The sequence below is a fragment of the Telopea speciosissima genome, unplaced genomic scaffold (assembly GCF_018873765.1).
Source record: "Telopea speciosissima isolate NSW1024214 ecotype Mountain lineage unplaced genomic scaffold, Tspe_v1 Tspe_v1.0130, whole genome shotgun sequence".
Classification (NCBI taxonomy): domain Eukaryota; kingdom Viridiplantae; phylum Streptophyta; class Magnoliopsida; order Proteales; family Proteaceae; genus Telopea; species Telopea speciosissima.
The window spans coordinates 4574-76662 of record NW_025317466.1 but is presented as its reverse complement, the minus strand read 5'-3'; the positions used below and the strand labels follow the sequence as shown (position 1 = coordinate 76662).

The 72089-nt window shown below is 41.4% G+C and overlaps 1 protein-coding gene across 1 annotated transcript; it reads left to right on the top strand.

Moving 5' to 3' along the window:
* Positions 1 to 43488: 43488 nt before the first annotated feature.
* LOC122647735 lies at positions 43489 to 68131 on the top strand. Its single transcript, XM_043841069.1, has 4 exons — positions 43489 to 44742; positions 44845 to 45644; positions 45759 to 46142; positions 67663 to 68131. Exons 1-4 carry the CDS (start codon positions 43489 to 43491, stop codon positions 68129 to 68131), a joined length of 2907 nt encoding a protein of 968 aa, XP_043697004.1.
* Positions 68132 to 72089: the final 3958 nt, after the last annotated feature.

Below are 72089 nucleotides of genomic sequence, written 5' to 3'. Positions count from 1 at the left end.
ACGTGTGGATGTGATACTGAGGGTCGTGACCTTCGAATCGATACCTATTTTGGCATATGTTCATTTTCGGTTTAAACCAGACCAGGTGGGCCGTTTGGGGATATTGGGGGCATTTCTATACTTTTTTGGGTTTGTTATTTTTTAAAAAGTTACTTTATCTCTAATTAGACGTGTGGATGCGATGTTGAGGATCGTGACTTTTGAATCAATACCTATTTCGACATATGTTCATTTTCAATTTAAACCAGACCGGGTGGGTCGTTTGGGGTTATTTGGGGGCATTTTTGTACTTTTTTGGGTTTGGGATTCTCTAAGAAGTGTCCTTATCTCTTATTAGACGTGTGGATGCGATGTTCAGGGTCGTGACCTTCATTTTCTGCTTGAACCAGACCAGGTGGATCATTTGGGGTTATTTGGGGGCATTTCAGTACTTTTATGGGTTTGGTACTTTCTACAAAGTGCCCTTATCTCTTATTAGACATGTGGATGCGATGTTGAGGGACATGACTTCCGAATCGATACGTATTTTGACATATGTTCATTTTTTGTCCGAACTAGACCGAGTGGGTCGTAAGGAGTTATTTGGGGGCATTTCTATACTTTTATGAGTTTGATATGTTCTAAAAAGTGTCCTCATCTCTTATTAGATGTGTGGATGCAATGTTGAGGATCATGACCTTCGAATCAATACCTATTTTGGCATATGTTCATTTTCACTTTAAACTAGATCGAGTGGGTCATTTGGGGTTATTCGGGGGCATTTCTGTACTTTTTTGGGCTTGGGATTTTCTAAAAAGTGTCCTTATCTCTTATTAGACGTGTGCATGTGATGTTGAGGGTCGTGACCTTTGAATCGTTACATGTTTCGGCATATGTTAATTTTCAGTTTAAACCAGACAGGGTGGGTCATTTGGGGTTATTTGGGGGAATTTCTGTACTTTTTTGGGTTTGGGATTCTCTAAAAAGTGTCCTTATCTCTTATTAGATGTGTGGATGCGACATTCAGTGTCATGACCTTCGAACCGATACCTATTTCGACATATGTTCATTTTCAGTTTAAACCAAACCAGGTGGGTCGTTTGGGGTTATTTGGGGGCATTTCTGTACCTTTTTGGGTTTGGTATTTTCTAAAAAGTGTCTTTAGCTCTTATTAGAAGTGTGGATGCGAGGTTGAGGATCGTGACCTTCGAATCGTTACGTATTTCGGCATATCTTAATTTTTTGTTTAAACCAGATCGGGTGGGTAGTTTGGGGTTATTTGGGGGCATTTCTGTACTTTTTATTTTGGGATTCTATAAAAAGTGTCCTTATCTCTTATTAGACGTGTGGAATCGATGTTGAGGGTTGTGACCTTCGAATCGATACCTATTTCGGTAAATGTTCATTTTTGGTTTAAACCAGACCAGGTGGGTCATTCGGGGTTATTTGGGGGCGTTTCTATACTTTTTTGGGTTTGGGATTTTCTAAAAAGTATCCTTGTCTCTTATTAGAGGAGTGGATGCGATGTTGAGGGTTGTGACCTTTGAATCGATACATATTTCGACATATGTTCATTTTCGGTTTAAACCAGACTGGGTGGGTCGTTTGGGGTTATTTTGGGGCATTTCTATACTTTTTTGGGTTTGGTATTTTCTACGAAGTGTCCTTATCTCTTATTAGACATGTGGATGCGATGTTGAGTGTTCTGACCTTCGACTCGATACCTATTTCGGTAGATGTTCATTTTCAATTTAAACCGGACCGGGTGGGTCTTTGAGGGTTATTTGGGGGCATTCTTGTACTTTTTTGAGCTTGGGATTTTCTAAAAAGTATCCTTATCTCTTATTAGACTTTTGCATGCAATGTTCAGGGTCGTGACTTTGGAATCGATACCTATTTCGACATATGTTGATTTTCGGTTTGAACCAGACCGGGTGGGTCGTTTGGGGTTATTTGGGAGCATTTCTATACTTTTTTGGGCATGGATTTTCTAAAAAGTGTTCTTATCTCTTATTAGACGTGTGGATGCGATGATGGGTGTCGGGACCTTCGAACCGATACCCATTTCGACATATGTTCATTTTTAGTTTAAACCAGACCAGGTGGGTCGTTTGGGGTTATTTGGGGGCATTTCTGTACTTTTTTGGGTTTGGTATTTTCTAAAAAGTGTCTTTAGCTCTCATTAGACATGTGGATGCGATGTTGAGGATCATGACCTTCGAATCGATACCTATTTCGGCATAAGTTCATTTTCACTTTAAATCAAATCGGGTGGGTCGTTTTGGGGTTTTTGGGGGGCGTTTCTGTACTTTTTTGGGCTTGGGATTTTGTAAAAAGTGTCCTTATCTCTTATTAGACATGTGCATGCGATGTTGAGGGTCATGACTTACGAATCGTTACATATTTTGGCTTATGTTGATTTTCGGTTTAAATGAGACAAGGTGGTTCATTTGGGGTTATTTGGGGGCATTTCTGTACTTTTTAGGGTTTGGGATTCTCTAAAAATTGTCCTTATCTCCTATTAGACTTGTGGATGCCATGTTCAGGGTCATGACCTTCGAATCGATACCTATTTCGACATATGTTCATTTTCAGTCCGAACCAGACCAGGTCGGTTGTTTGGAGTTATTTGGGGGCATTTCTGTATTTTTTTCGGTTTGGTATGTTCTAAAAAGTGTCCTTATCACTGATTAGACGTGTGGGTTCAATGTTGAGGGTCATGACCTTTGAATCGATACATATTTTGGCATATGTTAATTTTCGATTTAAACCAGACCAGGTCAGTCATTTGGGGTTATTTGGGGGCATTTCTGTTCCTTTTTGGGTTTGGGATTCTCTAAAAAGTGTGCTTATCTCTTATTAGACGTGGGGATTCAATGTTGAGGGTCGTGACCTTCGAATCGATACCTATTTCGGTATATGTTCATTTTCGGTTTAAACCAGACCAGGTGGGTCGTTAGGGGTTATTTGGGGGCATTTCTGTACTTTTTTTGGGCTTAGGATTTTCTAAAAAGTGTCCTTATCTCTTATTAGACATGTAGATGCGATGTTGAGGGTCGTGACCTTTGAAACCTTACATATTTTGACATATGTTAAATTTTTGTTTAAACCAGACAGGGTGGGTCGTTTGGGGTTATTTGGCGGCATTTCTGTACTTTTTTGGGTTTGGGATTCTCTAAATAGTGTCCTTATCTCTTATTAGAGGTGTGGATTTGATGTTGAGGGTCGTGACCTTCGAATCGAGATGTATTTCGACATATGATCATTTTTGGTTTAAACCAGACCAGCTGGGTCGTTCGGGGTTATTTGGGGGCATTTCTGTACTTTTATTGGGCTTTGGATTTACTAAAAACTGTCGTTATCTCTTATTAGACGTGTGGATGCGATGTTGAGGGACGTGCCTTCCGAATCGATACGTATTTTGACATATGTTATTTGGGGGCATTTTTGCACTTTTTTGGGTTTCTTATGTTCTAAAAAGTGTCCTTATCTCTTATTACACGTGTGGATGCAATGTTGAGGGTCGTGACCTGCAAATTCATACCTATTTCGACATATGTTCCTTTTCAGTCCGAACCTGACCGGGTGGGTCATTCGGGGTTATTTGGGGGCATTTCTATACTTTTTTGGGCTTGGGATTTTCTAAAAAGTGTCATTATCTCTTCTTAGACGTGTGGATACGATGTTGAGTGTCGTGACCTTTGAATCAATACCCATTTCGACATATGTTCATTTTCAATTTAAACCAGACCGGGTGGGTCGTTTGGGGTTACTTGAGGGCTTTTCTGTACTTTTTTGGGTTTGGTATTTTTTAAAAAGTGTCCTTATCTTTTATTAGATGTGTGGATGCGATGTTGAGGGTCGTGACCTTTGAATCGATACCCATTTCGACATATGCTCATTTTCAATTTAAACCAGACCGGGTTGGTCGTTTGGGATTATTTGGGGGTATTTCTGTACTTTTTTGGGCTTGGAATTTTCTAAAAAGTGTCATTATCTCTTATTAGACGTGTGGATACGATGTTGAGGGTCGTGACCTTCGAATCATTACATATTTCGGCATATGTTAAGTTTTTTATTTAAACCAAATCGGGTGGGTCATTCGAGATTATTTGGGGGCATTTTTGTTCTTTTTTGGGTTTGGGATTCTCTAAAAAGTGTCCTTATCTCTTATTAGATGTGTGGATTCGATGTTGGGGGTTGTGACCTTCGAATCGATACCTATTTTGGTATATGTTCATTTTCGGTTTAAACTAGACCAGGTGGGTCGTTCAGGGTTATTTAGGGGCATTTCCATACTTTTATTAGCTTGCGGTTTTTTTAAAAGGTGTCCTTATCTCTTATTAGAAGTGTGGATGCGGTGTTTAGGGTCGTGAGCTTCGAATCAATACCTATTTCGACATATGTTCATTTTCGGTCCGAACCAGACCGAATGGGTCGTTTGGGGTTATTTGGGGGCATTTCTTTACTTTTTTGGGTTTGGTATTTTCTACAAAGTGTCCTTAGCTCTTATTAGACGTGTAAATTCGATGTTGTGGGTCATGACCTTTGAATCGATACCTATTTCGGCATATGTTCATTTTCGAATTGAACCAGATCGGGTGGGTCGTTTGGGGTTATTTGGGTGCATTTCTGTACTTTTTTGGGCTTGGGATTTTCTGAAAAGTGTCCATATCTCTTATTAGACGTGTGGATGCAATGTTGATGGTCGTGACCTTCAAATCAATACCTATTTCGACATGTGTTCATTTTTTGCTTAAACAAGACCGGGTGGTTCGTTTGGGGTTATTTGGGGGCATTTCTGTATTTTTTTTGGTTTGGTATTTTCTATAAAGTGTCCATATCACTTATTAGACGTGTGGATGCAATGTTGAGGTTCGTAACCTTCGAATCGATACCTATTTCGGCATATGCTTATTTTTTATTTAAACCAGACCGGGTGGGTCATTTGGGGTTATTTGGGGGCATTTCAGAACTTTTATGGGTTTGGTATTTGCTACAAAGTGTCCTTATCTCTTATTACATTTGCGGATGCGATGTTGAGGGACGTGGCTTTCAAATCGATACGTATTTCGACATATGTTCATTTCTAGTCTGAACCAGACCGGGTCGGTCGTTTGGAGTTATTTGGGGCCATTTCTATACTTTTTGGGGTTTGGTATGTTCTAAAAAGTGTCCTTATCTCTTAGTAGATGTGTGGATGCAATGTTGAGGGTCGTGACCTTCGAATCGACACCTATTTCGACATATGTTGATTTTTAGTTTAAACCAAACCGGATGGGTCATTTGGGGTTATTTGGTGGCATTTCTATACTTTTCTAGGTTTGGTATTTTATAAAAAGTGTCCTTATCTCTTATTAGACGTGTGATGTGATGTTGAGGGTCGTGACCTTCAAATCGATACCTATTTTGGCATATGTTCATTTTCTTTTTAAACCAGATTGGGTGGGTCGTTTGGGGTTATTTGGGGGCAATTCTATACTTTTTTGGGTTTGGGATTCTCTAAAAAGTGTCCTTATCTCTTATTAGACTTGTAGATGCGATGTTGAGGGTCGTGGCCTCCGAATCGATGCATATTTTGACATATGTTCATTTTTTATCCGAACCATATCGGTTGGGTCGTTTGGGGTTATTTGGGGGCATTTTTGTACTTTTTTGGGTTTGGTATTTTTTACAAAGTGTCATTATCTCTTATTAGACGTGTGGGTTCGATGTTGAGGGTCGTGACCTTTGAATCTATACCTAGTTTGGGATATGTTCATTTTCGATTTGAACCAGATTGGGTGGGTCGTTGGGGTTATTTGGGTGCATTTTTGTACATTTTTGGGCTTTGGATTTTCTAAAAAGTATCCATATCTCTTATTAAACGTGTGGATGCAATGTTGAGGGTCGTGACCTTCAAATCGATACCTATTTCGATATGTGTTCATTTTTGGTTAAAACCAGACCGGGTGGGTCGTTTGGGGTTATTTGAGGGCATTTCTGTACTTTTTTGGGTTTGGTATTTTCTATAAAGTGTCCATATCGCTTATTTGACGTGTGGATGCAATGTTGAGGGTCGTGACCTTCGAATCGATAACTATTTCGGCATATGCTTATTTTCGATATAAACCAGACCGGGTGGGTCATTTGGGGTTATTTGGGGGCATTTCGGAACTTTTATGTGTTTGGTATTTTCTATAAAGTGTCTTTATCTCTTATTAGACGTGTGGATGCGATGTTGAAGGACGTGGCTTTCGAATCGATACGTATTTTAACATATGTTCATTTCTGGTCCGAACCAGACCGGGTGAGTCGTTTGGAGTTATTTGAGGGCATTTCTGTACTTTTTTGGGTTTGGTATGTTCTAAAAAGTGTCCTTATCTCTTATTAGATGTGTGGATGCAATGTTGAGGGTCGTGACCTTCGAATCGATACCTATTTCGACATATGTTGATTTTCAGTTTAAACTAGACCGGATGGGTCCTTTGGGGTTATTTGGTGGCATTTCTGTACTTTACTGGGTTTGGTATTTTCTAAAAAGTGTCCTTATCTCTTATTAGACGTGTGATGCGATGTTGAGGGTCATGACCTTCAAATCGATACCTATTTTGGCCTATGTTCATTTTCTTTTTAAACCAGATTGGGTGGGTCGTTTGGGGTTATTTGGGGGCAATTCTATACTTTTTTGGGTTTGGGATTCTCTAAAAAGTGTCCTTATCTCTTATTAGACTTGTAGATGCGATGTTGAGGGTCGTGGCCTCCGAATCGATACATATTTTGGCATATGTTCATTTTCGATCCGAACCATATCGGTTGGGTCGTTTGGGGTTATTTAGGGGCATTTCTGTACTTTTTTGGGTTTGGTATTTTTTACAAAGTGTCCTTATCTCTTATTAGATGTGTGGGTTCGATGTTGAGGGTCGTGACCTTTGAATCTATACCTAGTTTGGGATATGTTCATTTTCGATTTGAACCAGATCGGGTGGGTCGTTGGGGTTATTTGGGTGCATTTTTGTATATTTTTGGGCTTTGGATTTTCTAAAAAGTGTCCATATCTCTTATTAAACGTGTGGATGCAATGTTGAGGGTCGTGACCTTCAAATCAATACCTATTTTGATATGTGTTCATTTTTGGTTAAAACCAGACCGGGTGGGTCGTTTGGGGTTATTTGGGGGCATTTCTGTACTTTTCTGGGTTTGGTATTTTCTATAAAGTGTCCATATCGCTTATTAGACGTGTGGATGCAATGTTGAGGGTCGTGACCTTCGAATCGATAACTATTTCGGCATATGCTTATTTTTTATTTAAACCAGACCGGATGGGTCATTTGGAGTTATTTGGGGGCATTGCGGAACTTTTATGTGTTTGGTATTTTCTATAAAGTGTCCTTATCTCTTATTAGATGTGTGGATGCGATGTTGAGGGACGTGGCTTTCGAATCGATACGTATTTTAACATATGTTCATTTCTGGTCCGAACCATTTCGGGTGAGTCGTTTGGAGTTATTTGAGGGCATTTCTGTACTTTTTTGGGTTTGGTATGTTCTAAAAAGTGTCCTTATCTCTTATTAGATGTGTGGATGCAATGTTGAGGGTCGTGACCTTCGAATCGATACCTATTTCGACATATGTTGATTTTCAGTTTAAACTAGACCGGATGGGTCATTTGGGGTTATTTGGTGGCATTTCTGTACTTTACTGGGTTTGGTATTTTCTAAAAAGTGTCCTTATCTCTTATTAGACGTGTGATGCAATGTTGAGGGTCGTGACCTTCAAATCGATACCTATTTCGGCATATGTTCATTTTCTCTTTTAACTAGATTGGGTTGGTCGTTTGGGGTTATTTGGGGGCAATTCTATACTTTTTTGGGTTTGGGATTCTCTAAAAAGTGTCCTTATCTCTTATTAGACTTGTGGATGCGATGTTGAGGGTCGTGGCCTCTGAATCGATACGTATTTCGACTAATGTTCATTTTCGATCCGAACCTGAACGGGTGGGCCGTTTGGAGTCATTTGGGGTCATTTCTGTGTTTTTTTGGGTTTGGTATTTTCTAAAAAGTGTCCTTATCTCTTAGTAGATGTGTGGATGCGATGTTGAGGGTCGTCACCTGCGAATCGATACCTATTTCAGCATATGTCCATTTTCGGTTTAAACCACTCTTGGCGGGTTGTTTGGGGTTATTGGGGGCATTTCTATACTTTTTTGGGTTTGGTATTTTTAAAAAGTTACCTTATCTCAAATTAGATGTGTGGATGCGATGTTGAGGATCGTGACCTTTGAATCGATACCTATTTCAGCATATGTTCATTTTCGATTTAAACCCGACCGGGTGGGCCATTTTGGGTTATTTGGGTGCATTTCAGTACTTTTATGGGTTTGGTATTTTCTACAAAGTGTCCTTATCTCTTATCAGACATGTGGATGCGATGTTGAGAGGCATGGCTTCCGAATCGATATGTGTTTTGACATATGTTCAATTTTTTTTCGAACCAGAGCGGGTGGGTCATTTGGAGTTATTTGGGGGCATTTCTATACTTTTATGGGTTTGATATGTTCTAAAAAGTGTCCTTATCTTTTATTAGACGTGTGGATGCAATGTTGAGGATCGTGACCTTCGAATCGATACCTATTTCGGCATATGTTCATTTTCACTTTAAACCAGACCGGGTGATTCGTTTGGGTTATTTGGGGGCATTTCTGTACTTTTTTGGGCTTGGGATTCTCTAAAAAGTGTCCTTATCTCTTATTAGATGTGTGGATGCCATGGTCAGGGTCGTGACCTTCGAATCGATACCTATTTTGACATATTTTCATTTTCGGTTTGAACCGGACCAGGTGGGTCATTCGGGGTTATTTGGGGTCATTTCGGTACTTTTATGGGTTTGGTATGTTCTAAAGAGTCTCCTTATCTCTTATTAGACGTCTGGTTGCGATGTTGAGGGTCGTGACCTTCGAATCGATAGATATTTTGGCATATGTTAATTTTTTATTTAAACCAGACTGGGTGGGTCATTTGGGGTTATTTGGGGGCATTTCTGTACTTTTTGGTTTGGGATTCTGTAAAAAGTGTCCTTATATCTTATTAGACGTGTGGATTTGATGTTGAGGGTCGTGATGTTCGAATCGATACCTATTTCGGTATATGTTCATTTTTGGTTTAAACCAGACCAGGTGGGTCATTCGGGGTTATTTGGGGGCGTTTCTATACTTTTTTGGGCTTGGGATTTTCTAAAAACTATCCTTATCTTTTATTAGAGGAGTGGATGCGATGTTGAGGGTTGTGACCTTTGAATCGATACGTATTTTGACATATGTTCATTTTCGGTTTAAACCAGACCGGGTGGATCGTTTGGGGTTATTTGGGGGCATTTCTATACTTTTTTGGGTTTGGTATTTTCTACGAAGTGTCCTTATCTCTTATTAGACATGTGGATGCGATGTTGAGGGTCCTGACCTTCGAATCGATACCTATTTCGACAGATGTTCATTTTCGATTTAAACTGGACTGGGTGGGTCTTTTAGGGTTATTTGGGGGCATTCTTGTACCTTTTTGAGCTTGGGATTTTCTAAAAAGTATCCTATCTCTTATTAGACTTTTGGATGCGATGTTGAGGGTCGTGACCTTCGAATCGATACCTATTTCGACATATGATGATTTTCGGTTTGAACCAGACCGGGTGGGCCGTTTGGGGTTATTTGGGGGCATTTCTATACTTTTTTGGGTTTGGGATTCTCTAAAAAGTGTCCTTATCTCTTATTAGACGTGTGGATTTGATGTTGAGGGTCGTGACCTTCGAATCGATATGTATTTCGGCATATGATCATTTTTTGTTTAAACCAGACCAGGTGGGTCGTTCGGGGTTATTTGGGGGCATTTCTGTACTTTTATTGGGCTTTGGATTTACTAAAAAGTGTCGTTATCTCTTATTAGACGTGTGGATGCGATGTTGAGGGACGTGCCTTCCGAATCGATACGTATTTTGACATATGTTATTTGGGGGCATTTTTATACTTTTTTGGGTTTCTTATGTTCTAAAAAGTGTCCTTATCTCTTATTAGACGTGTGGATGCAATGCTGAGGGTCGTGACCTGCAAATCCATACCTATTTCGACATATGTTCCTTTTCGGTCCAAACCTGACCGGGTGGGTCATTCAGGGTTATTTGGGGGCATTTCTATATTTTTTTGGGCTTGGGATTTTCTAAAAAGTGTCCTTATCTCTTCTAAGACGAGTGGATACGATGTTGAGTGTCGTGACCTTCGAATCAATACCCATTTCGACATATGTCCATTTTCAATTTAAACCAGACCGGGTATTTCTGTACTTTTTTGGCATTTCTATACTTTTTTGGGTTTGGTATTTTTTAAAAAGTGTCCTTATCTTTTATTAGACGTGTGGATGCGATGTTGAGGGTCGTGACCTTTGTATCGATACCCATTTGGACATATGTTCATTTTCAATTTAAACTAGACCGGGTGAGTCGTTTGGGGTTACTTGAGGGCATTTCTGTACTTTTTTGGGTTTGGTATTTTTTATAAAGTGTCCTTATCTTTTATTAGACGTGTGGATGGGATGTTTAGGGTCGTGACCTTTGAATTGATACCTATTTTGGCATACGTTCATTTTCAATTTAAGCCAAGCCGGGTGGGTCGTTTGGGGTTATTTGTTGGCATTTCTATACTTTTTTGGGCTTGGAATTTTCTAAAAAGTGTCATTATCTCTTATTAGACGTGTGGATACGATGTTGAGGGTCGTGACCTTCGAATCATTACATATTTCGGCATATGTTAAGTTTTTTATTTAAACCAGACCGGGTGGGTCATTTGGGATTATTTGGGGGCATTTTTGTTCTTTTTTGGGTTTGGGATTCTCTAAAAAGTGTCCTTATCTCTTATTAGATGTGTGGATTTGATGTTGAGGGTTGTGACCTTCGAATCGATACCTATTTTGGTATATGTTCATTTTCGGTTTAAACTAGACCAGGTGGGTCGTTCAGGTTTATTTAGGGGCATTTCCGTACTTTTATTAGCTTGGGGTTTTTTTAAAAGGTGTCCTTATCTCTTATTAGAAGTGTGGATGCGGTGTTTAGGGTCGTGAGCTTCGAATCAATACCTTTTTCGACATATGTTCATTTTCGGTCCGAACCAGACCGAATGGGTCGTTTGGGGTTATTTGGGGGCATTTCTGTACTTTTTTGGGTTTGGTATTTTCTACAAAGTGTCCTTATCTCTTATTAGACGTGTGAATTCGATGTTGTGGGTCGTGACCTTTGAATCGATAGCTATTTCGGTATATGTTCATTTTCGAATTGAACCAGATCGGGTGGGTCGTTTGGGGTTATTTGGGTGCATTTCTGTACTTTTTGGGCTTGGGATTTTCTAAAAAGTGTGCTTATCTCTTATTAGACGTGTGGATTCAATGTTGAGGGTCGTGACCTTCGAATCAATACCTATTTTGGCATACGTTCATTTTCGATTTAGACCAGACCAAGTGGGTTGTTTGGGGTTATTTGGGGGTATGTCTGTACTTTTTTTTGGGCTTAGGATTTTCTAAAAAGTGTCCTTATCTCTTATTAGACGTGTGCATGCGATGTTGAGGGTCGTGACCTTCGAATCGTTACATATTTCGGCATATGCTAATTTTTTGTTTAAACCAGACCGGGTGGGTCGTTTGGGGTTATTTGGGGGCATTTCTGTACTTTTTTGGGTTAGGGATTCTCTAAAAAGTGTCCTTATCTCTTATTAGATGTGTGGATTTGATGTTGAGGGTCGTGACCTTCGAATCGATATGTATTTCGGCATATGATCATTTTCGGTTTAAACCAGACCAGGTGGGTCGTTTGGGGTTATTTGGGGGCATTTCTGTATTTTAATTGGGCTTTGGATTTACTAAAAAGTGTCGTTATCTCTTATTAGTCGTGTGGATGCGATGTTGAGGGACGTGCCTTCCGAATCGATACGTATTTTGACATATGTTATTTGGGGGCATTTCTGTATTTTTTTGGGTTTCTTATGTTCTAAAAAGTGTCCTTATCTCTTATTAGACGTGTGGATACGATGTTGAGGGTCGTGACCTTCAAATCCATACCTATTTCGACATATGTTCCTTTTCGGTCTGAACCAGACCGGCTGGGTCATTCGGGGTTATTTGGGGGCATTTCTATACTTTTTTGGGCTTGGGATTTTCTAAAACGTGTCCTTAACTCTTCTTAGATGTGTGGATGCGATGTTGAGTGTCGTCACCTTCGAATCGATACCCATTTCGACATATGTTCATTTTCAATTTAAACCAGACCGGGTGGGTCGTTTGGGGTTACTTGAGGGCATTTTTGTGCTTTTTTGCATTTGGTAATTTTTAAAAAGTGTCCTTATCTTTTATTAGACTTGTGGATGCGATGTTGAGGGTCGTGGTCTTCGAATCGATACCTATTTGGGCATATGTTCATTTTCAATTTAAGCCAGGCTGGGTGGGTCGTTTGGGGTTATTTGTTGGCATTTCTATACTTTTTTGGGCTTGGAATTTTTTAAAAAGTGTCCTTATCTCTTATAAGACGTGTGGATACGATGTTGAGGGTCATGACCTTCGAATCGTTACATATTTCGGCATATGTTAAGTTTTTTATTTAAACCAGACCAGGTTGGTCATTTGGGATTATTTGGGGGCATTTTTGTACTTTTTTGGGTTTGGGATTCTCTAAAAAGTGTCCTTATCTCTTATTAGATGTGTGGATTCGATGTTGAGGGTTGTGACCTTTAAATCGATACCTATTTCGGTATATGTTTATTTTCGATTTAAACTAGACCAGGTGGGTCATTCAGGGTTATTTAGGGGCATTTTTGTACTTTTATTAGCTTTGGTATCAAAGCTTTAGTACGCTCTTTGTTCTTTTTCTTTTGTAACTGCACCTGACCAAATAGGTATACAATTTGTTAATGATCTCTAGATAGTATCGAGGATCTACAAAGGATCGTCAATCCTATCTTCAGATCTGCAACAGAGTGAAAGAGGCAGACTTATTGCCGACTACTTGTAAGCTTATGAACATATATTGAAGTTTTACTTTTCTGTATTTTACTTCTGTTCTTTGTTGAGACTTATGCGCACACAACCGAAGACTATCTGCGAAGTGATAGATCGCTAAGGGTTACCCCCTTTGAGTACTGCGAAGGTCGTTTCATCGATCTAGAGTTCCGATTAGCACACACACAGGTTGGTTTATTTTGCTGTTTATTTCTTTGCTTTTATCTTGTGATTTCCACGGCCATATATTTGCATAGGAGATTGATGTCCTGAGGAACATCAGGTTGGAAGAACCGTACGTGTTTAGGACCCTTGTCTCTCCCAGTATTGCAAACGGGTTTAGCCCCCAGGAAATTATCTTTTTAATTGCTTAGTTTATTAATGGCTTCTTTTCCTCCTTGTTTCTGTGATGACCAGCTCATCCCATATGACCACTGTACTCACGCACAACACGATCGTACAAGCAATAGTGGTGCACTTAATTATTTAATAGATCTCACGTTAGACCATAATGAAAAACTATCAAAAAAATTAGATAATACCCTCACTCTCTTGACAGATCTGGTTGCCCAACAACCGGAGACACCCCCTGAGTGCCCTCCCCGGGCTACTTTTCTTGTTATTAGCACCCTTAATGATGAAGACTCCTCTTCTAACCCTCCTCAAGAAGATAACTACGTCTATCATAAGGAAATTATGGATCACTGGAAAGACCGGTATAAAGATTCAACAGATCAAACTGAACAAACCCGACTTCTCTCCATGATGCAACAATTCTATGTTGAAAACCAACAGAGTTTTGTCGCACATAATTTTGTGCTCTTCTCTGACGATGACGAAGATGACGAAATTCTTAATGAATCATCCTCTGACTCAGCTTCGTCTGACTCTGACTTTGAGTCACCTCCCGAGTCTATCCCTGACTCACCTCCTGTTGTCCACAGTACTCCCACTGCTGGAGAATCTTCTTCTAAACGCAAGATTGGTTCAACAGACCATCTTGAAACTGATGCGGACTTCCAACCCCACACCGGGGCCCGCACTTCTTTTGGTACAGACGATGTCTTTGCCACCAACCCTGAGGTTCCCATCCTTACCCGAAAGGACGACCTCCATAAATATGGGTTAGCCTCTTATGGCACTTATTTGGATCTGACCAATATTGCCATTAAAGATTATAATAAGGCAATCACTGAATGGGCTCAAACCTTTTCTTTGTTGATTACCAATAACAAAGCCACATGGAAGGTTGAACAATTCCTTGAATACTTCTGTGGTTCCCTGCAAGGTGATGTCTTGCAATTTATTAAAAAATTTGACCAAACCGACGATGGCAAGGTTGCCAAAACGACTCTCCTGACCTATGTCTCAAACCCTGAGAAGGTCCTGGTCGAATTCACGAAGCTCTTAAAATCCGAGTTTTGTGGTTACCATCACCCTGACAAGCTTGCAGAAGATGTCAGTTTCAACCTCACCAAGATTAAGCTTAATAATTTAAATGAATTTGAAGCTTTTTCGAAAAAATACATGTCTCTCTTTCAGTTATTAGATCCATCAAAATCTGATTATTGGAAGGAACAAGTCTTTCCTAAGCTCCCTCCACCATGGGATGAACTATGTCATACGACATACCCTAGTTTCATCAACGACTCCAAAAGCGTTGATACCCTTGGCAACAGAATCAATTTCGTGTTTCGCCACATCCTTGATCACTGTTTAAAGGCACGTGCTGCCAAACAGTTCAAATAGAAGGTCTCCCCAGGCCTCTGCAAGGATCTTCTCAACAATGGATTTGAGTTTGGTACAAAGCCATCTCATTTCTCAACACCCAAGCCTAAGTCTTTAAATTCCTTTCCTTTTCGTTCAAAGGAAAAAAGGTATCATTGGAAGAAATTCCATAAAAAAGATTTCCCTAAAGACTTTTCTTCCCATTCGAACAAGCGTTTCACCAAAAAACGTTTTGTTTCCAAACGTACCCCTTACACTGGTAAAAAGGACAAGTCTCAATGTACCTGCTACCTCTGTAATGAAAAGGGCCATTTTGCAAACGAATGTCCCAACAAATCCAAGAATGCCCGTAAGATGATTCGTTACCTAGACGAATGTAACTACGAGATTCTTTTCTTCTCCGAAGTTTCTGACCCCACAGAACTTCTTTATGAAGTCTTTTCTGAATCCGATTTCTCCGATTCCGATGACGACTCCTCCGATTTCATCTTTATGGAAAACGAGTCTACAACTGATTCGACTCCTATTGAAATCCAACCAATTCCTTCACATGAAAGTGACTCGGTTTCTCTTAATAATCTCCTCCGTGAAGATGTCTCTTTTGACCCTAATCTCTCTTCACTAAGCTTAAGTCTATTAAGCATGACGAGGTTTATAAGCTGTCCAAGCTTAACCTCTGGTCTAGACGTTTCTTTGACCAAGCGTGTGGCAATACCACTGCTCAGTCTACAGATGATGCGTCTCTTGAAATCTCTCTGTTCAATCCGGCTCAAATCCAAAGATTAGTAGCCAAACATCATCGTTTGAGATACATTCACATTGGTCTCATTCAAATTGAACTCACGGCGCTCTTTCGCCAAGGCATCGACACTCCTGTTGTCATTGCTGTCTTTGACAAACGATTCCTTGCCGATCCAATTAATGCCTTAATCGGTGGAATTGAGTCAAATCTCATTCACGGCTCAGTTTGGTTCAAACTGCGACCCAATTTCTTTCTCTCTGTCCAGGATCCCAATCTTTGTGATTCCGTGGTTCTTAAAATTAAGACCCAATGGACCGGCATGAAAGCCAACAGCCACAATCTCGCTGTTAGCTGGAAATGTTTACATGAGTTAACCAATGTTACCTCTACTAAACTACTGCCCCTTCCGGATAAACGGTTTTTTGCATTTTTTGAACCAAAACCTTTCGAACACGAGATCCAACATCGATTACTCGATTGGCATGATATCCAACTTCCTCAGGAATGGATGCTTTCTGATATTCTTGATACTCCTCGAAATATCACTGCTCCTTCTCCTCCTACCTTTGAACTACAGGCTTCTGAAAATAATCTTTATTTCAGACGACGTTCTACTGGCTCTCCCTCTTTACCTCGGACTGCTAGTACCCCTTCTCTTAGATCCGCCATACCCGGCTCATCTAATGCTTCGATTGGCTCTTCTTCTCGCCAGTCTACCTCTTCCTATGTTCCTCGCAATGTGCCTGGACTCTATCCTCCGAATTGGATACCTCCTTCTGCTCAAGCATACAAAGCTCCTCTTCGTAAAGATTTTTCTGACACCGATTCTACTGCTGTCATTAATATCTTTCATCGGTATGTCACAATTGACACCGATATTTTCTTCTAATCTAATCAAAATCCTAAAAACTACACCTATGTTAAGGGCCATTTTGATTTTTCTGGTTTCAAACCATATTCTCTCGATGTCCTGATGGATACCGGTGCTACCGGCTGCATTTGTAAAACAACTGCTATCCCTGGATACCTTTGGAAAAAATTAGAACAGCCCACGTACATTAGTGGCATTTCAGGTCCAACAACGACCCTTGAGTATCGAGCTCACAATATCCCAATCTTTCTCCAGAACATGCAATTTATGATTCCCAAAATTACTTGTTTTCCTAACATGCATGGTGATTTTATTCTAGGCACGAACTTTATGCATAAGTATCTACCATTCATCTTGCATTCTAATTCTATTCAAATTCACCATCCTTCTGGTGATGTGTCCCTTTCTTTACTGACGTCTCACAAATCTGTCTGTGATGATTCAGCTTTCACTCCGCAACGGATTTCTTCTTCTGTCCTTGAATAGATTACCTCCGTTAATTGGCCTAATTCTGTTCACACCGCCATCTCCCATTGGCTCCTAGACAAATTAGCCTCCAATTTTAGTGACCAACCCCTTTTTCACTGGGAACAAAGCCCTCGTTGGTGTTCCATCCAACTGACTAATCCTAACACGATTATTCGGGTTAAACCCATCCTCTACATCAAAGCCGATATAGAAGAATTTGATAAACAAATTTCCGAATTATTGGCTCTCCGACTTATTGAACCTTCAACAAGTCCCCACTCTTGCCCTGCTTTTATGGTACGCAATCATGCGGAAATAAAAGGCGGCAAAGCCCGTATGGTTATAAACTATAAACGTTTAAACCAGAATATTGTCTTCGACGGATACTTCATTCCTCGCAAAGACGTTCTAATTCATCGTGCCAAAATGGCTAAGATTTATAGTAAATTTTACTTAAAATCTGGCTTCTGACAGATTAAGCTCACTGAGGACTCCAAACCTCTCACAGCTTTCTCCACTCCTTTTAATCGCCATTACCAATGGACGGTTATGCCCTTCGGATTATGTACTGCCCCTCAGATTTTCCAACGTTGGATTGACTCCATCTTTGGTTCTCTCTCTTTTTGTGTGGCGTATATTGACGACATTCTTGTCTTCTCCGAATCCCCTACTGAACATACGAAACACCTTCGTATCATCAATGATTTATTCCTCAAGCATGGGATAATCCTCTCCCCCACGAAAATTGAACTCGAAAAACCGCGAATTGAATTTTTGGGTCTAATCCTAACCGATCATGGACTCCAACTCCAAGATCACATCCTGATCAAAATCAAGGATTTTCCTTCTGTCTTACGAGACAAATAGCATCTCCAACAATTCCTCGGAATTCTTAATTATGGACGCAATTACATAAAAGACCCCTCTTCTAAAGAACAAAGTCTTTTATTAAAATTGAAAAAAGATGTTGACTTTTCTTGGAACGAATCTGACACCCGGACCGTTCTCTCTATCCAGGCCGAGATTACAAAATCTTGTCCCTCGGTTTACTTCCCTCTTGCTGGTGATCTCTTAATTTTAGAAACTGATGCTAGCAATGAACATTGGGGCTGTGTCCTGAAAGCACGACCCCTCAAAAACCCTTCTGACGAGCAAATTTGTAGATACAATTCTGGCAAATTCACCCCGGCTCAACAGAATTATAATATTTATGAGAAAGAGATTCTTACCATTGTAAATGCTATTCAACGGTTTAGAATTTATCTTTTACCTGAGAAGTTTCTTATTCGAACTGACAACCAAGCTGTTCGTGATTTTCTAAAAACCAAAATCAAAGAAACCAATTCTCGCCGAATTAATTGGGCCAATCTTATTAATCAATATCAGTATGAAATTGTACATGTTAAAGGTACTGACAATTTTTTGGCTGATTATCTTAGCAGGCCGTCATGAATCCTTGGCATCCACCTGATAAGGGCAAAGGTAAAGCTCACGCGACACCACATCGCAAGAGCAAAAAGAAAGCCCAAGCCTCTTCTCTTGGCTTACTCCCTACCCCCCGTGGTGGTATTCTCATTAGAGAACCCCAGGTAACAGCGGCAGTACCTACCCAATGGACTACCCCTGGTTACATTCGAGTTCCTGCCACAACAGCGAAATTTTCTCCTTCCCCTTCTTAGCCTTTTAGTCCCTATTTCTTCCCCGGAAATAGTCAAGAACAGGACAGTCATCCTTTTTACTTGTGGAATATACCCCCGGCCAGCTATTCCCAGATTGTACAACAACAATCAGCGGCTAATATTCCGCCTTCAAGTTTTGGTCAGTCGGTGATACACACCACTGATTTCTTTCATCACGATGGCATACCTACTAAGTGGTACCATCAGTTGAATACTTTGTGGAAGACGCAGGTTGCCGGCCAGAAAAAGCCATTTCGTACTGCCCTTACCTCCTCAAAGGCTCTTGGTACTTTCTATTCCAAGCAGCTCACCCTTCAGTCTATTGTACTCGACTCGATTCGACAAACGGATTGGGACGATGTTACTTCCCCTGAGAAAGTACACAGCTTTCTTCAGATTGCAGATTGTGTTGAAGATCATTTAAAAGATGCTCTCTTCTACAAAACATATAAAATCTGTTTATATTTAAAAGCTAAGGAACTCCTTCCCTGTGAGATCTTTCCACTGATACAACGTCATTGCGACGAAGAACAATATCATCGGTATAAAGATTTTCTACTAGAATTCCCCAAAAATATAATTTGAACTGAACACCATAATCAGGTCAAACTTATTTTCTACCCTGGTTCTGAACCTTGGAGTATTGCTGCTATTGAATGGGGACTAGTAGGCCAACTGGTCTTCTCTAGTGATAATACTGCTGTCCTCGACCAATTGCCCATGATGATCAGAACTATGATCACCCATGCCGTCTGATACCAATTACATACAAGGGGGTCAATCCTTAGAGAAGGTATCAAAATGGAGATAGAAACAGAAAAGGAGAAGATCAGAGAGGGGAGAGAGGCGGAGCTCGAGAGCTGGCAGAACTGGTTCTGTCTTCTCTGAAGAAATGAGCGGCCTTATATTGAAAAGGAGGTCGGCTACGGATTCCAAAAATTTATTTCAATTTCGGAACAGTAACTGATGACGTGTGCTGACGTAGGGCGGCTGGTACTATTCAGCACTGTTCATGGGTCCAGATGACGTCATGGGTGACGTAGGGCGGCGGTACTGTTTATGTGGGACCATGCTGATGTCAGGGATGACGTTAGTCAGATCCGAGGTTGACATCGTCGTCTTCGTGACCAGTGAAGAGAGGATCGGGGTCGTTGATGAGTGCATCAGCAGCGGTTTCCTGAGCAGCGAGTTCAACGGCATCGGCGGCGGCCAGAGTTTCAACTGCTTCGGCAACATCGGCAAGGAGGGTGCCAGGGATGTCGAGGACGGGAGAGAATGTCTGAAGCTGGTCGATCAGTTGGAACGTATCGACAGCTACTTCATCAGGGATCTCATAATCCATCATGAACTGGGTGACGAAGAGGCGTCGTCCGTCAGAGACAAGATAACGGTAGCGAGGGCATCCGTTGGGATGAGTGAGTCCGAGAACTTCTCTGTGTAAGGCGATCAAGGACTGCTTGTACAGATCTTCAGCATGAATATGCAGGTTTGCAATATTCAAAGCTTCGTCTTCATCTGTAATGAGGGAAGGTTCTGCCAAGGAGTAGCAGGAGGCAGGGCGAAGATGCCAGAGCTGGTAGGGCTGAAAGAAGCGTTCGCGTTCACGCCAGCCGAGGGTGCTGCAGATGGTGAATTCGAGTCCACCAGAAAATCTCCAATTGGCGACGGCATGGGCGATCATAGTTCTGATCATCATGGGCAATTGGTCGAGGACAGCAGTATTATCACTAGAGAAGACCAGTTGGCCTACTAGTCCCCATTCAACAGCAGCAATACTCCAAGGTTCGGAGCCAGGGTAGAAAATAAGTTTGACCTGATTATGGTGTTCAGTTCGAATTATATTTTTGGGGAATTCCAGCAGAAAATCTTTATACCGATGATATTGTTCTTCGTCGCAATGACGTTGTATCAGTGGAAAGATCTCACGGGGAAGGAGTTCCTTAGCTTTTAAATATAAACAGATTTTATATGTTTTGTAGAAGAGAGCATCTTTTAAATGATCTTCAACACAATCTGCAATCTGAAGAAAGCTGTGTACTTTCTCAGGGGAAGTAACATCGTCCCAATCCGTTTGTCGAATCGAGTCGAGTACAATAGACTGAAGGGTGAGCTGCTTGGAATAGAAAGTACCAAAAGCCTTTGAGAAGGAGGTAAGGGCAATACAAAACGGCTTTTTCTGGCCGGCAACCTGCGTCTTCCACAAAGTATTCAACTGATGGTACCACTTGGTAGGTATGCCATCGTGATAAAAGAAATCAGTGGTGTGTGTCACCGACTGACCAAAACTTGAAGGCGGAATATTAGCCGCTGATTGTTGTTGTACAATCTGGGAATAGCTGGCCGGGGGTATATTCCACAAGTAAAAAGGATCCTGACTGTCCTGTTCTTGACTATTTTCGGGGAAGAAATAGGGACTAAAAGGCTGAGAAGGGGAAGGAGAAAATTCCGCTGTTGTGGCAGGAACTCGAATGTAACCAGGGGTAGTCCATTGGGTAGGTATCGCCATCAGTCCTGGGTTCTCTAATGAGAATACCACCACGGGGGGTAGGGAGTAAGCCAAGAGAAGAGGCTTGGGCTTTCTTTTTGCTCTTGCGATGTGGTGTCGCGTGAGCTTTACCTTTGCCCTTATCAGGTGGATGCCGAGGATTCATGACGGCCTGCTAAGATAATCAGCCAAAAAATTGTCAGTACCTTTAACATGTATAATTTCATACTGATATTGATTAATAAGATTGGCCCAATTAATTCGGCGAGAATTGGTTTCTTTGATTTTGGTTTTTAGAAAATCACGAACAGCTTGGTTGTCAGTTCGAATAAGAAACTTCTCAGGTAAAATATAAATTCTAAACCGTTGAATAGCATTTACAATGGCAAGAATCTCTTTCTCATAAATATTATAATTCTGTTGAGTCGGGGTGAATTTTCCAGAATTGTATCCGCAAATTTGCTCATCAGAAGGGTTTTTGAGGGGTCGTGCTTTTAGGACACAGCCCCAATGTTCATTGCTAGCATCAGTTTCTAAAATTAAGAGATCACCAGCAAGAGGGAAGTAAACCGAGGGACAAGATTTTGTAATCTCGGCCTGGATAGAGAGAACGGTCCGGGTGTTAGATTCGTTTCAAGAAAAGTCAAAATCTTTTTTCAATTTTAATAAAAGATTTTGTTCTTTAGAAGAGAGGTCTTTTATGTAATTGTGTCCATAATTAAGAATTCTGAGGAATTGTTGGAGATGCTGTTTGTCTCGTAAGACAGAAGGAAAATCCTTGATTTTGATCAGGATGTGATCTTGGAGTTGGAGTCCATGATCGGTTAGGATTAGACCCAGAAATTTGATTCGCGTTTTTTCGAGTTCAATTTTCGTGGGGGAGAGGATTATCCCATGCTTGAGGAATAAATCACTGATGATACGAAGGTGTTTCGTATGTTCAGTAGGGGATTCGGAGAAGACAAGAATGTCGTCAATATACGCCACACAAAAAGAGAGAGAACCAAAGATGGAGTCAATCCAACGTTGGAAAATCTGAGGGGCAGTACATAATCCGAAGGGCATAACCGTCCATTGGTAATGGCAATTAAAAGGAGTGGAGAAAGCTGTGAGAGGTTTGGAGTCCTCAGTGAGCTTAATCTGCCAGAAGCCAGATTTTAAGTCAAATTTACTATAAATCTTAGCCATTTTGGCACGATGAATTAGAACGTCTTTGCGAGGAATGAAGTATCCGTCGAAGACAATATTCTGGTTTAAACGTTTATAGTTTATAACCATACGGGCTTTGCCGCCTTTTATTTCCGCATGATTGCATACCATAAAAGCAAGGCAAGAGTGGGGACTTGTTGAAAGTTCAATAAGTCGGAGAGCCAATAATTCAGAAATTTGTTTATCAAATTCTTCTATATCGGCTTTGAAGTAGAGGATGGGTTTAACTCGAATAATCGTGTTAGGATTAGTCAGTTGGATGGAACACCAACGAGGGCTTTGTTCCCAGTGAAGAAGGGGTTGGTCACTAAAATTGGAGGCTAATTTGTCTAGGAGCCAATGGGAGATGGCGGTGTGAGCAGAATTAGGCCAATTAACGGAGGTAATCTGTTCAAGGATAGAAGAAGAAATCCGTTGGGGAGTGAAAGCTGAATCATCACAGACAGATTTGTGAGACGTCAGTAAAGGAAGGGACACATCACTAGAAGGATGGTGAATTTGAATAGAATTAGAATGCAAGATGAATGATAGATACTTATGCATAAAGTTCGTGCCTAGAATAAAATCACCATGCATGTTAGGAAAACAAGTAATTTTGGGAATCATAAATTGCTTGTTCTGGAGAAAGATTGGGATATTGTGAGCTCGATACTCAAGGGTCGTTGTTGGACCTGAAACGCCACTAATGTACGTGGGCTGTTCTAATTTTTCCCAAAGGTATCCAGGGATAGCAGTTGTTTTACAAATGCAGCCGGTAGCATCGGTATTCATCAAGACATCGAGAGAATATGGTTTGAAACCAGAAAAATCAAAATGGCCCTTAACATAGGTGTAGTTTTTGGGATTTTGATTAGATTGGAAGAAAATATCGGTGTCAGTTGTGACATACCAATGAAAGATATTAATGACAGCAGTAGAATCGGTGTCAGAAAAATCTTTACGAAGAGGAGCTTTGTATGCTCGAGCAGAAGGAGGTATCCAATTCGGAGGATAGAGTCCAGGCACATTGCGAGGAGCATAGGAAGAGGTAGAATGGCGAGAAGAAGAGCCAATCGAAGCATTAGATGAGCCGGGTATGGCGGATCTAAGAGAAGGGGTACTAGCAGTCCGAGGTAAAGAGGGAGAGCCAGTAGAACGTCGTCTAAAATAAAGATTATTTTCAGAAGCCTGTAGTTCGAAGGTAGGAGGAGAAGGAGCAGTGATATTTCGAGGAGTGTCAAGAATATCAGAAAGCATCCATTCCTGAGGAAGTTGGATATCATGCCAATCGAGTAATCGAGGTTGGATCTCATGTTCGAAAGGTTTTGGTTCGAAAAGTTCAACGAACCGTTTATCCAGAAGGGGCAGTAGTTTAGTAGAGGTAACATTGGTTAACTCATGTAAACATTTCCAGCTAACAGCGAGATTGTGGCTGTCGGCTTTCATGCCGGTCCATTGGGTCTTAATTTTAAGAATCACGGAATCACAAAGATTGGGATCCTGGACAGAGAGAAAGAAATTGGGTCGTAGTTTGAACCAAACTGAGCCGTGAATGAGATTTGACTCAATTCCACCAATTAAGGCATTAATTGGATCGGCAAGGAATCGTTTGTCAAAGACAGCAATGACAACAGGAGTGTCGATGCCTTGGCGAAAGAGCGCCGTGAGTTCAATTTGAATGAGACCAATGTGAATGTATCTCAAACGAGGATGTTTGGCTACTAATCTTTGGATTTGATCCGGATTGAACAGAGAGATTTCAAGAGACGCGTCATCTGTAGACTGAGCAGTGGTATTGCCACACGCTTGGTCAAAGAAACGTCTAGACTAGAGGTTAAGCTTGGACAGCTTATAAACCTCGTCATGCTTAATAGACTTAAGCTTAGTGAAGAGATTAGGGTCAAAAGAGACATCTTCACGAAGGAGATTATTAAGAGAAACCGAGTCACTTTCAAGTGAAGGAATCGGTTGGATTTCAATAGGAGTCGAATCAGTTGTAGACTCGTTTTCCATAAAGATGAAATCGGAGGAGTCGTCATCAGAATCGGAGAAATCGAATTCAGAAAAGACTTCATAAAGAAGTTCTGTGGGGTGAGAAACTTCGGAGAAGAAAAGAATCTCGTAGTTACATTCGTCTAGGTAACGAATCATCTTACAGGCATTCTTGGATTTGTTGGGACATTCGTTTGCAAAATGGCCCTTTTCATTACAGAGGTAGCAGGTACATTGAGACTTGTCCTTTTTACCAGTGTAAGGGGTACGTTTGGAAACAAAATGTTTTTTGGTGAAACGCTTGTTCGAATGGGAAGAAAAGTCTTTAGGAAAATCTTTTTTATGGAATTTCTTCCAATGATACCTTTTTTCCTTTGAACGAAAAGGAAAGGAATTTAAAGACTTAGGCTTGGGTGTTGAGAAATGAGATGGCTTTGTACCAAACTCAAATTCATTGTTGAGAAGATCCTTGCAGAGGCCTGGGGAGACCTTCTGTTTTAACTGTTTGGCAGCACGTGCCTTTAAACAGTGATCAAGGATGTGGTGAAACACGAAATTGATTCGGTTGCCAAGGGTATCAACGCTTTTGGAGTCGTTGATGAAACCAGGGTATGTCGTATGACATAGTTCATCCCATGGTGGAGGGAGCTTAGGAAAGAATTGTTCCTTCCAATAATCAGATTTTGATGGATCTAATAACTGAAAGAGAGACATGTATTTTTTTGAAAAAGCTTCAAATTCATTTAAATTATTAAGCTTAATCTTGGTGAGGTTGAAACTGATATCTTCTGCAAGCTTGTCAGGGTGATGGTAACCACAAAACTCAGATTTTAAGAGCTTCGTGAATTCGACCAGGACCTTCTCAGGGTTTGAGACATAGGTCAGGAGAGTCATTTTGGCAACCTTGCCATCGTCGGTTTGGTCAAATTTTTTAATAAATTGTAAGACATCACCTTGCAGGGAACCACAGAAGTATTCAAGGAATTGTTCAACCTTCCATGTGGCTTTGTTATTGGTAATCAACAAAGAAAAGGTTTGAGCCCATTCAGTGATTGCCTTATCATAATCTTTAATGGCAATATTGGTCAGATCCAAATAAGTGCCATAAGAGGCTAACCCATATTTATGGAGGTCGTCCTTTCGGGTAAGGATGGGAACCTCAGGGTTGGTGGCAAAGACATCATCTGTACCAAAAGAAGTACGGGCCCCGGTGTGGGGTTGGAAGTCCGCATCAGTTTCAAGATGGTCTGTTGAACCAATCTTACGTTTAGAAGAAGATTCTCCAGCAGTGGGATTACTGTGGACAACAGGAGGTGAGTCAGGGATAGACTCGGGAGGTGACTCAAAGTCAGAGTCAGACGAAGCTGAGTCAGAGGACGATTCGTTAAGAATTTCGTCGTCTTCGTCATCGTCAGAGAAGAGCACAAAATTATGTGAGACAAAACTCTGTTGGTTTTCAACATAGAATTGTTGCATCATGGAAAGAAGTCGGATTTGTTCAGTTTGATCTGTTGAATCTTTATACTGGTCTTTCCAATGATCCATAATTTCCTTATGATAGACGTAGTTATCTTCTTGAGGAGGGTTAGAAGAGGAGTCTTCATCATTAAGGGTGCTAATAACAAGAAAAGTAGCCCGGGGAGGGCACTCAGGGGGTGTCTCCGGTTGTTGGGCAACCAGATCTGTCAAGAGAGTGAGGGTATTATCTAATTTTTTTGATAGTTTTTCATTATGGTCTAACGTGAGATCTATTAAATAATTAAGTGCACCACTATTGCTTGTGCGATCGTGTTGTGCGTGAGTACAGTGGTCATATGGGATGAGCGGGTCATCATAGAAACAAGGAGGAAAAGAAGCCATTAATTGATGCGGCGGTGTTGAGGGTCGTGAGCTTCGAATCAATACCTATTTCGACATATGTTCATTTTTTTGTCCGAACCAGACCGGATGGGTCGTTTGGGGTTATTTGGGGGCATTTCTGTACTTTTTTGGGTTTGGTATTTTCTACAAAGTTTCCTTATCTCTTATTAGACGTGTGGATTCGATGTTGAGGGTCGTGACCATCGAATCGATACCTATTTTGGCATATGTTCAGTTTTTATTTGAACCAGACCAGGTGGGTTGTTTAGGGTTATTTGGGTGCATTTCTGTACTTTTTTGGGCATGGGGTTTTCTAAAAAGTGTCCATATCTCTTATTAGACATGTGGATGCAATGTTGAGGGTCGTGACCTTCAAATCGATACCTATTTTGACATGTGTTCATTTTTGGTTTAAACCAGACCGGGTGGGTCATTTGGGGTTATTTGGGGGCATTTTTGTATTTTTTTGGGTTTGGTATTTTCTATAAAGTGTCCGTATCGCTTATTAGACATGTGGATGCAATGTTGAGGGTTGTGACCTTCGAATCGATACCTATTTCGGTATATGCTTATTTTCGATTTAAACCAGACCGGGTGGGTCATTTGGTGTTATTTGGGGGCATTTCTATCCTTTTTTGGGCCTGGGATTTTTTGAAAAGTATCCTTATCTCTTATTAGACTTGTGGAAGCGATGTTGAGAGTCGTGAACTTCGAATCGATACCAATTTTGACATATGTTCAATTTCAGTTTAAACCAGACCGAGTGGGTTGTTTGGGGTTATTTGGGGGCATTTCATTACTTTTTGGGGCTTTGGATTTTCTGAAAAGTGTCCTTATCTCCTATTAGACGTGTGGATGCGATGTTGAGGGTCGTGACCATCGAATCGATACCTATTTTGACATATGTTCATTTTCAGTTTAAGCCAGACCGGGTGGGTCAATTGGGGTGGGGGGCATTTCTGTTCTTTTTTGGGTGTGGTATTTTCTAAAAAGTGTCCTTATCTCTTATTACACGTGTGATGCAATGTTGAGGGTCGTGACCTTCAAATCGATACCTATTTCGGCATATGTTCATTTTCTCTTTAAACCAGATTGGGTGGGTCATTTGGGGTTATTTGGGGGCAATTCTATACTTTTTTGGGTTTGGGATTCTCTAAAAAGTGTCCTTATCTCTTATTAGACATGTGGATGCGATGTTGAGGGTCGTGACCTTCGAATCGATACCTATTTCAACATATGTTCATTTTTTATTTAAATCAGACCGGGTGGGTCGTTTGGGGTTATTTGGGGGGCATATCTATACTTTTTTGTGTTTGGTATTTTCCACAAAGTATCCTTATCTCCTATTAGACATGTGGATACGATGTTGAGGGTAGTGAGGTTCGAGTCGATACCTATTTTGGCATATGTTCCTTTTCAGTTTAAACAAGACCGGGTGGGCCGTTTGGGGTTATTATGGGCATTTTTGTACTTTTTTTGGCTTTGTATTTTCTAAAAAGTATCCTTATCTGTTATTAGGAATGTGGATGTGATGTTGAGGGTCGTGACCATCGAATCGATACCTATGTCGACATATGTTCATTTTCGGTTTAAACCAGACCGAGTGGGTCGTTTGGTGTTATTTGGGGGCATTTCTGTACCTTTTTTTTTGTTTGGTATTTTCTAAAAAGTGTCCTTATCTCTTATTAGACGTGTGGATGCAATGTTGAGGATCGTGACCTTCGAATCGATACCTATTTCTGCATATGTTCATTTTCTGTTTAAACCAGATCGGGTGGGTCGTTTGGGGTTATTTGGGGGCATTTCTATACTTTTTTGGGTGTGGTATTTTTTAAAAAGTGTCATTATCTCAAATTAGATGTGTGGATGTGATGTTGAGGATCGTGACCTTCGAATCGATACCTATTTTGGCATATGTTCATTTTCGGTTTAAACCAGACCGGGTGGGTCGTTCGGGGTTATTTGGGGGCATTTCTGTACTTTTTGGGGTTTGGGATTTTCTAAAAAGTGTCCTTATCTCTTCTTAGACGTGTGGATGCGACATTCAGGGTCGTGACCTTCTAATCGATACCTATTTCGACATATGTTCATTTTCGGATTGAACCATATCAAGTGGGTCATTTAGGGTTATTTGGGGGTATTTCGGTACTTTTATGGGTTTGGTATTTTCTAAAAAGTGTCCTTATCTCTTACTAGACGTGTGGATGCAGTGTTGAGGGACGTGGCTACCAAATAGATACATATTTAGACATATGTTCCTTTTCGGTCCAATCAGACCGGGTGGGTCGTTTGGAGTTATTCGGGGGCATTTTTGTACTTTTTTGGGTTTGGTATGTTCTAAAAAGTGTCCTTATCTCTTATTAGATGTATGGATGCGATGTTCAGGGTCGTGAACTCCAAATCGATACCTATTTTGACATATGTCCATTTTTGGTTTAAACCAGACCGGGTCGGTCGTTTGGGGTTATTTGGGGGCATTTCTATACTTTTTGGGCTTGGGATTTTCTAAAAAGTGTCCTTATCTATTATTAGATGTGTGGATGCGATGTTGAGAGTCGTGACCTTAGAATCGATACCTACTTCGACATATGTTTATTTTCGGTTTAAACCAGACCGGGTGGGTCGTTTGGGGATATTTGGGGGCATTTCTGTACTTTTTTGGGTTTGGGATTTTTTAAAAAGTGTCCTTATCTCTTATTAGATGTGTGGATGCAATGTTGAGGGTTGTGACCTTCGAATCGATACCTATTTCGGTATATGCTTATTTTCGATTTAAACCAGACCGGGTGGGTCATTTGGTGTTATTTGGGGGCATTTCTATCCTTTTTTGGGCCTGGGATTTTTTGAAAAGTATCCTTATCTCTTATTAGACTTGTGGAAGCGATGTTGAGAGTCGTGAACTTCGAATCGATACCAATTTTGACATATGTTCAATTTCAGTTTAAACCAGACCGAGTGGGTTGTTTGGGGTTATTTGGGGGCATTTCATTACTTTTTGGGGCTTTGGATTTTCTGAAAAGTGTCCTTATCTCCTATTAGACGTGTGGATGCGATGTTGAGGGTCGTGACCATCGAATCGATACCTATTTTGACATATGTTCATTTTCAGTTTAAGCCAGACCGGGTGGGTCAATTGGGGTGGGGGCATTTCTGTTCTTTTTTGGGTGTGGTATTTTCTAAAAAGTGTCCTTATCTCTTATTACACGTGTGATGCAATGTTGAGGGTCGTGACCTTCAAATCGATACCTATTTCGGCATATGTTCATTTTCTCTTTAAACCAGATTGGGTGGGTCATTTGGGGTTATTTGGGGGCAATTCTATACTTTTTTGGGTTTGGGATTCTCTAAAAAGTGTCCTTATCTCTTATTAGACATGTGGATGCGATGTTGAGGGTCGTGACCTTCGAATCGATACCTATTTCAACATATGTTCATTTTTTATTTAAATCAAACCGGGTGGGTCGTTTGGGGTTATTTGGGGGGCATATCTATACTTTTTTGTGTTTGGTATTTTCCACAAAGTATCCTTATCTCCTATTAGACATGTGGATACGATGTTGAGGGTAGTGAGGTTCGAGTCGATACCTATTTTGGCATATGTTCCTTTTCAGTTTAAACAAGACCGGGTGGGCCGTTTGGGGTTATTATGGGCATTTTTGTACTTTTTTTGGCTTTGTATTTTCTAAAAAGTATCCTTATCTGTTATTAGGAATGTGGATGTGATGTTGAGGGTCGTGACCATCGAATCGATACCTATGTCGACATATGTTCATTTTCGGTTTAAACCAGACCGAGTGGGTCGTTTGGTGTTATTTGGGGGCATTTCTGTACCTTTTTTTTGTTTGGTATTTTCTAAAAAGTGTCCTTATCTCTTATTAGACGTGTGGATGCAATGTTGAGGATCGTGACCTTCGAATCGATACCTATTTCTGCATATGTTCATTTTCTGTTTAAACCAGATCGGGTGGGTCGTTTGGGGTTATTTGGGGGCATTTCTATACTTTTTTGGGTGTGGTATTTTTTAAAAAGTGTCATTATCTCAAATTAGATGTGTGGATGTGATGTTGAGGATCGTGACCTTCGAATCGATACCTATTTTGGCATATGTTCATTTTCGGTTTAAACCAGACCGGGTGGGTCGTTCGGGGTTATTTGGGGGCATTTCTGTACTTTTTGGGGTTTGGGATTTTCTAAAAAGTGTCCTTATCTCTTCTTAGACGTGTGGATGCGACATTCAGGGTCGTGACCTTCTAATCGATACCTATTTCGACATATGTTCATTTTCGGATTGAACCATATCAAGTGGGTCATTTAGGGTTATTTGGGGGTATTTCGGTACTTTTATGGGTTTGGTATTTTCTAAAAAGTGTCCTTATCTCTTACTAGACGTGTGGATGCAGTGTTGAGGGACGTGGCTACCAAATAGATACATATTTAGACATATGTTCCTTTTCGGTCCAATCGAGCCGGGTGGGTCGTTGGAGTTATTCGGGGCATTTTTGTACTTTTTGGGTTTGGTATGTTCTAAAAAGTGTCCTTATCTCTTATTAGATGTATGGATGCGATGTTCAGGGTCGTGAACTCCAAATCGATACCTATTTTGACATATGTCCATTTTTGGTTTAAACCAGACCGGGTCGGTCGTTTGGGGTTATTTGGGGGCATTTCTATACTTTTTGGGCTTGGGATTTTCTAAAAAGTGTCCTTATCTATTATTAGATGTGTGGATGCGATGTTGAGAGTCGTGACCTTAGAATCGATACCTACTTCGACATATGTTTATTTTCGGTTTAAACCAGACCGGGTGGGTCGTTTGGGGATATTTGGGGGCATTTCTGTACTTTTTTGGGTTTGGGATTTTTTAAAAAGTGTCCTTATCTCTTATTAGATGTGTGGATGCAATGTTGAGGGTTGTGACCTTCGAATCGATACCTATTTCGGTATATGCTTATTTTCGATTTAAACCAGACCGGGTGGGTCATTTGGTGTTATTTGGGGGCATTTCTATCCTTTTTTGGGCCTGGGATTTTTTGAAAAGTATCCTTATCTCTTATTAGACTTGTGGAAGCGATGTTGAGAGTCGTGAACTTCGAATCGATACCAATTTTGACATATGTTCAATTTCAGTTTAAACCAGACCGAGTGGGTTGTTTGGGGTTATTTGGGGGCATTTCATTACTTTTTGGGGCTTTGGATTTTCTGAAAAGTGTCCTTATCTCCTATTAGACGTGTGGATGCGATGTTGAGGGTCGTGACCATCGAATCGATACCTATTTTGACATATGTTCATTTTCAGTTTAAGCCAGACCGGGTGGGTCAATTGGGGTGGGGGCATTTCTGTTCTTTTTTGGGTGTGGTATTTTCTAAAAAGTGTCCTTATCTCTTATTACACGTGTGATGCAATGTTGAGGGTCGTGACCTTCAAATCGATACCTATTTCGGCATATGTTCATTTTCTCTTTAAACCAGATTGGGTGGGTCATTTGGGGTTATTTGGGGGCAATTCTATACTTTTTTGGGTTTGGGATTCTCTAAAAAGTGTCCTTATCTCTTATTAGACATGTGGATGCGATGTTGAGGGTCGTGACCTTCGAATCGATACCTATTTCAACATATGTTCATTTTTTATTTAAATCAGACCGGGTGGGTCGTTTGGGGTTATTTGGGGGGCATATCTATACTTTTTTGTGTTTGGTATTTTCCACAAAGTATCCTTATCTCCTATTAGACATGTGGATACGATGTTGAGGGTAGTGAGGTTCGAGTCGATACCTATTTTGGCATATGTTCCTTTTCAGTTTAAACAAGACCGGGTGGGCCGTTTGGGGTTATTATGGGCATTTTTGTACTTTTTTTGGCTTTGTATTTTCTAAAAAGTATCCTTATCTGTTATTAGGAATGTGGATGTGATGTTGAGGGTCGTGACCATCGAATCGATACCTATGTCGACATATGTTCATTTTCGGTTTAAACCAGACCGAGTGGGTCGTTTGGTGTTATTTGGGGGCATTTCTGTACCTTTTTTTTGTTTGGTATTTTCTAAAAAGTGTCCTTATCTCTTATTAGACGTGTGGATGCAATGTTGAGGATCGTGACCTTCGAATCGATACCTATTTCTGCATATGTTCATTTTCTGTTTAAACCAGATCGGGTGGGTCGTTTGGGGTTATTTGGGGGCATTTCTATACTTTTTTGGGTGTGGTATTTTTTAAAAAGTGTCATTATCTCAAATTAGATGTGTGGATGTGATGTTGAGGATCGTGACCTTCGAATCGATACCTATTTTGGCATATGTTCATTTTCGGTTTAAACCAGACCGGGTGGGTCGTTCGGGGTTATTTGGGGGCATTTCTGTACTTTTTGGGGTTTGGGATTTTCTAAAAAGTGTCCTTATCTCTTCTTAGACGTGTGGATGCGACATTCAGGGTCGTGACCTTCTAATCGATACCTATTTCGACATATGTTCATTTTCGGATTGAACCATATCAAGTGGGTCATTTAGGGTTATTTGGGGGTATTTCGGTACTTTTATGGGTTTGGTATTTTCTAAAAAGTGTCCTTATCTCTTACTAGACGTGTGGATGCAGTGTTGAGGGACGTGGCTACCAAATAGATACATATTTAGACATATGTTCCTTTTCGGTCCAATCGGACCGGGTGGGTCGTTTGGAGTTATTCGGGGCATTTTTGTACTTTTTTGGGTTTGGTATGTTCTAAAAAGTGTCCTTATCTCTTATTAGATGTATGGATGCGATGTTCAGGGTCGTGAACTCCAAATCGATACCTATTTTGACATATGTCCATTTTTGGTTTAAACCAGACCGGGTCGGTCGTTTGGGGTTATTTGGGGGCATTTCTATACTTTTTGGGCTTGGGATTTTCTAAAAAGTGTCCTTATCTATTATTAGATGTGTGGATGCGATGTTGAGAGTCGTGACCTTAGAATCGATACCTACTTCGACATATGTTTATTTTCGGTTTAAACCAGACCGGGTGGGTCGTTTGGGGATATTTGGGGGCATTTCTGTACTTTTTTGGGTTTGGGATTTTTTAAAAAGTGTCCTTATCTCTTATTAGATGTGTGGATGCAATGTTGAGGGTTGTGACCTTCGAATCGATACCTATTTCGGTATATGCTTATTTTCGATTTAAACCAGACCGGGTGGGTCATTTGGTGTTATTTGGGGGCATTTCTATCCTTTTTTGGGCCTGGGATTTTTTGAAAAGTATCCTTATCTCTTATTAGACTTGTGGAAGCGATGTTGAGAGTCGTGAACTTCGAATCGATACCAATTTTGACATATGTTCAATTTCAGTTTAAACCAGACCGAGTGGGTTGTTTGGGGTTATTTGGGGGCATTTCATTACTTTTTGGGGCTTTGGATTTTCTGAAAAGTGTCCTTATCTCCTATTAGACGTGTGGATGCGATGTTGAGGATCGTGACCTTCGAATCGATACCTATTTTTGCATCTGTTCATTTTCTGTTTAAACCAGACCGGGTAGGTCGTTTGGGGTTATTTTGGGGCATTTGTATACTTTTTTGGGTTTGGTATTTTTTTCAATGTGTCATTATCTCTAATTAGACGTGTGGATGCGATGTTGAGGGTCGTGACCTTCGAATCGATACGTATTTCGGCATATGTTCATTTTCGGTTTAAACCAAACTGGGTGGGTCGTTTGGGGTTATTTGGGGGCATTTTTTTACTTTTTAGGGCTTGGGATTTTCTAAAAAGTGTCCTTATCTCTTATTAGACGTGTGGATGGGATCTTGAGAGTCGTGACCTTTGAATCGATACCTATTTCAACATATGTTCAGTTTCGGTTCAAACCATACCGGGTGGGTCATTTGGGGTTATTTGGGGGCATTTCTGTATTTTTTGGGTTTGGTATTTTCTAAAAAATGTTCTTATCTCTTATTAGAAGTGTGGATGTGATGTTGAGGGTCGTGACCTTGTAATTGATACCTATTTTGGCATATGTTCATTTTTGGCTTACACTAAACCGGGTGGGTCGTTTGGGGTTATTTGGGGATTTTTGTACTTTTTTGGGTTTGGGATTCTTGAAAAAATGTCCTTATCTCTTATTAGATATGTGGGTGCGATGTTGAGGGTCATGACCTTCGAATTGATACCTATTTCGATATATGTTCATTTTCGATTTAAACCAGACCGGGTGGGTCTTTTGGGGTTAGTTGAGGGTATTTCTGTACTTTTTTGAGTTTGGTATATTCTAAAAAGTTTCCTTATCTCTTATTAGACGTGTGGATACGATGTTGAGGGTCGTGACCTTCGAATCGATAAGTATTTTGACATATGTTCATTTCTGGTCCAAACCAGACTGGGTGGGTCGTTTGGGGTTATTTTGGGGCATTTCTGTACTTTTTTGGGTTTGGGATTTTCTAAAAATTGTCCTTATCTCATATTAGACGTGTGGATGCGATATTGAGGGTTGTGACCTGTGAATCGATACCTATTTCGACATATGTTCATTTTCGGTTTAAACCAGACTAGGTGGGTTATTTTGGGATATTTGAGGGCATTTCTGTACTTTTTGGGGTTTAGTATTGTCTAAAAGGTGTCCTTATCTCTTATCAGACGTGTGGATGTGATGTCGAGGGTCGTGACCTTCGAATCGATACCTATTTCGGCATATGTTCATTTTTGGATTAAACCAGACTGGCTGGGTCGTTTGGGGTTATTTTGGGGCATGGGATTTTCTAAAAATATCCTTATCTCTTATTGGACGTGTGGATGCAATTTTGAGTGTCGTGACCTTCGAATCGATACCTATTTCGATATATGTTCATTTTCAGTTTAAACCAGACCGAGTGGGTCGTTTGGGGTTATTTGGGGGCATTTCTGTACTTTTTGGGGTTTGGTATTTTCTAAAAAGTGTCCTTATCTCTTATTAGACGTGTGGATACGATGTCGAGGGTCGTGACCTTCGAATGGATACCTATTTCGACATATGTTCATTTTCGATTTAAACCAGACCGGCTGGGTCTTTTGGGGTTATTTGGGGGCATTTCTATACTTTTCTAATTAGTGCCCTTATCCCTATTAGACGTGTGGATGCGATGTTGAGGGTCGTGACATTTGAATCGATACCTATTTTGACATATGTTCAGTTTCAGTTTAAACCAAACCGGGTGGGTCGTTTGGGGTTATTTTGGGGCATTTCTCTACTTTTTTGGGCTTGGAATTTTCTAAAAAGAGTCCTTATCTCTTATTAGTGGTGTGGGTGCGATGTTGAGGGTCGTGACCTTCGAATCGATACCTATTTCGACATATGTTCATTTTTAATTTAAACCTGACCGGGTGAGTCGTTAGGGGTTATTTGGGGGCATTTCTATACTTTTTTGGATTTGGTATTTTCTAAAAAGTGTCATTTTCTTTTATTAAACGTGTGGATGCGATGTTGAGGGTCGTGACCTTCGAATCGATACCTATTTTGGCATTTGTTCATTTTTTTATTTAAACCAGAATGGGTGGGTCATTTTGGGTTGTGGGGGCATTTCTCTACTTTTTTGGGCTTGGGATTTTCTGAAAAGTATCCTTATCTCTTATTAGACGCGTGGATGCAATGTTGAGTGTCCTGACCTTCGAATCGATACCTATTTCGACATATGTTCATTTTCAGTTTAAAACCAGACCGAGTGGGTCGTTTGGGGTTATTTGGGGGCATTTCTGTACTTTTTTGGGTTTGGTATTTTCTAAAAAGTGTCCTTATCACCTATCGGAAAAAAAAAAGTGTCCTTATCTCTTATTAAACGTGTGGATGTGATGTTGAGGGTCGTGACTGTCACACCCCAAACCACCCCTGGGAGGATTAGGTAGGTGACCCGAATTGCATAACGGCAATCCTCCAAATCGCACGGATCAAGAAGCAGTGCTTACATTCACGGAACCACATTCATTCACTTTACCAAAGGCAAGATCAGAGTGCTGCAGATAAACTACAATTCTAATAACAAAATAGAAAGCGTAGCAATACGGGAAATGGTGATGATATATATACATAGATAAGTTTATTCTGATACAATTCCCACAACCCACAACTTAAGAACAAAGCTGACAGAATCAAAGCTAAAACTACCATATACATATATATATACAGGGCGAGATAACTCAGCCCCAAAAAGAAAGAAAAGAAGCAATAACTGAATCACAACAGGAACGGAGATAAACTCCTAGACAAAACTAAAAAGAGTCCCCAAAACAAAAAGCATCAAGTGCACCCTTCAATGGTCTTCATCCATGACCACCGAGAATACATGCATCATCGGCACAACCTCTGTCGGGGTCCACACCAAGATCATCATAACAACTAAGGCTCTCCTCCTCGTAATGAGCCTCCATGCCACAGCGGCATCGATCTGCAAAATCATCTAAGAAAAATAATGTATAATAGAGTGTGAACCCCACTGAGCTCGTGAGCAAATATATCATCATGCATGCACATGCAACCACAATCCACATGATCCTACATGATATACAAGTCTAGATTATTTATTAGCCACCTAACAATACAACTAAGTCAGGTCTGTGCTACTACAATCCCCAATACATGTATCCCTGGTGTGGGCTTTTAACCCCTTCCCGCGATACACCCATTGAGTTGTCGGAGAGGATTAGTTAGCTCCCACATTCGTTCATCAAGGTCAACCCAACCAGCCCTCTGTGATTAACCCGTGGGACAATCCATATCTTTTCTCTTTTCTTTTCTTTTCTGGCTTGCAGCCCATATTCACCATTCCTGTGTTCTTTTCATTCATTCACCAATCCGGTGTTCTTTTCATTTCTTTTCTCTTTTTCTCATATATATATGGTCGCCCCCACAGGCATCCAACACCTTAACCCCTGTTGGCAAGGGTGCGTAGCACGGGTGATGAAACTCTAGCCCCCTGTCTATATGGCATTGTATGAGTCGGGTGGTGTCAACCGCATCCCATTCTACGGGCTACCACAGGCCTCATTTTTAAGCCGACTACGGCATCTAGTCTAACATTCACAATCATCATATAAAATTCACAGTGTTGATCAACAGATAGTCATTATGCAATGATTTGAGTAATTTGAAACAAAAGTAAATAACACAACATTTATAATTACAATTCTTCATAGTCGGCATAGTATCATAATTACACATGCACATATGATAATATTATTCACTCACCTAAGTTTGGTTCTAGAAACTCGGTTGCAAACTCAGTTCCAATAGTAGTCTGATTGTTGACCTTGAGCGTGGGATCAAGTTCTAGATATAAATCAGAAGTTGTCATGTTAGGTTTCCAAGCTGTTTTTGATAATCCTAGGGTTAACCTAAGCTTACTGGGTTGACTCGGTGTTGGGTTGGTACTCATTTGGAAACACTGGGCCTTGCACTGGGCCTTAGGCTCATGTCCCGGTGCATCATCCAGAGTCATTGGCATAGGGGTAAAATGGTCATTAATAGTGACTATACCTGATCCTAGGTCAGATTAGGTTCACGGTGCTGTCCACAGCTTGTCTGTGCTGTAGAACCTAGCACAGTAGGGTTTCCTTCACCTGCAGGGCCCACTTGGGTTCCCAAGCTATACCCACATAAGGACATATGTGGGGAAGGGCATTTATGTCATTTCCCACCTTCCCACAGTGTCACATGGCCAATGGGTGAGGTTCCCTAAGCCAGATCAGCATTTCTGCAGAAAAACCTTCACTGGGCAATGGCTCTGGGTGTTGGGTGCATCGCCCAGTGCCCTCAATTCGACATTGGGCTGAGTTCCCAAGGTTGGGCTTTTTAGGCTATGCTCAAATCTGATCCCCATGCATGTTAGGGGGTCAGGTAGCCCCTGGGATGATCTACCTTTTGATCCAAATGGATCTTCCATCAGGGTCACCATTTGGCTACCAGAGGCTGCCCAGACAACCTAGTGAATAGTGACACAGGGTTTTTCTCAAACTTGGAATTCGATTTCAGCCACATGTAAAGATGGATTTACACATGCAACATGGTTTTGGGGCTGCTACCACCTAGGGCTAGGTCTGTGCAGCCTTAGCTTGCATCCAGGGTTCCAAACTATCAGCCAGAAGTGAATCTGGACAGTGCAGCCATGCACAGCAAAATTTGGCTCTCAAGAACAGCAAATCAGAATTATAAAATTAAGTAAAAATCTCAGATCTCCCATGCTCAAGGCTTGCATGGCAAATCAGGAGCTGTCCAGGGCAAACCCTAGCTGTTCTAGGCTGCCCAGGGAGCAGAAACACATCAACCACAGAGATAGGATGGAGGCAGCAGGTATACACATATGTATTCATACCTGAACAGTGCAGAGGAGGCACGAAAATTAAGGCCTAGGGGCTGAGAGCAGCTCCCCCTTCCTTCTTCCTTTCTTCCTTCCTCTTCCTCTCTGTTTCTCTCTTCTTTCTCTCCTCACGGTTCCAACAGTGCTAAGGGCTCTAAATGTGCCCAAGGCCTTCCTATTTATAGGTCCAACCCACACCGAGGCTTGTTTGGCTTTGAAGGCCCCTTTTGAAAATCAATTTTTAAACTGATTCAGAGTGATTCTGGGCACACTGGTGGGATGCATAATGAACTAAGGGTTTGAGGTGGTCCCTCAGACTCCCCTCTATCTATGGAGGGTGCCCATGTCCATGTTGGGTGGTCCCCATAATTAAAAACCATTAAAATATGCTGTTTCACTCACTGGGCGATGTCACTGGGCCTTGTCTGCATCGCCCAGTGCCATCGTCCAGAGAATTCCAATAGGCTGAAATTTAGTGGAGCTTACACAGGGGTTTAACCCTTGGTTAGGACATTGTCCCCACATGTCTTATAGAGGTTTTTACATACTTTTTCAGAAGTGGGTCCCACTATTTGTGGAGGAGAGAGATTACTTGGGGTCCAGGCCATACATCATGTAATGAGCTGTACATTTGCAGGAGTCTGCTATCCACCTATTAACAGGCATGTAGGATGATCCACATAGGGTTTCCCCATCAATCCAAACCACTGGAGTGATACTCCACAGTGTTCTTGGCTGCTTGATCAGGGGTTCTTATCCTTCAATCAAAATTCCAACCAGCTAGGAGCACGGTTTGACATTTCTCCTCACCTTACAAAAATTTCATCCTCGAAATTTGCTTACCTTGCAATTCAAAGAGTTGAGGGCACTTCTCCTTTATTTCTTCTTCACGTTCCCATGAAGCTTCTTCCACTGGATTGTTTCCCGATCGAACTTTCACAAAAGCAATGGTGCGGTTATGGAGGTTATGCTCCTTTCTGTCCAATATCTCCGTAGGTTGCTCTTCGTAGGTCATATCCACATCCAACTATTCAGGTTCAGTTGATAGTACATGTGTCGCGGATTATTAATGCACTTCCTTAGCATCGACACATGAAAAACATTGTGGAGCCCTGACAAGGATGGTGGTAGTGCCAGTCGGTATGCTACGGGTCCCACTTTGTTGAGTATTTCATATGGACCAATGAATCTTGGGCTCAATTTGCCTTTCTTGTTAAAACGTAGCAATCCTTTAGTTGGAGACACCCGAAGGAATACTTTTTCTCCAATTTCACATTCAATATCCTTCCTTCGATTATCTGTGTAACTTTTGTGTCTTGACTAGGCTGCTTTGATCTTCTCTCTTATGACATCCACCTTGTCACATGTCGCTTATATCATCTCAGGTCGGAGATATTTTCGTTCGCCAACTTCATCCCAATACAACGGAGTTCTACATTTTCGTCCATACAATGCTTCAAATGGGGCCATGCCTATGGTGGAGTGATAACTATTATTATAAGCAAATTTCACCAACGGTATGTGAGCATCCCAACTATCATTCATTTCCAAAACACAGGCTCGGAGCATATCTTCTAGTGTTTGGATGGTTCTTTCCGATTGTCCATCCGTTTGCGGATGGAAAGCTGTGCTAAGATTTAATTGAGATCCCAATGCCTTTTGTAAACTTGTCCAAAACCTTAAGGTGAATTGAGGATTTCTGTTAGACACAATACTGACAGGCACGCCGTGTAAGCGGACTATGTTTTCAATGTATATTCGGGCAAGCTTCTCCATTGGGTAACTTATCTTGATTGGTATGAAGTGTGCCACCTTCATTAGTTCATCTACAATCACCCAAATCGCATTCATGCCTTTCCTGGTGTTGGGAAGATTTGTCACGAAATCCATAGTAATTCTTTCCCACTTCCATTCAGGTATAGGAAGTGGCTGCAACAATCCATACTGTCGGTCTCTCTTTGCTTTTATCTGTTGACAGGTGAGGCACTTGGACACGTATATTGCTATGGTCTCCTTCATTCCCATCCACCAGTAATACTTCTTCAAATCCTTGTACATCTTGGTACTTTCGGGGTGGATTGTATAGGGTGAATTGTACACCTCTTTAAGGATTCGGTCTTGGACATCATAATCGTCTGGCACACACAATCTGTCTCAAAACTTCAGTGCACCATCTTGGGCCAAAGAAAAGTTTGGGTCCTTGTGGACACCTTGTTGTACTTCCCACATAATCTTGGCCAACTCGGGGTCCAATGGTTGCTTTGAAATTACTTCCTCTCATATCGATGGCTACAGGTCCATAGCTGCTAATTACATGGTCGTCCCTTCAATCACGAGTTCTAGATCAAATTTCTGAGCTTCTTCATACAACTGTTCACTTACAACCAAAGAAGCGAGAGATGCTGTCTGAGATTTTCTGCTTAACGCATCAGCTACAACGTTGGCCTTGCCGAGGTGGGACTGGATTTCACAATCATAGTCTTTCACCAATTCCAACCACAGTCTCTGTCTCATATTCAACTCCTTTTGGGTGAAGAAATGCTTTAGACTTTTATGATCGCTGAAGATTTCACTCTTTTCACCATATAGGTAATGCCACCATATTTTTAATGCAAAAACTACCGCTGCCAATTCTAAGTCGTGAGTGGGGTAGTTCTTCTCGTGCTCTTTTAATTGTCTAGAGGCGTAGGCGACTACTTTACCTCTCTGCATCAGGACGCCACCTAATCCCATTCTGGATGCATCGATGTATACTACCATTCCTCCGGTGCCATCCAAATGGTTAGAATTGGAGCTGTTACCAATCGGTTCTTCAATTCCTGAAAACTTTTCTCACATGCTTCATTCCATTCAAATTTGGCTCCCTTCTTTGTAAGTTTTGTCATTGGTGCCAAAATTCGTGAGAAGTTTTCAATAAACGGTCGATAATAACCTGCCAAACCTAAGAAACTTCGAATCTCAGTGGCACTCTTCGGAGTTTCCCATTCAAGAATTGCTTTCACTTTGCCTGGGTCTACTTTAATACCGTCTTTGGTGACGATGTGTCCCAAGAATCCAATCTGGTGAAGCCAAAATTCACATTTACTAAACTTGGCATAAAGTTGGTGTTCTCGCAGCCGCTGCAACACGAAGGTGAGGTATCGAGAGTGTTCTTCCTCATTCTTAGAGTACACCAATATGTCGTCAATAAATACTATAACAAACTTATCCAACACGTCATGGAATACTCTATTCATCATATCCATGAATGCTGTGGGGGCGTTGGTTAACCCAAACGATAGAACTAAAAATTCATAGTGTCTGTATCGAGTTCGAAACGCTGTCTTATGGATATCACCGCTCTAGATCTTCAATTGATGGTATCCCGACCTAAGATCGATTTTGGAGAAAACTCTTGCTCCTTGTAACTGATCGAATAGGTCATCGATTCGCAGCAACGGATATCGATTCTTGATAGTCAGCTTATTCAGCTCGCGATAGTCGATACACAGTCGTATACTACCATCCTTCTTCTTAACAAATAGCACGGGTGCTCCCCAGGGTGATACACTAGGTCGTATATATCCCTCCTTCAGCAGGTCTTGAAGTTGAACCTGCAACTCTTTCAGTTCGATTGGCGCCATCCGATATGGTGCCTTGGATAACGGGGCTGCACCAGGAATTAGATCAATCGCGAATTCTATGTCGCGGCCAGGCGGTAGCTACGTCAGATCTTCTGGAAAGACATCAGGGTAATCTCTGACGACTTCCAGTTCTTCCAAAGGTTTTATCTTTGCCTCTGTGTCTAACACCGTGGCCAAAAAGCCTTGACATCCATCGTCAAGCAACTTGCGCGCCTGGATAGCCGATAAGGTTATTTTCCTGGATTTCTTCCTTGGTTCACTTTGATATGTTAAGATTGAACCATCCCCTAACTTAAACATTATCTTCTTTTCCGCACACAAGACATTTGCACCATAGGTAGACAACCAGTCCATGCCCAGTATTACGTCAAAATCCTTTATATCCATCTTTATCAATCGTGCGATTAGTTTCTTACCACAAATTTCAATCTGACAAGGGTCGTAGACCTTCTTCAAGCTCATGACACTTCCTATCGGCGTGCTAACTACTAGCTCATGCCCAATGTCTCTCAGTTGATCTTTCATCTTACTTGCAAAGGTCGAGGAGACGAAAGAGTGGGTCACGCCCGAGTCAAATAATACTCGTGCGGGTATGATTGAGACATTCAGGGTACCTAGGGTTTATAGGTAATTTAGGTTACATGTAGTAAGCCAATTAGTCCCTATAAGTTAGCAGTGTTCAACAAACTTACCTGTTAATACATCGGGGTTCGCCTCAGCTTCTTCATTCATCATCGCAAACACCTTTCCTTGGATCCGATTGTCCCGTGGCAGGAGAGACCTAGAGTAGGAATGATTCGGCGAGTTATTACTGTACCCATGCATTCTACAATCTCTAGCCATATGCCCTTCCTTGTTGCACTGGTAACACTTAAAGGGTGGAGCAGCAGGTGTTGAGGCTTGGCTCACTTGACTTGTTGCTGGTCGGGCTAGCGAAGCTGCTGTTGTCACTTGACTGGTCACCGGTTGAGCAGGTCAATTGATTGTGGGGCAAAAAGGGTTCTGACCCAAGTTCGGCCTACGATACGGAGTCGAGACTGAATTTGAGTTGGTTCCGCGGTAAACTTTATTTGGCCAGGCATAGGTTTGGAAATTGTTTGGCCTTTTACCCACGGACGATGTCACAGATTTCTCTTTCTCTTTCTCTTTAAATCTATCTTCCATGGTCTTCGCATTGTCGACCATCTGAGCATAATCTCGGATGTCCATGATTGACAATACTGATCCGATCTCAGTCTTGAGTCCTTTCTCAAATTTCTTCGCCTTACTAACTTCCCCTTTGAGGTGCTCTAGAGCAGAATGGAACAAGTCCTCAAATCGTTGCTGATAATCCAGCACTGACTTGGTTCCTTGAGTTGGGAGATGGCAATAACAGTTTTTTCCACAAGTCCATGCAAAGTAGGCAAAACAGAAACCATATCTTGGAGGTCATGGATCAGGCTGGAAATACACTCACTAACCCTAAGGATATCAAAGAAGAGGCTGTTCTTTTCTACAAGAAGCTGTTCGGGTCAGATTACACTGATTTGGGCTCTTGCCCCCCCCCTCGATTCCCCTTTTGGGGGTGGTTTCCGAATCTCAGAATATGGAGCTTGGAAAGGAGGTAAATGGAGATGAGGTTAAAAGAGTTGTGATTAGTTTGAAAGACTCTAAAGCCCCAGGGCCTGATGGTTTCAGGGCTGGCTTTTACAAGCACTCGTGGGAGGTCATTGGTGAGGAGCTAACACATGCTGTCCAATGGTTCTTTGCAAACTCCTTCATGCCCCGTTTTATTAATGCAACCTTTATTACTTTGGTTCCGAAGTCAGGGGATGTCTCCACTTTTGCGGGGTTTCGGCCAATTGCTTTATGCAATCTCCTATACAAGATTATTACTAAAATCCTCTCCAATAGGATCCAGCATGTTATTGGGAGTGTGGTCAGCCATAATCAGTCAGCTTTCATCAAGGGCAGGTCTATTGTTGACAATATACTTGTTTGCCATGATATTGTGCGAGGTATCGAACAAAAAGCTGCCAGCCCTACTGCAGTTTTGAAGGTGGATCTTCACAAGGCCTATGACTCTCTAAGTAGGAAATTTTTGTTTGATGTGATGGGAAGAATGGGATTCTCAGATAAGTTCATAGGGTGGGTGAAGGCCTGTGTAACCACTCCTATGTTCTCTGTCCTTATAAATGGTAGCCCGGCTGGTTTCTTCAATGGAGGGAGAGGGATTAGACAAGGGGATCCATTGTCCCCCTATCTGTTCACCCTTGCTATGGAGGCCTTCACTGGAATTATGCGAAGGCTTGAGATTGATGGTCAGATTAAGCTGCTGCCCCGCTATAAATCATTTCACCTTTCACACCTCATTTTTGCAGATGATCTTATGATTTTTGTGAAGGGGAACCACGATTCTATTTTAGCTAGTTTGGGGGGTCTGGATGAGTTTGCTGCCCTCTCCGGGCTTCAACTTAACAGATCTAAGTCCTCTATTATTTTAGGGGGCCTTACCCAAACTAGTAGTCTGGAACTTTTGGATTTAACGGGTTTTTCGGAAACCAAGCTGCCTATTAGGTACCTTGGAGTTCCTCTTGTGTCCACAGAGTTATCCATGAAAGATTGCAGCCCCATCTTGGACTTGGTTCGTCGAAAGTTGGAAGGGTGGAAGGGTAGATTCCTCTCTTATGCTGGTCGTCTTCAACTCTTAGCTTCAGTTCTTCAAGGAAGTTACATTTACTGGGCAGGGATTTTCGGCCTTCCTGGTAATGTTATCACCAAGCTGGAGTCTATGTTCTCTAACTTCCTTTGGTCAGGTCCCTCTCTTCAACGGAAGACCCACTTTATTTCTTGGGATGCGGTCTGTAAACCAAAATCAGAGGGAGGTTTGGGAATCAAGCGGATCAAAGAAATGAACATTGCTGGAATTATGAAGCAAATTTGGTGGATTGCCTCCAAGCAGGATCGGCTTTGGGTTAAGTGGGTTCAGCAAAGATACCTAAAGCAAGAGTCTCTTTGGACAGTCAAGGGTCTCAACAACTGCTCCTGGGTCTGGCGTAAAGTTTTGAAGTATAGGGACAAAGCCCTTCCCCTTATCAAAACTATCATTGGGGATGGGGCTGCTACAAAGCTTTGGCTTGATAATTGGCACCAGTTTGGAGTTCTCTTGAATAGATTTGGTAGCAAGATATGCTACGACGCAGGCTCCTACTCTCTTGCTGCCCGACATGCGTGTGTCAAGGAGATTGTGCATGATGGAGATTGGTACCCTGGCCCCTCTACATCTTTTGACCTCATTGATATATGGAGGGCCCTTCCAACCATTGAAAAATTTCACGATGAGGTTCCGGATTTGACAGTTTGGATTGGCAACTCTTCGGGTAATTTCACTTCCAAATCAGCTTGGAATGCTGTCCGCACAAGAACTGCCCATACAGATTGGAGTGAAGCTGTTTGGTTTGAAAGGGGGATTAATTCCCATTGCTTTATAGCTTGGAGATGCCTTTCGGATGCCCTCCCTACAAGGGACAACCTCATTCATAGACATATTCTGGCTCCTCATCATTGTGAGTTTTGCTGGGCTGGAACTGAAAGCAGAAATCATCTTTTCTTTGGGTGCCCCTTCTCTACTGACATTTGGAAAATTATTTATGAGCTTTGCTTTCATGATGGAACCATGCCAAGCAATGTCATTGATGCAGCCATCTCGGTTAGATATGCCGCAGGTAGAGCAGGGAAGTTGGGGCTGGTCACCAAGCTTGCGTTCTGTGCCACAATCAAGCATATCTGGTCGGAGAGAAATTTCAGAATTTTCAGGAACAAAATCAGACCTAAGGACCAGATCATAGGGGCTATAAAGGGGGATGTTATTGGCAGATTATCTTCCATTTCTTTGGTGGGTGACCCTACTACTGCCAACCTTCATATTGCTGCCAAATGGGGTCTTCAAGTTCATTGGGCTGCTCGAATTCCAAAGGCCTGCTCTTGGTTTGCCCCTAATCCGAATATGGTTGCTCTCCATTGTGATGGGTATCTTGCAGATGACAAAGCAAGCTTTGGGGGCCTCATTCGTGATGGATGTGGGGACCCCATAGCTGCCTATGCTGGTCAAGGGGAAGATCTTTCGGTGCTGTCCATGGAGTTTAAGGCTATTTACAAAGGAATTTCCCTTTGTATCGAGAAGGGCTTGTATGATGTTTCTGTTAGGTCGGATTCGAAGCTGGCCGTCGACATTTTGAATGGGCAGATCACTGGGCCCTGGCAAATCCTTATTTTGAAAAGTAAGATCCTCTCTAAGTTTAGGCTGCTGAGGTCTAAAGAATTAGTTCATGTTTGGAGAGAACAGAACCAGCCCACAGATTTCATGGCTTCCTTCCCTACTGACCACTCTGGAACCTATTGGGAGCCTGAGTCTTTCCCTCTGGAGCTGACCATTCTCATAAAGAAAGATAAGGAGCTAGTAACCTATTATAGGATGTAGCCTTAGGGGTTTTCTTTCTCCCTGCTGTTTGATAGGGCCTGTCCTATCTTGCTTAGGGTCCTTTTCCCCGTTTTTGGGTTCTTAAAGGATGCCTTTCTTTGTACATTTTTCTTTTCTTAGTAATACAAATCTTACTTATAAATAAAAAAAAAAAGACACTTTTTAAAAAATCCCAAGCCCAAAAAAGTGCAGAAATGCCCCCAAAATGACCCACTCGGTCTGGTTTAAATAAAAAATGAAGATATGTCAAAATATGTATCGAATCGAAGGTCACAACTCTCAACATCACATCCACACATCTAATAAGAGATAACAACACATTTTTGAAATGCCCCCAAATAACCCTAAAAAAGTATAGAAATGCCCCCAAATAACCCCAAACGATCCACCCATTTTGGTTTAAACCGAAAATGAACATATGTTGAAATAGGTACCGATTTGAAGGTTACGACCCTCAACATCGCATCCACACGTCTAATAAGAGATAAGGACACTTTTTAGAAAATCCCAAACCCAAAAAAGTATAAGAATGCCCTCAAATAACCCCAAATGATCCACCCGGTCGAGTTTAAACCAAAAATGGACATAAACCGAAATAGGTATCGATTCGTAGGTCAAAACCCACAACATCGCATCCACACTTCTAATAAGAGATAAGGACACTTTTTAGAAAATACCAATCCCAAAATAGTACAGAAATGCCCCAAATAATCCCAAATGACCTACTCGGTCTGGTTTAAATCGAAAATGTACATATGTCAAAATAGGTATCAATTCGAAGGTCACGACCCTCAACATCGCATCCACACGTCTAATAAGCGATACTGACACTTTTAGAAAATCCCAAGCCCAAAAAAGTATCGAAATGCCCCCAAACAACCCCATACGACCCACCCTGTCTGGTTTAAACCGAAAATGAACATATGCCAAAACAAGTATCGATTCGAAGGTCACGACCCTCAACATCTCTTCCACATGGCTAATAAGAGATAAGGACACCTTTTAGAGATTCTCAAACCCAAAAAAGTATAGAAATGCCTCCAACTAATCCCAATCGTCCCAGCCGGTCGGGTTTAAACCCAAAATGAACATATGTCGAAATATGTATGGGTTCGGAGGTCACGACCCTCAAAATCGCATCCACACGTCTAATAAGTGATAAGGACACTTTTTAGAAAATCCGAAGCCCAAGAATGTATAGAAATGCCCCCAAATAAACCCAAACGACCCACACGGATCAAAATAAATCGAAAATGAACATATGTCCAAATAGGTATCGATTCGAAGGTCACGACCCTCAACATCGCATCCACATGTCTAATAAAAGACAAGGACACTTTTCAGAAAATCCAAAGCCCAAGAAAGTATAGAAATGCCCCCAAATAACCCCAAACGACCCACCCAGTCTGGTTTAAACTGAAAATGAACATATGTCAAAATAGGTATCGATTCAAAGGGCACGACCCTCAATATCGCATCCACACTTCTAATAAGCGATAAGGACACTTTTTAAAAAATCCCAAATACAAAAAAATACAAAAATACCCCCAAATAACCCCAAACGACCCACCCATTCGGGTTTAAATCGAAAATAAACATATGCCAAAATTAGTATCAATTCAGAGGTCACGACCCTCAACAACACATCCACACGTCTAATAAGAGATAATGACACTTTTTAGAAAATAAAAAACCCAAAAAGAACAGAAATGCCCCCAAATAACCCCAAACCACCCACCCGGTCTGGTTTAAACAAAAAATTAACATATGCCAAAATAGGTATCGACTCGAAGGTCACGACCCTCAACAACGCATCCAAACATCTAATATGAGATAAGGGCACTTTTAAGAAAATAGCAAACCCAAACAAGTACAGAAATGCCGCCAAATAACCCCAAGCGTCCCACCCGGTCTGGTTTAAATCTAAAATGAACATGTACCGAATTAGGTTTCGATTCGAAGGTCACGACCCTCAACATCCCATCCACACATCTAATGAGAGATAATGACACTTTTTAGAGAATCCCAAACCCAAAAATGTATAGAAATGCCGCCAAATAAACCCCAAACGACCCACCCAATGTTGTGCAAACCGAAAATGAACATATGCCGAAATAGGCATTGATTCAAAGGTCACAACCCTCAACATCGTATCCACACGTCTTATAGGAGATAAGGACAGTTTTTAGAAAATACCAAACCCAAAAAAGTACAGAAATGCCCTAAATAACCCCAAATAACCCACCCGATCTGGTTTAAATCGAAATTGAACATATGCCGAAATAGGTATCGATTTGTAGGTCACGACTCTCAACATCGCTTCCACACGTCTAATAAGAGATAAGGACACTTTTTAGAACATACCATACCCAAAAAAGTACAGAAATGCCGCCAAACAACCCCAAACTACAGACCTGGTCTAGTTTAAACTGAAAATGAATATATGTCAAAATCGGTATCGATTAAAAGGTCACGACCCCACACATCGTATCCACACACGTCCAATAAGAGATAACGACACGTGTTAGAGAATCCCAAACCCAAAAAAGTATAGAAATGCCCCCAAATAACCCCAAACGACCCACCCAATCTGTTTTAAACAAAAAATGAACATATGCCGAAATAGGTATTGATTCGATGGTCCCGACCCTCAACATCGCATCCACACATCTAATAAGAGATAAAGACACCTTTTAGAAAATCCCAAGCCCTAAAATGTAAAGAAATGGCCCCAAATTACCACAAATGATCCACTCGGTCTGGTTTAAACCGAAAATGAACATATGCAAAAACATGTATCGATTCAAAGGTCACGACCCTCAACATCGCTACCACATGCCTAATAAGAGATAAGGACCCTTTTTAGAGAATCCCAAACCCAAAAATGTAAAGAAATGCCCCCAACGAATCCCAATTGACCCAGTCGGTCGGTTTTAAATAAAAAATGAACATATGTTGAAATAGGTATCGATTCGAAGGTCACGACCCTCAACATCGCATCCACACGTCTAATAAAAGACAAGGACAATTTTCAGAAAATCCTGAGCCCAAAAAAGTATAGAAATGCCCCAAAATAACCCCAAATGACCCACCTAGTCTGGTTAAACCGAAAATATGTTCATTAGATTTCTTGGGAAAGAATTTGGAAGCCTAAGGCTGAAGGGGGCCTTGGAATTAGGAGGATTTCTTATATGAATACTGCGGGTATCCTTAAGCAAATCTGGTGGAATGCTTCTAGGAAGGACAGTCTTTGGGTTAGATGGGTGTAGACCCGATACCTTAGAAATGATTCTATTTGGACTGTTAAGAATTCCCAAAATTGCTCTTGGGTGTGGAGGAAGATTCTTAAGTATAGGGACTTGGCTGAACCCCATATCTATCATATTATTGGGAATGGCCAATCTACTAGACTATGGTTGGATTATTGGCACCCTAAAGGGGTTTTGATTAAAAGTTTTGGTGATCGGATTCGATATGATGTTGGTTCCACCAGGCTTGCCTTGGTTTCTGATCTTATTAGGAATGGCCAATGGCTTTCTCCCCCTCAGGGCTCTTTTGATCTGATTACTGTTTTTAGAGACCTCCCTAGTATTCCCATTGTTAATGGAAGGGCAGATCTTGTTGTTTGGAAAGGTACGGCTAATGGCATTTTTTCTACAAAGTGGGCTTGGGAGAAAGTGAGGAGTAGTTCTATAAGGGTAGCTTGGCACAAGCTTGTTTGGTTTCCTGATTTTTTGCCTAGGCATTCCTGTACTGCTTGGAGATGCCTTATGTCAGGGCTCCCCGCAAAAGACCAGCTTCAAAGAAGGAATATAAATATTGGGCAGAATTGTATTCTTTGTTGGGGAAATTCGGAATGCCATAGCCATTTATTCTTTGAGTGTCCTTTTTCCAGAAGCATTTGGGATAGAGTTAGTTCTATGCTTTTCCTTGGTGGTAAAGGCCCGGCTAGCCTCCTTGATGTGGTTAACTGGCTTGTTAAGGTGGTGTGTGTTAATGATAATTTGGATGTTATCCCTAAGATGGCTTTTTGTGCGACAATCTATCATGTTTGGTGGGAGAGAAATCAGCGTCTCTTCAGTAATCAAGCAAGGTCTTATGATGCTATTATCCAAGCTATTAAGTTTGATGTTGTGACTAAGGGCTCTCAAAGCCCTATTTCGGTTGCCTATTCACCTAGGAATCAGTTCTTGGTCTATATGTGGGGTTTACAAGTGAGATGGGTTACTGTTATTCCCAAAGCTTGTGTCTGACCCATACCTCTGGCAGATTTGTTTACTTTGCATTATGATGGTTCCTTGAGTGGAGAGAGAGCTGCTTACGGGGGCCTTATTCACAATACCTTGGGTGACCCAGTTCTGGCTTATGTCGACAAAGGTGTGGAGGCCTCGGTTCTTCATATGGAGTTACTAGCCATTTACAGGGGGGTTACTCTGTGCTTACAGAGAGAGCTTCGCCATATGTCCATCAGATCTGATTCGAAGTTGGCTATCGAGATTCTTACAGGTGTTTCCAGCTGCCCATGGAGTGTATATACCTTGAAGTTCCAGATTTTGTCCAGCCTAAACCAGTTGGCTCGTTATGAGATAAGGCATGTTTGGAGGGAGTTGAATCAGCCGACGGATTTTATTGCTTCTATTGATCTTAGTGATGGGGAGACTATTTTATATCCTTCGGGTTTGGTTGAGCATCTTAACCTATTCATTTATGATGATGTCTCCGGTAAGGTCCAGTTTAGACCTCCTTGATTGGGTTGGGTGACTTTCTCTTGTTTTACCGAGGGCATCTCCTCGGGGGGTGTGGGACCTTTCCTCCCTCTCAGAGTTGTCTAAGGGTTGGAAGTAGGCTGCCTTCTTTTGTTTTCTTTCTTTTTCTTTTTATACACATACATCTTACTTATAAAAAAAAAAAAGGTATCGATTTGAAGGTCACAACCGTCAACATCGTATCCACACGTCTAATAAGAGATAACGACACCTACAAAATGCCAAGCCCAAAAAAGTATAGAAATGCCCCCAAATAACCCCAAACGACCCACCTGGTCTACTTTAAACCAAAAATGAACATTTGCCGAAATAGGTATCGATTCGATGGTCACGACCCTCAACATCGTATCTACACATCTAATAAGAGATAAAGACACTTTCTAGAAAATCTCAAGCCCGAAAAAGTTCAAAAATGCCCCGAAAAAACCCCAAACGACAGACAGACCCGGTCTGGTTTAACCAAAAATGAACTTATGTCGAAATAGGTATCGATTCAAAGGTCACGACCCTGAACATCGCATCCACACGTCTAATAAGAGATAAGGACACTTGCTAGAGAATCCCAAACGAAAAAAAGTGCATAAATGCCCCCAAATAACCCCAAACGGCCCACCCAATCTGCTTTAAACAGAAAATGAACATATGCTGAAATAGGTATCAATTCATAGGTCACGACCCTCAACATCACATCCACACGTCTAATAAGAGATAAGGACACTTTTTAGAAAATACCAAACCCAAAAAAGTACAGAAATGCCGCCAAGTAACCCCAAACGACACACCCGGTCTGGTTTAAACTGAAAATGAACATATGTCGAAATAGGTATCGATTCGAAGGTCACGACCCTCAACATCGCATCCACAAGTCTAATAAGAGATAATGACACCTTCTAGAAAATGCCAAGCCCAAAAAAGCACAGAAATGCCCCCAAATAACCCCAAACAACCCACCCTATTTGGTTTAAGCTGAAAAAGAGCATATGCCGGAAGAGGTATCGATTCGAAGGTCACGACCCTAAACATCGCATCGACACGTCTAATAAGGGATCAAGACACTTTTTAGAAAATACTAAACAAAAATAAAGTACAGAAATGGCCCCAAATAACCCCAAACGACCCACCCAATCTGGTTTAGATCGAAAATAAACATATGTTGAAATATGTATCGATTCGAAGGTCACGACCTTCAACATCGCATCCACACGTCTATTAAGAGATAAGGACACTTGTTAGGGAATCCCAAACGCAAAAAAGTATAGAAATGCCCCCAAATAACCCCAAACGACCCACCCGATCAGGTTTAAACTAAAAATGAACATATGCCGAAATATGTATCGATACGAAGGTCACGACCCTCAACATCGCATCCACACATCTAATAAGAGATAAGAACACTTTTTAGAAAATCCCAAACCCAAAAAAGTATAGAAATGCCGCCAAATAACCCCAAATGACCCACCCGGTCTGGTTTAAACCGAAAATGAACATATGCCGAAATAGGTATCGATTCGAAGGTCAAGACCGTTAACATCGTATCCACACATCTAATAAGAGATAAGGACACTTTTTAGAAAATACCACACCCAAAAAGTATAGAAATGCCCCAAATAACCCCACACGACCCACCCGGTCTGGATTAAACCTAAAATGAACATATGCCAAAATCGGTATTGATTCGTAGGTCGCGACCTTCAACATCGCATCCACATGTCTAATAAGAGATAAGGATACTTTTTAGAAAATACCAAACCTAATGAAGTACAGAAATGCCGCCAAATAACCCCAAACGACCCACCCAGTCATGTTTAAACCGAAAATGAACATATGCCAAAATAGTATCAATTTGAAGGTCACGACCATCAACATCGTATCCACACGTCTAATCAGAGATAAGGATACTTTTAAAAAAATACCAAACCCAAAAAAGTACAGAAATGCCCCAAATAGCCACACACAACCCACCCCGTCTGGTTTAAACCGAAAATGAACATATGCCGAAATAGGTATCAATTTAAAGGTCACGACCCTCAACATTGCATCCACAAGTCTAATAAGAGATAACGACACCTTCTAGAAAATGTCAAGCCCAAAAAAGTACAAAAATGCCCCCAAATAACCCCGAACGACCCACCCGATTTGGTTTAAACCGAAAAAGAACATATGCCGGAAGAGGTATCGATTAGAAGGTCACGATCCTCAACATCGTATCGACACGTCTAATAAGAGATAAGGACACTTTTTAGGAAATACCAAGCCCAAAAAAGTACAGAAATGCCGCCAAATAATCCCAAATGACACAACCGGTCCTGTTTAAACTGAAAATGAACATATGTCGAAATAGGTACCGATTCGAAGGTCACGACCCTAAACATCACATCCACAAGTGTAATAAGAAATAACGACACCTTCTAGAAAATACCATGCCCCAAAAAATGCAGAAATGCCCCCAAATAACCCCAAACGACCCACCCGGTTTGGTTTAAACCAAAAAAGAACATATGCCGAAAGAGGTTTCGATTCGAAGGTCATGACCCTCAACATCGCATCGACACGTCTAATAAGATATCAGGACACTTTTTAGAAAATACCAAATGCAAATAAAGTACAAAAATGCCCCCAAATAACCCCAAACGACCCACCCGGTCTGGTTTAAATCGAAAATAAACCTATGACGAAATATATATCGATTCAAAGGTCACGATCTACAACATCGCCCACACATCTAATAAGAGATAAAGACACTTTTTAAAAAATCCCAAGCCTAAAAAAGCACAAATATTCCCCCAAATAACCCCAAATGACCCACCCGGTCTGGTTTAAACAAAAAATGAACATATGCTGAAATAGGAATCGATTCCAAGGTCACGACCCTCAACATCGCATCCACACGTCTAATAAGAGATAAGGACCCTTTTTAGAAAATACCAAACCTAAAAAAGTATAGAAATATTGCCAAATAACCCCAAACGATACACCCGGTCTGGTTTAAATCGAAAATGAACATATGCCAAAATAGGTATCGATTCGAAGGTCACGACCCTCAACAACGCATCTGCACGTCTAATAAGTGATAAGGACACTTTTTAGAAAATCCGAAGCCCAAGAAAGTATACAAATGCCCCTAAATAACCGCAAACGCCCCACCCGGTCTGGTTTAAACTAAAAATGAACATATGCCAAAATAGGTATAGATTCAAAGGTCACTTGTCTAATCAACATTGCACCCACATGTCTAATAAGAGATAAGGACACTTGTTAGAGAATCTCAAACCCAAAAAAGTATAGAAATGCCCCAAAATAACCCCAAACGACCCACCAAATCTAGTTTAAATCGAAAATGAACATATGCCAAAATAGGTATCAATTCGATGGTCAAGACCCTCAACATCGTATCCACACGTCTAATAAGAGATAAGAACACCTTTCAGAAAATCCCAAGCGCTAAAAAGTACAGAAATGCCCCCAAATTACCAGAAACGACCAACCCTGTCTGGTTTAAACTTAAAATGAACATATGTCAAAATAGGTGTCGATTTCTTGGTCACGACTCTCAACATCGTATCTACATGGCTAATAAGACATAACGACACATTTTAGAAAATCCCAAGCACAAAAAAGTATAGAAACGCTCCCAAATAACCCCAAGTGACCCACACGGTTTGGTTTAAATCGAAAAAGAACATATGCCGGAAGAGGTATCGATTCGAAGGTCACGACCCTCAACATCGCATCTACACATCTAATAAGAGATAAGGACACTTTTTAGAAAATACCAAACCCATAAAGATACATAAATGCGGCAAAATAACGCTAGCGACCCACCCGGTCTGGTTAAACTGAAAATGAACATATGTCGAAATAGGTATCGAGTCGACGGTCACGACCCTCAACATCGTATCCACACGTCTAATAAGAGATAACGACACCTAGAAAATGCCAAGCCGAAAAAAATACAAAAATGCCCCAAAATAACCACTAACGACCCACCCGGTCTAGTTTAAATCGAAAATGAACATAGGCCGAAATAGGTATCGATTCGAATGTCACGACCCTCAACATCGGATCCACATGTCTAATAAGAGATAAGGAAACTTCTTTGAAAATCTCAAGCCCAAAAAAGTACAGATATGCCCCCAAATAACCCCAAACGACCCACCCGATCTGGTTCAAATTGAAAATGAACTTATGCTGAAATAGGAATCAATTCAAAGGTCACGACCCTCAACATCGCATCCACACGTCTAACAAGAGATAAGGACAATTCTTAGAAAATACCAAACCCAAAAAGTACAGAAAGGCCGTAAAATAACCCCAAGCGACCCACCCGATTTGGTTTAAATCGAAAATGAACATTTACCGAAATAGGTATCGATTCAACGGTCACGACCCTCAACATCGCATCTACACATCTAATAAGAGATAAGGACACTTTCTAGAAAATCTAAGCCCAGAAAAAATTCTAAAATGCACCGAAAAAACCCCAAACGACCAACCCGGTCTGGTTTAACCAAAAATGAACTTATGTCGATATAGGTATCGATTCAAAGGTCACGACCTTGAACCTCACATCCACACATCTAATAAGAGATAAGGACACTTGCTAGAGAATCCCAAACGTAAAAAAGTATAGAAATGCCCCTAAATAACCCCAAACGACCCACCCAATCTGGTTTAAACAGAAAACAAACATATGCTGAAATAGGTATCAATTCGTAGGTCACGACCCTCAACATCGCATCCACACGTCTAATAAGAGATAAGGACACTTTTTAGAAAATACCAAACCCAAAAAAGTACACAAATGCCGCCAAATAATCCCAAACGACACACCCGGTCTGGTTTAAAATGAAAATGAACATATGTTGAAATAGGTATCGATTCGAAGGTCATGACCCTCAACATCGCATCCACAAGTCTAATAAAAGATAATGACACCTTCTAGAAAATGCCAAGCCCAAAAAAGTACAGAAATGCCCCCAAATAACCCCAAACGACCCACCCGGTTTGGTTTAAGCCGAAAAAGAACATATGCCGGAAGAGGTATCGATTCGAAGGTCACGACCCTAAACATCGCCTCGACACGTCTAATAAGAGATCAGGACACTTTTTAGAAAGTACTAAATGCAAATAATATACAAAAATGGCCCTAAATAACCCCAAACGACCCACCCATCTGGTTTAAATCGAAAATAAACATATGTCAAAATATGTATCGATTCGAAGGTCACGACCTTCAACATCGCATCCACACGTCTAATAAGATATAAGGACACTTGTTAGGGAATCCCAAATGCAAAAAAGCATAGAAATGCCCCCAAATAACCCAAAACGACCCACCTGGATAGGTTTAAACGAAAAATGAACATATGCCAAAATAGGTATCGATACGAAGGTCACGACCCTCAACATTGCATCCACACGTTTAATAAGAGATAAGGACACTTTTTAGAAAATACCAAACCCAAAAAAGTACGGAAATGCCGCCAAATAACCCCAAACAACACACCCAGTCTGGTTTAAACTTGAAATGAACATATATCGAAATAGGTATCGATTCGAAGGTGACGACCCTAAACATCGCATCCACAAGTCTAATAAGAAATAACGACACCTTCTAGAAAATGTCAAGCCCAAAAAACTACAGAAATGCCCCCAAATAACCCCAAACGACCCACCCGGTTTGGTTTAAGCCGAAAAAGAACATATACCGGAAGAGGTATCGATTCGAAGGTCACGACCCTAAACATCGTATCGACACGTCTAATAAGAGATCAGGACACTTTTTAGAAAATACTAAACGCAAATAATGTACAGAAATGGCCCCAAATAACCCCAAACGACCCACCCAATCTGGTTTAGAACAAAAATAAACATATGTCAAAATATGTATCGATTCAAAGGACACGACCTTCAACATCGCATCCACACGTCTAACAAGAGATAAGGAAACTTGTTAGAGAATACCAAACGCAAAAAAGTATAGAAATGCACCCAAATAACCCCAAACAACCCACCCGGTCAGGTTTAAACGAAAAATGAACATATGCCAAAACAGGTATCGATACGAAGGTCACGACCCTCAACATCGCATCCACACGTCTAATAAGAGATAAGAACACTTTTTAGAAAATCCCAAACCCAAAAAAGTATAGAAATGCCGCCAAATAACCCCAAATGACCCACCCGGTCAGGTTTAAACAGAAAATGAACATATGCCGAAATAGGTATCGATTCGAAGGTCAAGACCGTCAACATCGTATCCACACGTCTAATAAGAGATAAGGACACTTTTTAGAAAATACCAAACTCAAAAAGTACAAAAATGCCCCAAATAGCCCCACACGACCCACCCGGTCTGGTTTAAACCTAAAATGAACATATGCCGAAATAGGTATTGATTCGTAGGCCACGACCCTCAACATCGCATCCACATGTCTAATAAGAGATAAGGATACTTTTTAGAAAATACCAAACCTAAAGAAGTACAGAAATGCCGCCAAATAACCCCAAACGACCCACCCGATCATGTTTAAACCGAAAAATGAACATATGCTGAAATAGGTATCGATTCGAAGGTCACGACCATCAACATCGTATCCACACGTCTAATCAGAGATAAGGATACTTTTTAAAAAATACCAAAGCCAAAAAAATACAGAAATGCCCCAAATAACCCCACACAACCCATCCCGTCTGGTTTAAACCAAAAATGAACATATGTCGAAATAGGTATCGATTCAAAGGTCACAACCCTCAACATCGCATCCACAAGTCTAATGAGAGATAACGACACCTTCTAGAAAATGCCATGCCCAAAAAAGTACAGAAATGCCCCCAAATAACCCCAAACGACCCACCCGATTTGGTTTAAACCGAAAAAGAACATATGCCGGAAGAGGTATCGATTCGAAGGTCATGACCCTCAACATCGCATCAACACGTCTAATAAGAGATAAGGACACTTTTTAGAAAATACCAAACCCAAAAAAGTACAGAAATGCGGCCAAATAATCTCAAACGACACAACCGGTCCGGTTTAAACTGAAAATGAACATTGCATCCACAAGTCTAATAAGAGATAACGACACCTACTAGAAATGCCCCCAAATAACCCCAAACTACCCACCTGATTTGGTTTAAGCCGAAAAAGAACATACGCCGGAAGAGGTATCGATTCGAAGGTCACGACCCTAAACATCGCCTCGACACGTCTAATAAGAGATCAGGACACTTTTTAGAAAGTACTAAATGCAAATAATATACAAAAATGGCCCCAAATAACCCCAAACGACCCACCCAATCTGGTTTAAATCGAAAATAAACATATGTCAAAATATGTATCGATTCGAAGGTCACGACCTTCAACATCGCATCCACACATCTAATAAGATATAAGGACACTTGTTAGGGAATTCCAAATGCAAAAAAACATAGAAATGCCCCCAAATAACCCCAAACAACAGACCTGGATAGGTTTAAATGAAAAATGAACATATGCCGAAATAGGTATCGATTCGAAGGTCACGACCCTCAACAATGCATCCACAAGTCTAATAAGAGCTAACGACACCTACTAGAAATGCCAAGCCCAAAAAAGTACAGAAATGCCCCCAAATAACCCCAAACTACCCACCCGATTTGGTTTAAGCCGAAAAAGAACATATGCCGGAAGAGGTATCGATTCGAAGGTCACGACCCTAAACAACGCCTCGACACGTCTAATAAGAGATCAGGACACTTTTTAGAAAGTACTAAATGCAAATAATATACAAAAATGGCCCCAAATAACCCCAAACCACCCACCCAATCTGGTTTAAATCGAAAATAAACATATGTCAAAATATGTATCGATTCGAAGGTCACGACCTTCAACATCGCATCCACACATCTAATAAGATATAAGGACACTTGTTAGGGAATCCCAAATGCAAAAAAGCATAGAAATGCCCCCAAATAACCCCAAACAACAGACCTGGACAGGTTTAAACGAAAAATGAACATATGCCGAAATAGATATCGATAAGAAGGTCACGACCCTCAACATTGCATCCACACGTCTAATAAGAGATAAGGACACTTTTTAGAAAATACCAAACCCAAAAAAGTACAGAAATTCCGCCAAATAACCCCAAACGACACACCCGGTCTGGTTTAAACTAGAAATGAACATATATCGAAATAGGCATCGATTCGAAGGTGACGACCCTAAACATCGCATCCACAAGTCTAATAAGAGATAACGACACCTTCTAGAAAATGTCAAGCCCAAAAAAGTACAGAAATGCAACCAAATAACCCCAAACGACCCACCCGGTTTGGTTTAAGCCGAAAAAGAACATATGCCGGAAGAGGTATCGATCCGAAGGTCACGACCCTAAACATCGGATCGACACGTCTAATAAGAGATCAGGACACTCTTTAGAAAATACTAAATGTAAATAAAGTACAAAAATGACCCCAAATAACCCCAAACGACCCACCCAATCTGGTTTAAATCGAAAATAAACATATGTTGAAATATGTATCGATTCGAAAGTCACGACCTTCAACATCGCATCCACATGTCTAATAAGAGATAAGGACACTTGTTAGGGAATCCCAAACTCAAAAAAGTATAGAAATGCCCCCAAATAACCCCAAACGACCCACCCGGTCAGGTTTCAACGAAAAATGAACATATGTCGAAATAGGTATCGATACGAAGGTCACGACCCTCAACTTCGCATCCACACGTCTGATAAGAGATAAGGACACTTTTGAGAAAATCCCAAACCCAAAAAGTATAGAAATGCCTCCAAATAACCCCAATGACCCACCCGGTCTGGTTTAAACCAAAAATGAACATATGCCGAAATAGGTATCGATTCGAAGGTCACGACCATCAACATCGTATCCACACGTCTAATAAGAGACGAGGATACTTTTTAGAAAATACCACACCCAAAAAGTACAAAAATGCCCCAAATAACCCCACACGACCCACCCGGTCTGGTTTAAACCTAAAATGAACATATGCCGAAATAGGTATTGATTCGTAGGTCACGACCCTCAACATCGCATCCACATGTCTAATAAGAGATAAGGATACCTTTTAGAAAAAACCAAATCTAACGAAGTACAGAAATGCCGCCAAATAACCCCAAACGACCCACCCGGTCATGTTTAAACCGAAAAATGAACATATGCCAAAATAGGTATCGATTCGAAGGTCACGACCATCAACATCGTATCCACACGTCTAATTAGAGATAAGGACACTTTTTAAAAAATACCAAACCCAAAAAAGTACAGAAATGCCCCCAAATAACCCCACACGACACACCCGGTCTGGTTTAAACTAGAAATGAACATATATCGAAATAGGTATCGATTCAAAGGTGACGACCCTAAACATCGCATCCACACAAGTCTAATAAGAGATAACGACACCTTCTAGAAAATGTCAAGCCCAAAAAAGTACAGAAATGCCCCCAAATAACCCAAAACGACCCACCCGGTTTGGTTTAAACCAAAAAAGAACATATGCCGGAAGAGGTATCGATTCGAAGGTCATGACCCTCAACATCGCATCAACACGTCTAATAAGAGATAAGGAAGAAAATTCCAAACCCAAAAAAGTACAGAAATGCCCCCAAATAACCCCAAACGACCCACCCAGTCTGGTTTAAATTGAAAATGAACATATGTTGAAATAGATGTCGACTCGACGAACACGACCCTCAACATCACATCCACACGTCTAATAAGGGATAACGACACCTAAAAAATGCCAAGCCCAAAAAAGTATAGAAATGCCCCCAACTAACCCCAGACGACCCACCCGGTCTGGTTTAAACAAAAAATGAACATATGTTGAAATAGGTATCGATTGGACGGTCACGACCCTCAACATCGCATCCACACGTCTAATAAGAGATAAGGAAACTTTTTTGAAAATCTAAAGCCCAAAGAAGTATAGATATGCCCCCAAATAACCCCAAACGACCCACCCGATATGGTTTAACCAAAAATGAACTTATGCCGAAATAGGTATCGATTCAAAGGTCACGACCCTGAACATCCCATCCACACATCTAATAAGAGATAAGGACACTTTTTAGAGAATCCCAAACCCAAAAAAGTACAGAAATGCCCTCAAATAACCCCAAACGACCCACCCAGTCAGGTTCAAATCGAAAATAAACATTTGTCGAAATATGTATCGATTCGAAGGTCACGACCTTCAACATCGCATCCACACGTCTAATAAGAAATAACGACACCTTGTAGAAAATGCCAAGCCCAAAAAAGTATAGAAATGCCCCCAAATAACCCAAATGACCCACCCGGTTTGGTTTAAACCGAAAAAGAACATATGCCGGAAGAGGTAGCCATTTGAAGGTCACGACCCTCAACATCGCCTCAACACGTCCAAAAAGTGATCAGGACACTTTTTAGAAAATACCAAACTCAAATAAAGTACAGAAATGCCCCAAAATAACCCCAAACGACCCACCCGGTCTGGTTTAAATTGAAAATAAACATATGTCGAAATATGTATCGATTCGAAGGTCACAACTTTCAACATCGCATCCAAACGTCTAACAAGAGATAAGGACACTTTTTAGAAAATCCCAAGCCCAAACAAGCATAAATATGCCCCCAAATAACCCCAACCGACCCACCTGGTCAGGTTTAAACCGAAAATGAACAAATGCTGAAATAGGAATCGATTCAAAGGTCATGACCCTCAACATCGCAATCACACGTCTAATAAGTGATAAGGACAAATAACCCCAAACGACCCACCCGATCGCATCCACACGCCTCATAAGAGATAAGGACAACTTTTAGAAAATCCTAAGCCCTGAAAAGTACAGAAATGCCCCTAAATTACAACAAACGTCCCACTCGATCTGGTTTAAACTGAAAATGAACTTATGTCGAAATAGGTGTCGATTTGAAGGTCATGACCCTCAACATCGCATCCACATGACAAATAAGAGATAACGACACCTTTTTGAAAATCCCAAGCCCAAAGGTGTATAGAAATGCCCCCAAATTACCCCAAACGACCCAGCCGGTTTGGATTAAACCGAAAAAGAACATACGCCGAAAGAGGTTTTGATTTGAAGGTCATGACCCTCAACATCACATCTACACGTCTAATAAGAGATAAAGACACTTTTAGAAAATACCAAAAGCAAATAAAGTACAGTAATGCCCCCTAATAACCCCAAACAACCCACCTGGTCTTGTTTAAACAAAAAATGAACATATGCCGAAATAGGTATCGATTCGAAGGTCACGACCCTCAACATCGTATCCACACATCTAATAAGAGAAAGGGATACTTTTATGAAAATACCAAACCCAAAAAAGTACAAAAATGCCCCAAATAACCCCAAACGACCCACCCCGTCTGGTTTACCCCAAAAATAAACATATGCCGAAATAGGTAATGCTTCGTAGGTCACGACCCTCAACATCGCATCCACATGTCTAATAAGAGATAAGGACACTTTTTAGAAAACACCAAACCTAAAAAAGTACAGATATGCTGAAATAGGTAACGATTCAAAGGTCACGACCCTCAACATCGCTTCCACACGTCTAATGAAAGATAAGGACACTTTTTAGAAAATCCCAAACCCAAAAAAATACAGAAATGTCGTAAAATAACCCCAAACGACCCACCCGGTCGGGTTTAAACTAAAAATGAACATATATCGAAATAGGTATCGATTCGAAGGTCATATACCTCAACATCACATCCACACGTCTAATAAGAGATAACGGCACCTAGAAACTGCCAAACCCAAAAAAGTATAGAAATGCCCCCAAATAACCCCAAACGACCAACCCAGTCTAGTTTAAATCGAAAATGAACATATGTCGAAATAGGTATCGATTCGAAGGTCAAGACCCTCAACATCGTATCCACACGTCTAATAAGTGATAAGGACACTTGTTAGGGAATCCCAAACCCAAAAAAGTATAGAGATGCGCCCAAATAACCCCAAACGACCCACCCGGTCAGGTTTAAACGAAAAATGAACATATGCCAAACTAGGTATCGATACGAAGGTCACGACCCTCAACATCGCATCCACACATCTAATAAGAGATAAGGACACTTTTTAGAAAACCCCAAACCAAAAACACTATAGAAATGCCGCCAAATAACCCCAAACGACCCACCCGGTTTGGTTTAAACCGAAAATGAACATATGCCGAAATAGGTATCGATTCGAAGGTCACGACCGACAACGTCGTATCTACACGTCTAATAAGCGATAAGGACACTTTTAAGAAAACACCAAACCCAAAAAAGGACAGAAATGCCGCCAAATAACTTCAAACGACACACCCGGTCTGGTTTAAACTAAAAATGAACATATATCGAAATAGGAATCGATTCGAAGGTCACGACCCTCAACATCGCATCCACATGTCTAATAAGAGATAATGACACCTTCTAGAAAATGCCAAGCCCTAAAAAGTGCAGAAATGCCCCCAAATAACCCCAAACGATCCACCTTGTTTGGTTTAAACCGAAAAAGAATATATGCCGGAAGAGGTATCGATTCGAAGGTCACGACCCTCAACATCGCATCGACACGTCTAATAAGAGATCAGGACACTTTTTAGAAAATACCAAAAGCAAATAAAGTACAACAATGCCTCCAAATAACCCCAAACGAACCACCTGGTCTGGTTTAAATAAAAAATAAACATATGTCGAAACATATATCGATTCGACGGTCACGACCTTCAACATCATATCCACACGTCTAATAAGAGATAGCGACACCTAGAAAATGCCAAGCCCAAAAAAGTACAGAAATGCCCCCAAATAACCCCAAACGACCCACCCGGTCTGGTTTAAATCGAAAATGAACATATGCTTGAATCAGAATCGATTCGAAGGTCACGACCCACAACATCACATCCACAAGTCTAATAAGAGATAACGACACCTTCTAGAAAATGCCAAGCCCAAAAAAGTACAGAAATGCCCCCAAATAACCCCAAACGACCCACGCGGTTTGGTTTAAATCGAAAAAAAACATATGCCGGAAGAGGTATCGATTCAAAGGTCACGACCCTCAACATCGCATCGACACGTCTAGTAAAAGATCAGGACACTTTTTAGAAAATACCAAACGCAAATAAAGTACAGAAATGCCCCCAAATAACCCCAAACGACCCTCCCGGTCTGGTTTAAGTTGAAAATAAACATATGTCAAAATATGTATCGATTCGAAGGTCACAACCTTCGACATCGCATCCACATGTCTAACAAGAGATAAGGGCACTTTTTAGAAAATCCCAAGCCCAAACAAGCACAAATATGCCCCCAAATAACACCAAACGACCCACTTGGTCTGGTTTAAACCAAAAATGAACATATGCTGAAATAGGAATCGATTCGAAGGTCACGACCCTCAACATCGCATCCACACGTCTAATAAGAGATAAGGACACTTTTTAAAAAATACCAAACCCAAAAAAGTACAGAAATGCAGCCAAATAACCCCCAACGATACACACGGTCCGATTTAAACTGAAAATGAACATATGCCAAAATAGGTATCGATTTGAAGGTCACGACCCTCAACATCGCATCTACACGTCTAATAAGTGATAAGGACACTTTTTAAAAAATCCAAAGCCCATGAAACTATTGAAATGCCCCTAAATAACCGCAAACACTCCACCTGGTCTGGTTTAAGCGGAAAATGAACATATGTTGAAATAGGTATCAATTCGACGGTCACGACCCTCAACATCGTATCCACACGTCTAATAAGAGATAACAACACCTAGAAAATGCCAAGCCCAAAAAAGTACAGAAATGCCCCCAAATAACCCCAAACAACCCACCCGGTCTGGTTTAAGCTGAAAATGAACATATGTTGAAATAGGTATCGATTCGACGAACACGTCCCTCAACATCGCATCCACACGTCTAATAAGGGATAACGACACCTAAAAAATGCCAAGCCCAAAAAAGTATAGAAATGCCCCAAAATAACCCCTGACGACCCACCCGGTTTGGTTTAAACCAAAAATGAACATATGTTGAAATAGGTATCGATTGGACGGTCACGACCCTCAACATCGCATCCACATGTCTAATAAGAGATAAGGAAAGTTTTCTGAAAATCTCAAGATCGAAAAAGTACAAATATGCCCCCAAATAACCCCAAACGACCCACCCGATCTGGTTTAACCAAAAGTGAACTTATGCCAAAATAGGTATCAATTCAAAGGTCATGACCCTGAACATCGCATCCGCACGTCTAATAAGAGATAAGGACACTTGTTAGAGAATCCCAAACCCAAAAAAGTACAGAAATTCCCCTAAATAACCCCAAACGACCCATCCGATTTGGTTTAAACCGAAAAAGAACAAATGCCGGAAGAGGTATCGATTCGAAGGTCACGACCCCTGAACATCGCATCTACACGTCTAATAAGTGATAAGGATACTTTTTAGAAAATCCGAAGCCCAAGAAAGTATAGAAATGCCCCAAAATAACCGCAAACGCCCCACCCGGTGTGGTTTAAACTGAAAATGAACATATGTTGAAAGATATCAATTCGACGATCACGACCCTCAACATCGTATCCTCACGTCTAAGAAGGGATAACGACACCTAGAAAATGCCAAGCCCAAAAAAGCACAGAAATGCCCCCAAATAACCCCTAATGACCCACCCAGTCCGGTTTAAACTGAAAATGAACATATGTTGAAATAGGTATCGATTCGACGAACATGACCCTCAACATCGCATCCACACGTCTAATAAGGCATAACAACACCTAAAAAATGCCAAGCCCAAAAAATTAAAGAAATGCCCACAAATAACCCCAGATGCCCCACCTGGTCTGGTTTAAACCGAAAATGAACATATGTTGAAATAGGTATCAATTCGACGGTCACAACCCTCAACATCGTATCTACACGTCTAATAAGAGATAACGACACTTATAAAATGCCAAGCCCAAAAAAGTATAGAAATGCCCCCAAATAACCCCAAATGACCCACCCGGTCTGGTTTAAACTGAAAATGAACATATGTTGAAATAGGTATCGATTCGACGAACACGACTCTCAACATCGCATCCACACGTCTAAAACGGGATAACGACACCTAAAAAATGCCAAGCCCAAAAAAGTATAGAAATGCCCCCAAATAACCCCAGACGACCCACCAGGTCTGGTTTAAACCAAAAATGAACATATGTTGAAATAGGTATCGATTGGATGGTCACGACCCTCTACATCGCATCCACACGTCTAAAAAGAGATAAGGAAACTTTTCTGAAAATCTCACGGCTGAAAAGTATGCCCCCAAATAACCCCGAACGACCCACCCAATCTTTTTTTTTTTTTTATAAGTAGGATTTGTATTACTAAGAAAAGAAAAATGTACAAAGAAAGGCATCCTTTAAGAACCCAAAAACGGGGAAAAGGACCCTAAGCAAGATAGGACAGGCCCTATCCAACAGCAGGGAGAAAGAAAACCCCTAAGGCTACATCCTATAATAGGTTACTAGCTCCTTATCTTTCTTTATGAGAATGGTCAGCTCCAGAGGGAAAGACTCAGGCTCCCAATAGGTTCCAGAGGGGTCGATGGGAGGAAGCCATGAAATCTGCGGGCTGGTTCTGTTCTCTCAAACATGAACTAATTCTTTAGACCTCAGCAGCCTAAACTTGGAGAGGATCTTACTTTTCAAAATAAGGATTTGCCAGGGCCCAGATCTGCCCATTCAAAATGTCGACGGCCAGCTTAATCCGACCTAACGAAACATCATACAAACCCTTCTCGATACAAAGGGAAATTCCTTTGTAAATAGCCTTAAACTCCATGGACAGACCGAAAGATCTTCCCCTAGACCAGCATAGGCAGCTATGGGGTCCCCACATCCATCACGAATGAGGCCCCCAAAACTTGCTTTGTCATCTGCAAGAGACCCATCACAATGGAGAGCAACCATATTCGGATTAGGGGCAAACCAAGAGCAGGCCTTTGGAATTCGAGCAGCCCAATGAACTTGAAGACCCCATTTGGCAGCAATATGAAGGTTGGCGTAGTAGGGTCACCCACCAAAGAAATGGAAGATAATCTGCCAAGAACATCCCCCTTTATAGCCCCTATGATCTGGTCCTTAGGTCTGATTTTGTTCCTGAAAATTCTGAAATTTCTCTCCACCGGATATGCTTGATTGTGGCACGAAAGCAAGCTTGGTGACCAGCCCCAACTTCCTGCTCTACTGCGGCATATCTAACCGAGATGGCTGCATCAATGACATTGCTTGGCATGGTTCCATCATGAAAGCAAAGCTCATAAATAATTTTCCAAATGTCCGTAGAGAAGGGGCACCCAAAGAAAAGATGATTTCTGCTTTCGGTTCCAAAGAAAAACTCACAATGATGAGGAGCCGAATATGTCTATGAATGAGGTTGTCCCTTGTAGGGAGGGCATCCGAAAGGCATCTCCAAGCTATAAAGCAATGGGAATTAATCCCCTTTCAAACCAAACAGCTTCACTCCAATCTGTCGGGCAGTTCTTGTGCGGACAGCATTCCAAGCTGATTTGGAAGTGAAATTACCCAAGAGTTGCCAATCCAAACTGTCAAATCCGAACCTCATCGTGAAATTTTTCAATGGTTGGAAGGGCCCTCCATATATCAATGAGGTTAAAAGATGTAGAGGGGCCAGGGTACCAATCTCCATCACGCACAATCTCCTTGACACACGCATGTCGGGCAGCAAGAGAGTAGGAGCCTGCGTCGTAGCATATCCTGCTACCAAATCTATTCAAGAGAACTCCAAATGGGTGCCAATTATCAAGCCAAAGCTTTGTAGCAGCCCCATCCCCAATGATAGTTTTGATAAGGGGAAGGGCTTTGTCCCTATACTTCAAAACTTTACGCCACTCCAGGAGCAGTTATTGAGACCCTTGATCTCCAAAGAGACTCTTGCTTTAAGTATCTTTGCTGAACCCACTTAACCCAAAGCCGATCCTGCTTGGAGGCAATCCACCAAATTTGCTTCATAATTCCAGCAATGTTCATTTCTTTGATCCGCTTGATTCCCAAACCTCCCTCGATCTTGGTTTACGATCGCATCCCAAGAAATAAAGTGGGTCTTCCTTTGAAGAGAGGGACCTGACCAAAGGAAGTTAGAGAACATAGACTCCAGCTTGGTGATAACATTACCAGGAAGGCCGAAAATCCTGCCCAAAATGTAACTTCCTTGAAGAACTGAAGCTAAGAGTTGAAGACGACCAGCATAAGAGAGGAATCTAGCCTTCCACCCTTCCAACTTTCGACGAACCAAGTCCAAGATGGGGCTGCAATCTTTCATGGATAACCTGCCGGACACAAGAGGAACTCCAAGGTACCTAATAGGCAGCTTGGTTTCCGAAAAACCCGTTAAATCCAAAAGTTCCAGACTACTAGTTTGGGTAAGGCCCCCTAAAATAATAGAGGACTTAGATCTGTTAAGTTGAAGCCCGGAGAGGGCAGCAAACTCATCCAGACCCCCAAACTAGCTAAAATAGAATCGCGGTTCCCCTTCACAAAAATCATAAGATCATCTGCAAAAATGAGGTGTGAAAGGTGAAATGATTTACAGCGGGGCAGCAGCTTAATCTGACCATCAATCTCAAGCCTTCGCATAATTCCAGTGAAGGCCTCCATAGCAAGGGTGAACAGGATAGGGGACAGTGGATCCCCTTGTCTAATCCCTCTCGCTCCATTGAAGAAACCAGCCGGGCTACCATTTATTAGGACAGAGAACATAGGAGTGGTTACACGGGCCTTCACCCACCCTATGAACTTATCGAGAATCCCATTCTTCCCATCACATCAATCAAAAATTTCCTACTTAGAGAGTCGTAGGCCTTGTGAAGATCCACCTTCAAAACTGCAGTAGGGCTGGCAGCTTTTTGTTCGATACCTCGCACAATATCATGGCAAACAAGAATATTGTCAACAATAGACCTGCCCTTGATGAAAGCTGACTGATTATGGCTGACCACACTCCCAATAACATGCTGGATCCTATTGGAGAGGATTTTAGTAATAATCTTGTATAGGAGATTGCATAAAGCAATTGGCGAAACCCCAAAAAGTGGAGACATCCCGGACTTGGAACCAAAGTAATAAAGGTTGCATTAATAGAACGGGGCATGAAGGAGTTTGCAAAGAACCATTGGACAGCATGTGTTAGCTCCTCACCAATGACCTCCCACGAGTGCTTGTAAAAGCCAGCCCCGAAACCATCGGGCCCTGGGGCTTTAGAGTCTTTCAAACTAAACACAACTCTTTTAACCTTTCTCCATTTACCTCCTTTCCAAGCTCCATATTCTGAGATTCGGAAACCACCCCCAAAAGGGGAATCGAGGGGGGGGGCAAGAGCCCAAATCAGTGTAATCTGACCCGAACAGCTTCTTGTAGAAAAGAACAGCCTCTTCTTTGATATCCTTAGGGTTAGTGAGTGTATTTCCAGCCTGATCCATGACCTCCAAGATATGGTTTCTGTTTTGCCCACTTTGCATGGACTTGTGGAAAAAACTGTTGTTGCCATCTCCCAACTCAAGCCACCTAACCCTAGATTTCTCCTTAAGAAACCTTTCTTCCATTTGCAGCGCAGCCCACAACTTGCCTTTAGCTTCCTTCTCCAATACAACAAGGGAATCATCAAGGGGATAAAGAGAAAGGTCATACTGAATTCGCCAAGATCATGTTCGCATCCTTAACATTTTTGAAGACATCTCCGATACTCTCCTTATTCCAACATTTAAGCTCAGATTTTACATTCTTTAACTTTGCAGCAAATCTCAAGAAGGGGTTTAAGTTGACATTTATAGCCTTCAACCAGCCCCTTTTTACCACTTCATCATAGTCCTTGTGGTGAGTCCAAGCATCAAAAAACCGAACGGCTTAGGCCCGAGTTGAGATTGTCCAAAATATTGAGAGCAATCGGGCTATGGTCGATATTCCCGGGCATAGGAAGTTCGCTTCGAGAAACGTAACTTGTCCAGCCAAGCACTATTAACAAGGACTCGATCTAATTTGCAGCAGATTCTACGAGTACCACTTTGGTTATTATTCCAAGTGAAAAACTCCCCTCTCCATTTCAAGTCAGCCAGGCCCGAATTGAAGATGCAGAATTAAATTCATCAACCACCCCCGATGGATAGCATCCCCTCCCATCTTCTCATTTTGGTGTCTAACCGTATTGAAATCTCCCATAACAGCCCAAGGTTCAACAACTCCTGAAGCAATGCCAGTTATCTCCCTCCAAAGTTCCATTCGACCTTCAAGAGAATTTAGCGCATATACAAGCAGTACAAAGGAAGGACAAAGAAGTCCCAATAACAGAAATCCTCATGTGGATCAATTGAATAGTAGCCTTTAGAACGTCCACCTTAAGACAGCCCACATCCCAACCAACCCATATACGAGTATGGTGCTCCCGACTACGCTTATGACTAAACTTCCATCCCCTTTTCAGGTTTTGCAAAGTAGAATCAACATTCCCCTCCTTGATTTTTGTTTCTAGAAGAATTGCCATTTTATAATTGTTATCGGTAGGGTCCTTTTCACACTCCTCCTCTTCTCTGGGGCATTCAAGCCTCGTACATTCCAACAAAGGCATTTCATTGAGAACGTTGGAGGGGAGGGGGAGCTAGCTTCTTACCCCCAAAAGCCGAACCACTCTCATTTCCTTTTTGACTTGAACTTTGGCTAGGAACCACTTCAATACGTTGAGGTTTAAAAGAAGTCAACAGTCTCTTTTTCCCTATCTCCCTCAAAGCTCTCCCTTCCTTATCTGAGTTCAATGGAATTGCATGGTTAGGAATAGAGGGCATACCTTCTAAAAGTGGACCCCTTGGAATAGTGCTGCCCGAAATTTTCTTTCCCTTGGTGGATGTCTCTTTCAGATTAGATTGTTCTCCATTAGCTTTGTCACCATCCTCTAGGATTTGCAATAAGGATTCCCTAATAGGGCCCCCCCAATCTGTAGTTTCCAAAGTAGGTGCTGCCGCATTATCTCTTGCCATAATCATATCCTCCTCTCCCTCCCCAACTGCCACATACCCTTCCTTATTATGGGCAAAGGTGGGATTATCAATCTCAACCAAATCACCTCCAGCCGTTACATCAATCTCTTTCCTTACATGGCTGTGAAGAATAATTGATTGAGGCACCAATTCCCCCTCCTCCTCACCTTCTTTATATGGGGGATCTCCAATATCTTGCTCACACTCTAAATCCTTCCCTAAAAGGACGTTGCATGAGTCAAAATCCAACATTAATTCAGTGGGGTCATAGGGAACTTCCTCCGTTAGATCCTCCAACAAAGCAAATGCATTGCGATGTACAATCTTCTTCCCCTTGTCAGCCAAATTCTTTGGGATTGAACTTGGTAACTTTTTTGAAATTCCAGCTGTCTTCTCCATAGAATGGGTAATGCTAGGATCCTCCACTAATTGAGCTTCCATATTTGTGGAGGACACGTCCCACCAGATCTGCCATCCGTAATATTCTCAAAATTTGAAATTTGAACTTTCTGCCCAGCCCTCCACCGTGCACGGCCTGAGTGCCACCACCACTAGTTGCTCCGGCCAGCTGAGGCCCCTTGCCGGACTTCACCCTCCACTCTTTTCGGTTGGACGTCATTTGCTTGCTAGAATTAACGCCACACTGCCCACTTGAGTGCCCAAAACCTTACAACGTTACACCGAGGAGGGCTCCATTCATATACAATTCTTTGGTAAAAGACCAGGCCATCATCATCATGAACCTCCACTTGATCCGGAAATTCATGGTTTCTTTCCATCTCAACACAAAACCGGGCATATGATAGTCGCTCTTGAGTCTTTGTCATCTTGTCTGTGGAAATCGGCTTGCCCAAGACGCTTGCAATTGAGCTCAAGGCCTCCACATTCCAAAAATGAA

What these genes read in the sequence shown, in the direction of transcription:
- LOC122647735 (XM_043841069.1), top strand. Translation starts at nt 43,489, where the DNA reads ATGGAGCTTGGAAAGGAGGTAAATGGAGATGAGGTTAAAAGAGTTGTG. An exon ending in GGGCTGGTCACCAAGCTTGC is followed by an intron (nt 45,645 to 45,758) that starts GTTCTGTGCCAC and finishes TGTTATTGGCAG; the next exon opens with ATTATCTTCCATTTCTTTGG. An exon ending in GGGCAGATCACTGGGCCCTG is followed by an intron (nt 46,143 to 67,662) that starts GCAAATCCTTAT and finishes CAAACCAAACAG; the next exon opens with CTTCACTCCAATCTGTCGGG.